At 43.4% G+C, this 72089-nt stretch overlaps 1 protein-coding gene across 1 annotated transcript; it reads right to left on the bottom strand.

Annotated features, from left to right (window-relative positions):
• Positions 1-25198: 25198 nt before the first annotated feature.
• On the bottom strand, positions 25199-44561 carry has2 (hyaluronan synthase 2). Its single transcript, XM_080005546.1, has 4 exons — positions 44065-44561; positions 32315-32941; positions 29065-29166; positions 25199-28660 (listed from the first exon to the last, which is right to left on the bottom strand). Exons 2-4 carry the CDS (start codon positions 32939-32941, stop codon positions 27731-27733), a joined length of 1659 nt encoding a protein of 552 aa, XP_079861672.1. The 5' UTR covers positions 44065-44561; the 3' UTR covers positions 25199-27730.
• Positions 44562-72089: the final 27528 nt, after the last annotated feature.

Raw genomic sequence — 72089 nt, 5'->3', positions numbered from 1 at the left:
TCAAGTGTCTTTCAACTCTCTTCCTACCTGGAGTTTAACAATTTAACAGCATTTATAGGAACTGTTGTCCTTGTCTGAGGAGGTAGCAACAAAGCAAAGTGATGTTCCTGTTCTCCAGGGTTTTTTGCACCTCTTTTGTTGTATCTTGGTATTTTGCCGTCAGGTAACAGAGACCAACTCCGGGTTTGTTCACTTTTTATTAACCGTCTTCAGCAACATGTGGCGCGGCCGTAACATGCCAGGCTGGCTAAAACACATGACAGAGAGGGCAAAGGAGCATCTACTTAAGATAGAGTCCCTCTACTGGCGAAGTCACATAACTGCACTCTATCACATCCCTCCCTTCTTAGCTCTTGCTTTTCTGTCCTTTAGTTAACCAACAAAAATAATAATACACCACAGCATTTTCTTTCCCGTCTAGCCAGTCACATAAAAACTTATATATATATATAGATATACTCTTTTAGCTTGCTGTACCCTGCTTCCTTTGTATAACTTTATGTAACCATTCCTCCTTGATCTGCGCAATCCGTCGGCTGATGTACCCCCTGGTGCAGTATCCTCCTGGGTCACCACCGGCATAGCACTGTCCTCTCTTTGGTGAGAACTTGCGCCCTCCAGTGCTCCAGCAGCTGGTGGGCTGTAGTACTGGACACTGGTGTAGGAAGCTCCCTTTCCTGCCTGCTGAACAGCTGATCGACATTTCGCCTGACCACTTTTCCATCCCCCAGCAACACAGTATAGAAAACTGGTCCTGTTTACTCCTGCACTCGTCCAGGTATCCATTTAGGTCCATATCCAAAGTTCTTAGTGTAGACAGTCACCTTCCTCAAAGTTGCGATGTTTGGCATGCCTGTCATGGTAGTTTTTCTGACTTGTTTCTTTTGACTTGACTTTTTGTTTTAAATCTGGGTGCATCGAGTCAAGTGTACACCTCAGCTTCCTTCCCATCATCATCTCAGCTGGTGACAATCCAGTAGTCGACTGTGGAGTGATGCGATAGCTAAACAAAGCCCTATCCACCATTGTCTCTATTGTCCCAGCTGTGCTCTTCTTCATCAGCTCCTTGAATGTTTGCACCGCCTTCTCTGGTAGACCATTAGATGAGGGGTGGTATGGTGCTGATGTGACATGTGTGATTCTGTTCCTGGACATAAACTCTTTCATGTGTTCACTGACAAAACACTGAGCATTGTCTGAGACGACCCTTTCTGGAATGCAATGTGTGCTGAAACTGTTCCTCAAACAATTTACAGTCACTGCAGAGGTGGATGAAGTCAATGGATAAACATCCAACCACTTGAAATGCGCATCCATAATTACTAAGAACATTCTACCCATGAAGGGACCTGCATAGTCTAAGTGGAGTCTTCTCCAGGGCTTTTCAGGCCACTCCCATGGATGTAGTGGTGCACTCAAAGGTGCTTTCCTATGTTCTTGACATGTAGCGCATGATTTTACTTTAGTCTCTATATCAGCATCCATGTGAGGCCACCACATGTAACTTCTTGCCAAACCCTTCATACGGCTCATTCCTGGGTGTGACTGGTGTAATTCTTTCAGCATATGAGCTCGTCCTCTTTCTGGTATGACTACCCGGGCTCCCCACAACACACAGCCATCTTGTACACTCAACTCACATTGTCTCTGCCGATAAGGATTAAAGTCAGTGTCATGGTTATCTGGCCAACCTCTCAGGATATACTCTCGTACCCTGGAGAGTATTGGATCTGTTGTTGTCCATTGTCATAGTTTGGTTGATGTCATCGGCGGACCATGGTCCTGATCCATCATCAGCACTTGCTCCTCGGGTACTAACACAGGACACTCGGGTAGTGGGAGGCGGCTAAGAGCATCTGCATTGCCATTGTCTTTACCTGCTCTGTAAACAATGCTGTACTCGTACGCTCTCAACAGCACAGCACATCTCACGAGTCTCTGTGACGCCATCTGTGGTACCGCTTTCATCTCGTGAAGTAGACTTATCAAAGGCTTGTGATCAGTGCAAATCACAAACTTTCTCCCATAAAGATACTTATGGAAGCGCGTTACACCGAAGACAATGGCTAGACCCTCTTTATCTAACTGGGAATACTTATTTTCTGCAGCGTTCTTGACATAAACCCGATGGGTTTCTCCTCTCCATCTGGCATGCGGTGTGCTAAGACAGCTCCAACTCCATACGGCGAAGCATCGCACGGCAGTATTAGTTCTTTGTTTTCATCATAGTGAACTAACACACTGCTTGACTGTAACAACTCCTTGGAATTAGCGAAAGCTTTCTCCTGCTCTGGCCCCCAAGTCCATGGTTCCTCTTTTCTCAAAAGCTTGTGTAGCGGTGCCAAGAAGGTCGATAGGTTTGAAAGGAACTTGTTTTAGAAGTTTAACAGTCCCAAGTAAGCTTTAAGCTCAGTCACTGACGTAGGTGCTGGCGCTTCCTGCACTGCTTTCACCTTTGCTGGCACTGTATGAAGTCCCTTGGTGTCCACTCGATGTCCTAGAAATGTCACTTCCTTCTCCATGAATTTGCATTTGCTTCAATTTAGGCTCAAGTTGTGGAATGTTGCCTCTGCCATTATGGGTCATAGGTTGCCTCATAGGTTGCTCTTGTGCCATGTACACTTAGTTCTATTTGATGGGCTCTTATTTGGGAATGACTATCTCTTCCTGCATGTTATACATAGTAATTTCTCTACTCTTTATGCTGTAGATAGTCAAAACCTCATCACCGCTACTGTCCCCTCCATCTTCTTGCATGAAATTTGCTCTCTTATCCTGCTTTTCACTCCCCCCTTCCAGCTTTTTATCGCCTTTCCTCTTCCCTCTATCAACAGGTTTTGACCTGCAGGCTCTCTTAATGTACCCCACCTTCCCACAGTTATGACACTTTTCATCCGCAACCCTGCATTCATTGGCCATGTGGCTTATTCCCCCACACCTGTAGCATTTTCCACGTCCAACCTGGTCTTTTGTGTACGTATCGGACACTTTGTATATGGTACCTGTCGCTCGGCTCCATTTAGCATTGTCTCTCGTACTGTTCAAATCTTTAATGTCCTTGTTCGCAGCCTCCATTGCCTGCGCGTGCCTCAGTGCAGTCTCAAACGATAAGCCGTCCTCCGACAGCAGCCGCCGCTATATGCGGTCATCGTTCATTCCACAGACTAATCTGTCCCGCAACATCACTGTCAGGGTGTCTCCAAGGTTGCAGTCCTGTGCGAGCCTCCTTAGCTCCGCCACGTACACTATTACACTCTCGCCGGAATTCCTGCTCCTGGTATTCAACTTCCACCACTGCACTATCTCACTAGGCTTCGGGTTGAAATGGTTCTTTAACAACCTCACCAGTTCCTCGAACGACTTGTCTCCCGGTCGCTGCGGACTCAGCAGATTCCTCATCAGCGTGTAGGTCTTCGCGCCCACACAGCTCAGCAGCACGGCTCTTCTCCTCTCTGCATCGCCGATTCCGTTCGCCACGAAGAAAAGATGCAGGATTTCGCAGTACTCTTCCCAGCTCTGCGACTCGTTGTCAAAGGGTGCCACCGACCCCACTGTAGCAGCCATGTCTTTGTCTTTGTCTTTACTCCGTGATAAAGGGAGCGCCCATCTTCTTCACGCTTGTAGCAGCACGCCAATATCCTGTTGCCGCGATAGCCTTAGCTTTAGCTTAGCTAGCTACACTTCACTCGGTAACAACTTTCTGCTCAAACTCCTCGTCGCCATATGTGGTATCTTGGTATTTTGCCGTCAGGTAACAGAGACCAACTCCTGGTTTGTTCACCTTTTATTAACCGTCTTCAGCAACATGTGGCGCGGCCGTAGCATGCCAGGCTGGCTATCAGTAAAACACATGACAGAGAGGGCAAAGATACTTAAGATAGAGTCCCTCTACTGGCAAAGTCATATAACTGCACTCTATCACATCTTTACTGTGAGTTTTTGTCATAGTTCTGAGGGGTGCGTACACACACGTGCGTAAAGCGGTAATTATGGATTACAACGTCAACGCGTGCCTTCAGTTCACGCCGACACACGCACACACAGACACACAGACACACAGACACAGACACACAGACACAGACACACACACACACACACACACACACACACACACACACACACACACACACACACACACACACACACACACACACACACACACACACACACACACACACACACACAGAAAACACACCCAATCACCATTTTGAGGCAGTAGCTTCCATAGTAAACTCACATTCACGTAAAGGGACTTACACATTAACAAGTCAAGTCAGACACACTTACACACCTGTGACTCCAACTCCAAAAGGTCCTCAGAGGGACAGACACACAGACTGTGTGTGTGTGTGTGTGTGTGTGTGTGTGTGTGTGTGTGTGTGTGTGTGTGTGTGTGTGTGTGTGTGTGTGTGTGTGTTTTAAGGCACTGCATTTTTTCAGCTTATATTTGGAAAGTTTGTGTCAGCAACAACTGAGAGACAGGTTCTGTTCCCGGACCCAACCTGCACTGACCTGTCTACCCCATGAACATCTCTTTCCCCTTTAATGCTTAACATACATTTATTACAATAAAAAACCACAACTCTATAACTCTATGAGTAGCGCCTGTTTCTAGTATAGTTTGATTCAATTATGTAATTAATCGAGGTAAAGACATGATTTGATGTTCAAGAAAATGAAATATATTGTAAATAATATCAACCTTATTATTGCTTTGACTACAGCAAGTGCAAAGTTCACAAAATGTGTGCAGCAGTGAAGTAACAGTGACACAGTGACTCTCTCTCTCTCTCCATCTTACTCTACCCCAATGCCAACACACGCACATGTGGTCACTCATCGTCTCAGCCCCCTCTCCCGCATTCTGACAAGAAGGGGCGGGGGGCTCTGTGTTGAACTCTGGTCACCTTTCTAAAGAATGATTATTTACTCAAGAGTGTTTAGTCTAGACGAACCCAGCGCAGAGCCGCCACAGTCAGACAGCGATCTGGAAGCCCCCTGAGCGTGAGAGTGCAGCCAGAACCTGGGCAGGTTATCTGTCTGTCTGTCTGTCTCTGTCTGTCTGTCTGTCTATCTGTCTGTCTGTCTGTCTGTCTATCTATCTATCTATCTATCTATCTATCTATCTATCTATCTATCTATCTATCTATCTGTCTACAATAAATAATAGTTCTACAGTAATTGATGCCACAAAAGCGATGTGTAATGGAATTGAATTCGCTTCTCAAAAAGGTCCTGAATTCCCCGGAGAATTGATAAGATAATTTTCAGGTGCGACTGACATTTTCTTTTTTTTTTTGTCCCCCCCCCCCCACGGGGGTGAGAGAGTGCATGGGTGAGTTTCCCAAACAGATTTGGTGCTCTGATCTGGTGCTCAGTGCTCTCCCACTGTCTATTGTTAGGCGGATGCAGGGCTTACAGGGTTACTGAGCTTTTTGGGAAAGGAACCTGCTGTGCTATTTCTTCACCTGGGAATCAAGAGAACTTTAGCTCGAAAAAAACAAACTGTTGTCATCCTGTGTTCACAATCCAGCCCGTGTTCACAGGATATATACAGTATATATATATAAGAGAGAGAGAGATAGAGAGAGCGAGAGAGTAAAAAAGGAATTTTCCCCAATAGTCGATTACATAAAACTAAAATCTATCTCTCTATCTATCTATCCGTCTATCCGTCTATCCGTCTATCCGTCTATCTGTCTATCTGTCTATCTGTCTATCTGTCTATCTATCTATCTATCTATTTATCTATCTATTTATCTATCTAGTGAGATTGTCCATGCATGTGTGTTGACTCCAGTGCTGCTTTGGCTCTAGTTTTGGGAGGCATCCGAAAACTCTTCCTAATTGCTCGGTACTTTGCCTGAAAGTTCTAGACACACACGCACGCACGCACGCACGCACGCACGCACACACACACACACACACACACACACACACACACACACACACACACACACAATCTCAGAACCAAGGCTGCACACACATTCATGAGCAACACAGACACACACATACAAACACAGAAAGTATTATGTGTGACGAATCCATAAAAGTATGCATCCAAACACATGCCGGACACAGCGTTGGCCGCCACCCACAGTTGTCCACTCTTTGTTTCCACTACACCTTTAACTTTTAGTCTGTCTCTGCTTCTTTTCCAGCAGCCACCCAGCCTCTCTCCTATCTCCTTGCTCTCAGTGTAAATGTCATTGCTTCCAGTTAACAGTGTTGAGTTTGAGGGATAGAGAGGGGGGTAAAAATGACTGAAAGAGGGCTTTGGGGACAGTAGGAAGAAGCATTGTCTTGTACAATTCAATCAAACATTAAAATTAAAATCAGAGAAACTGATAATATATTCAATCGTGACCACAAGAATCTTGAATTAAGGCAGAATCCCCGAATAGGAGCCTTTCTGTGTGGAGTTTGCATGTTCTCCCCGTGCTCACATGGGGTTTCCTCCACCTAACGTCCGTAAGGACCCCCACCAAAAACATGCAAACATCATCGTCTGCCCAGCGATGGACACTTGGTACCAGGTCCCCGGGCGCATCGACGAATGCTGCCCACTGCTCCTGGCTGTGCCCCAGGAGGAAGGACAAGCCAGGATGGGTCAAATGCAGAGACCACATTTCACTGGCCATCATCCAAAGCATGTGCATGTGTGTGTGTGTGCATGTGTTGTAGTGTGGTGTGTTGTGTGATATGTAAAGATTCTTCTTCTTCTTCTAGAAAACTTCACCCTGGTGGTCCACAAGGGTATTGCAAGTCAGCCAATAGAAGTGGTCTAATGCAAACAGATAAATACACAAGCTCCTGATCTATCTAGACACTTCCTTTCACCCTTACATTAAAATACTTCAACAGCCATTGAGGAAATAACAGCTGCACAGCAGTGTTTAGTTGTCCTCACTGAGGGTCAAAAAGAATATATAAACATTTTTCAACTTGGCCTGCAGTTTCCTGTCAGTGATGTTTGCAGGAGTGCACATTCACCTATAATTTTAGCTGCTTTTGTATTTGTTTTTCCTATTTCAAACATCTGAAAGTCACTTCGCTGTCGATGTTATGGGCTGTTTGGAGCTCAGGACAAAGCCGTCTCTTTAGACTGTAATTGTCGACACAATTATACAATTTTCTTGTTTGTTATACATTTTTGTGCGTTAATGTATGAGTAGGCCTGTTGTTGGAATTTGGCAGCTATATTAATAGACTTGAGGCACATGTAGACATGATGCCACAAATGTCTGACTTAGTAAATTATTTTAAGAAAATATGTTTTATAGTTAATTTCCTGTCCATTGTCCAAAAGAAAAACAAACTAAACACTTTTTGAGAGATGACCTACATTTCTCTCATATTGATATAAAAGCGTTATTTATAGCAAATATGATGTGTGTGAGCTTATTCTAGAGCAACCAGCAGATAGTCATTTTCAACAAGTCCTGTCAAATGACTTATTCATTATCTTGTGACAAGCACACATATATTTTTGAGGTGTAGTAAATACACCGGAAAAACAGATTCGGCAGATTTGGGTGTAACCCCGGTAACAACACTGTGGCACAGCAACGAAAATAGTGCCAGAAAAGCAGGCTATTGAGAAATAAAAACAAATGTAATAAAAAAAAAAACAAGTCTTTGAATTTGCTGACTGTCTGAAGTCATTCTGCTGTGGCATCATGTTACCTTTGCGTGAAATGTGGAGCGAGCTCCTGCACTGAGTGCGGATTCGTTCCCCATTACTTCCATTGAACTCCTGACGGCATTGGTCTCAAACTCGCGGCCCACGGGCCAATTGAGGGCCGCGGGACGATATTTTGTGGCCCCCTACTTGACATCAAAGTTTAGTGTTAGTGCGGCCCACGTGTTTTCCTCACACGCACATTTTTTTTTGCGAGTCGTTGCGCGAGTCGTTGCCCTGGGGGTTTTATATTTTTTAATCACTTATGGGCCACCATAGCTCAGGCTCGTGACAGCTTCCGGTGGTGTTTGTTGACAAGTTAGCCAACACGAATCAGCAACGTTAGTCACTTGGTTGAAACGTGATTCCGGAGTGACACCAAGTGGAAGGAAAATATATCCCGTCACCCAGTGCAAGGTACAGAGGACTCAACAAGAGTAATCAGTGACCTAATATAGACAGCAGAGTGTTGCAACAGGAAAGGGATAGCAAAGATAGCAAAAAGCATGAGATGGGCGGCAAGAACAAAAGCCAAATGGTGCTTAGAACCTGAATATTATAAAGAAGCAGTTATAGATTATTATTACAAGAGAAACAAAGAGAAGGAAAAAGGAAAGATATGTGCGATCGCAAAAGAAAACCAAGAACAATTTAATCAAAATGAGCAAGAAAGTTAAAGATATAAAACCTGAGACAATGCACTTGATGTTAAGAATCAAGACAGGTGGAGTAACATGGACATATCTGTCTTCTCCACCATGAACTCAGTCAAAGTACAGGTAAGAGGAAGCACTGCCAGGTCTCTGGCAGCAAGGAGTAGGTAAGAGAAGCCTGTGTTCTGAAGAACCCTTCATGTTCTGAACTGTTATTAATAAAGCTTGAGAAGATTGGATCAGTTGTACTTTTTTTTGGAATACTTGATGCGAATACTTGATGCAGCCTCACCCAGACTCTACCTCCAGCGGCCCCCAGGTAAGTTGAGTTTGACACCCTTGCCTGACGGTAAGAATGGAGCCGCGTGTCCCGTTTGGAGAAAAGGCTGAAACCTGCCTACAAGCCACGTTCATGAGGGGGGAGTATGAAACACGAAATCTGAAGAGCATCTGGTGTACCAGACAGTCGCTTGTTTGACGTCAGCTCACAGCTGTGGAGATCTGTACGAGCAACGCTCACAAAGCCAGAGCGCCATACAGAAGGTGTTTTAAAGGCCGGATGGAACAGCGCCGCACTTTGTGTTTGTTGCCCTGGAGGAGCGTCACCTGTCTTTATTTATTTAGTTTTTGTTCTTTGGGTTCCAGTTGGGCTTCCAATGGCCGATTTCTGTCCCTCACAGTGAAGTCTCTCTCCCTCTCCCTCTCTCTCTCTATCTCTCTCTATCTGTCTTGTCTTTGCTTTTTGTCCCTCAAATCTCCTCTCTCCTGCTATTTCACATCTCATTCACACATTGCATTATTCCTGCATCCATTGAAAATGTCTTCCCCAAGATCCCGTTAAAAGCACAAAATTACATGCAGATGTAACGATGAGTTCATGTCTGTCTGTGTGTGGGGCAGTGTGTGTGTGTGTATGTGTGTGTGTGTGTGTGGGTGTGTGTGTGTGTGTGTTATCTTCTACCACCTGTTTGAATAAAGAATAGCGAAGACAACATGAGCTATCAGACATGAAACGATACCATCCGTTTCCAATCGGAATCCTTAAGGGGAAACGCACACGCACACACACACACGCACACACACGCACACATAGTACAATGTCCTCCTCAGGACCCAGGAAGTCCCCTCATAGTTCATGTAACATCTGCAGGACAGAATTTCTGAATCCCCGTCTCCCCTGGCAACACTAAATCCACATCCAACCTACAGCCTTTTGGATGTGTGTGTGTGTGTGTGTGTGTGTGTGTGTGTGTGTGTGTGCGTGTCAAACCCAATCCCGACTGTCAGCGACGCAAGCGAGCGAGTGACAAAAAATGATTAAAAGAAATTTGTTTCAATGGGCCTGTCTTGACCTGGCGCGAGCAACAGAGAAATGTGTCGCGATGTGGCTGAGCCCTGGGAATTTGTTTCGCGGTGTCTCCATTTGAGGGCCAGCATCCCACCCCCAAACACGTTTTATGGGTCCGGCTGCACACTCCTTTTCCACTGTCTGCTCAAGGGACTGTTTACATTGTGCGTTCAATATATACAGTAGATGAAGGGTGAAAGATACACCTGGACTTCACTTCGGGCTTCAACTAGGGCTGAACAATTTGGGTCTGTAAAATCAAATTGCGATTTTTTTTTAGACCAATATTGCTATTGCGATTTAGAATGTGATTGTTTTTTAAGTTCCTTATCTTCTGTTTTATTCACTGTAACTTCTGTCACTTCTGTATTAACACAAGTAATAAATCATACTATAGTATGACCAACACAACACCGGATACAGTCATGAATACAGTATGAACTTCTCTTTCCTGTTGGCCTACGTGTTATGATGAAATGAGATGAATTGATGCAAAAATTGATATGAATAACATATCTTTATTTAACTAGCAAAGTAAAAAAAAAAACCTTCAATCACGGAGTGATGGAGAAAGTGTCCCCATTACGCACGGTTTCTTTCCATCAGGAGGCGTCAAATACAATAAAAACACAGTGTTCTGGCGCGGTTTTGCCCCGACTGCTCCCCCTCTGCGCCTCCTGCTCCACCCGGGATGGCACGCTAGGCGACCGCCTATTTTACCTATAGGAATAGCCGGCCCTGGACAGCCCTATTGGTTAGATGGTGTAACATTAAAAAAGTCGATATATATATTTTGTTTAATCGCAGGCTTTGCGATGTGAGAATTGCGTTCTGTTAAATTGCGATTTCGGTTTGAATTCGATTCATTGTTCAGCCCTAACCTCAACTGAGCTCTCATGTCACTATTCTTTCAACCCCTTCTTTGTTGTCCCTTGCCAACCCCCAGCTGTCATGATCTCCGCCTTCTTCTACTTTCCCCTCCCTCTCCTTACCTGTCCCATTAGTCCAACTCCATTCACCTGCGCACACAGCTGTTCCCGATCTGTAATCGAGCCCCTATATATGCCTCTCTCACCAGTCACCCATTGCCAGATTGTCGTTGATGCTTGCACCAGACTCGCCAGTGTTCTCCGGACTGACTCCCCGCTACCGACTCTGCCTCGCTCCGACCACGTATCCTGCCTGCCCCCCCTGCCTGTCTTCTGTCTGCACTCCTCGTTATCGAACCTGCCTGTCCCCGACGACGTATCCTGCCTGCTCCCTGCCTGTCTTCCGTCCGCTCTACAAATAAAAGACATTACCGAATATCCCTGCCTGTCTTTGTGCTGCAATTGGGTCCTAACCACACCCGTTACACCAGCTCCTTTTCTACGCCACCCTCCTTGACCGGGGGATTGTACCTTCAAAACAGATATTTTTCGAGTCTGTGACTGTTGAAGGTACTGGTGGTAAGTCAGAAGGATCGGTCGGCTCTGAGTTGTGAACGGCATTCTCACAAGAATCAATTGAATTATGTTAAAATGAAATATTTGGAAGGCAAAGTTCTCTGAGTCACATCCCAGTGAATGCTTGTGTCGAACAAATCGTTTGCGATTCTTGCATCACGTGACGCACTGCCGCTTCGACTCTGACTGCAAAATATAATTAGTATCTGTCACTTCGGATGAAAGGGTCCACCGGACGACTAAATGTAACGTAGTGTAAATATTATTCTTCGTTACTCGCAGGCAGGAAGCCTGGTGTTTCTTTTTGCGGCCGGTGTTGAGTTAAAAGGACACTCCAACAAGACCCAGGGTGAGTGATGGACACACATATGACTCATTTCCTCTCCTCCTCCTCCTCCAAATGAAAGACCAAAGGACCCAAACCGATGTCAGAGGAGGATATTTGAGACGTGGGAGCACGGTGACTCGCTGTGGTGAAGATCAAACTGCTTCCCACCAGAGTGCTTTTTAATCTCGTAGCCATTAAGATGCCACCTGAAGCCTCATTTCACGCAATGTTGTTTGGACGCCCTTTATTCTGTTTGAAATGAAAACCAACTATCTATTTACATAAAGGGAGGACAATGTCTATGAGTGTAAATGGAAGTGTGTGTGTGTGTGTGTGTGTGTGTGTGTGTGTGTGCAGGGTCTACACACACACACACACACACACACACACACACACACACACACACCTATATGAAATGTTGAATAATTTACATTAAAAAAATCAAAATAAATAATGTGTAGCTTGACGTGCTAGTTTTGTCAGACAGCTCAGCGGCACCATACACTTACCGCCTATTTAAGCAGCCAGTCCCTCCTGCCCTACCTGCTTTGCTCCCTCCACCTCCCCTGCATCCACCTGTTGGGCTCCACTCTTCTATCCAATGGGGGATTCCAGCTCGTCATTTAAACATTCCATTCCTATATGTCTACCTCACTGAGTATTCCTATGTTAGCTGTCAGGGATGGACTGGGACAAAAAAATGGCCCTGGACTTTTTTTTTACCCAGAACAGCCCACCACAACCAGCTTGCAGATTCTCCACCGCCCCCACCCCATCGACGCAAATACAAACACACTTGCCCTTGATACCACTTATAAGCATAATGGATGGATGCTCTCGGCAAGTTGTTCTCAAACCTCCCCCCATCACTGGCATTGAGAGAAAAAAAGAAAATTAACAAATGATGTACTGTAAAAATGTGGTATGTGTTTTTTTTGTTTTTTTTACACAATATATAACCAACACATTTTTTCCTTTATTTTCTGTGAACCCTCTGCAGTACCCTCTGAAGTACCAAAACTGCTCTAGGCTACTGTAACACTGAAAACAGGTATTTTAAGAGAAAATGAAACGTTTGATGCCAGCACTGTGAGAATACCATGACAGATTCATGCAGTCAGTGCTTCAGGAATGTTTGAACAGGTTGTACAATGTATTTCAACACAATAAATAAGTCAGATAATGCCATTACCAATTTGATCACTTGAATAATATATATATATATATATTTATATATATAAACCCTCTAAATAATATCTAAAATGGAACAAAAATTAAGTACTGTACATTTTTTAGACTGCTGCTAAGGTACAGACCATTACACCTGGCCTGGCCTGGCTGGAGTCAGGCGGTCCGCAGAGCGACCGGCCCACCACCAGTCCAGTCTGGCTATGTTTGCTGTACATCTCGCAGTAGAGGCCAGACAACAAACTCAAACCATGCATAATAAATAAAGATCATTTTTAAGTAAATCTCAGATTTGTCCATAGGAACCAACTTTTCAAGTCATTATATTTGATCCAGAACCAAAAAATTAGGAAATCATGGACACGCTTATTTGACTCACCGTTATTTCTGAGTAAACTCAACAAAAAGTCAAGGTATTTCTGCAAAGCTTGAAGCAAGTAGTGAACAGGCTCAATATTTACAATTCGAGGAAAGCCGAGGACGCGGGCTGTGGATTGTCACGTGAGAAAGGCCGATATAGCCAATTGGGTGGAATGGAAGAAGTCATAAACACAACAGTAGCCATGGTGGCAAATGGAAACACTCCAAATCTTCAAGTAAACTGGATCTCCGAAATGGAGGATAAACTAGTGGATTTGTGGCAACAACACAAGTGTTTATATAAGGTGCTCTCTAAAATATACAACAATCAAATTGGCCTCGTGCAAAACTAGGATAGCTAGTTCTTCCTGCCCGTCATCCGTGTGAATACATATTTCTAAGATGTTCTTGTGACTTTCATTAAACTGGCTATAAAAACCCACCGCCTAATTTGATTTGCGTGGGTGAAGGAGCAGTCTAGGACATTTATCACACAGGAGGGTTTCAGTGATCTTCCAGCTTTATAATGCAATGTAACCATGCCGATACAACTGTTCTGTCCCACAATAGACGTTGCAAATAACAAGACAATTTCATGCACAAGATTGACTATGGGACTTGATTCAACGAGACGGACAGGGAAATACACAGGGAAAATGTCTTCTTGGAATTGTACCCACTTATCGGGTTGGTGGAAAAAATGAAAAGACACAATCGTGAGACATCTTTGTGTTTTTCATACTCTATCGCCAAACTGGAGCCTGCAAATACTCTCAAAGCAATGATGCTATTTTTTTCCCTTTCCATGTTATGATTTTAAAGTAAGTATTTTATTTAACAAGATTTATACTTTGCTTAACATAGTTTGGGAGAATAAATATAAAAGACTACAACCTTTATACCAAACAATGCCAAACAAAACCCCACCAGGACTTTGAGAAACGTAAAACCTATTTCCATTTCATCTGAAATTTTGTTTATCATATTCCAGAAGCGCAGTTTTGTTTTGCCTCGATCCTTGATTACAGAATCTCAAGCTCCGACCCAGGCGGAAGGGATAACAAAAAAATTCCCCAGCTGAGCCAAAACTAAACAGCACCTGTGTGTGTGTGTGTGTGTGTGTGTGTGTGTGTGTGTGCGTGCGTGCGTGCGTGTGCGTGTGTGTGTGTAAAAAGCAGGACGAAAAGAATGCTGCAATGATTCGTCTGAAAGCCCTCGCAGCGGCCCGCACGTGTTGCTGTTTTCTACGACGATGATCGTTCTGTTGTTTGTTCTTTTGGGGATTTCCGCCGTTAAAGTCGAGACGCATTGGTCCTCCATTCAATTCATCCATTCAACCTTTATTTAGGTTTCCAAGAATCACTGAGCTTAGCCTCATTTGCAATGATGTCAGGATGTAGTTAAAAGGAAAAATTCAAATGATCAAAAATAAATAATGGGTATGATGAGCTCAAATCCCTCTATTTGATAGAAGGGTAGACCCCTGCAGGTGGAGGGGTGCAGCAACGCAGCAAAGCAGGTACAGCAGGAGAGATTGGCTACCTTAAAAAGGCCAGCCCATAAGAGCCTGGAAGCGTGTGGGGCTGTGAAGTTGTCAGACAGAACTAACTTATAACAATAATAATAATAATTTGAATCGTATTCATAATAATAATAATAATGACAAATATAGCTGCAGGCATGCTATGCATGGGGTCCAGGTTAGTCAGTGTATCGTGTGTGACGAAAAGATGTACAAGCCTGAAGAATTTATTATGGTTAATGTTATAGATCCACAATTCAAGATGACAGATAACCAAATGAATTGTCTGTAATGGAATACACCCTTACGTCATAATGGCAACAAATCTGGCTTTAACTATGAAATATAAGGTTTATAGTAGACTACCATTCATTTGGAATATGGCTTACAGTTTTTTCCAGTTTATCCAACACTGGTACCTGAGACGCAATGACCACACCCTGCAACTCATCTACTCTACCAATCCCCTGAACTAATTCTGCTAGAATGCAAGCATTTTTCCTGATTTACACTCAGATTGCAGTTCTAAACCACACTTTTTTCAAAATACTACACACAACTCTACATTGGTATTCATGAATAAAATCTCCTCCATTCAAAATGCTGAACTTAAATATCCTACTATCCACACTGTCTCTGCACATGGGCAAACACATGTTGCACAATTGTTCAATTATCAATCAGAGGTTTACTGTAACAAAACTGCCACAGGCGAGCTCTTCTGTTTTGCAACAATGGATGCCAACATAGGAGAGACAGGCATAGCAGGAGGAGTAAGAGGAAGAGGAGGAGGATGGGGAGGAGGAGGACGAGGAAGAGGAAGAGCAACACCAAGGGGAGCCTTAATCTTTGAGGAAATCGAGGCCACTTTGGTGCTCAACCATGGTCTAGTAATGAGAGTACAACCAAACTAGGTTTGTTGCCAGCAGGCCACCACTGTGAGTATACCATGACAGAATCAGGCAGTCAGCGTTTCAGGAATATTTGAACCGGCTGTATAACCTATTTCAACACAAGAAATAAGTCAGATAATGCCATTTCCAATTGATCACTATGACCTTGAAACTGTACAAGTGCAAACTGTAAAAGCGCCCCCAAAAGTAATTAGGGGGGCGCTATAGAGCCGACCTGCCATGCCCAAGCCCAAGGTTCACAGTGGCATCTATTCATAGTTAAGAAATCTACTCTCATTACAGTTTTGTAGTACTGTATCAACGGTTACTGTATACAGTACATTTTTCTATTATTTGTTCTGTATGTAGAACACTTTAGACATCCAAATTTGTGTTTGTTGGGATGTGTACAGTATTTTGGGAAAAAACAAAACACATTTTGTTTATATTACAGTATCTTTGTGTGTTTTACAAAACACACAAAGTGAGTATTAAAACATTATACAAATATATTTTACAACATGCTACTGTATGTACATACGGAGTAAGTATAACACTGAACATGCAATTAGTCTCCTGATAAGGCATTGGTACTAGTGTTTTCCATTCATAGAAGTGTTTAACATTGAGCACATCACAAATCCCGCCCCCCACACATTAAAACATACCATGAGAAGACATAACATTGTTTTCGAGTTCTTACTATGCCTTAGTATGCTCATGGTATTGCAAGTGGGCCGCCAAATCATGGGCAAAACACATCGATTTTATTGGAAAAAAAAAAAAATATATATATATATATAAATAACAAAAACTTTTTTAAATGTAAAAAAATATATAATTTCACGGTATTTTTTTCTTTAAAACCTTCAAATATGCATCATCACTGATAGATAGGAACTTATGTTAGGGCGTACTACGTCCAAGCAGGACCACAATCGACGTGCACCTGTAACATTTTTGAACTTGCAGTGACAAACAAAATGGATTGGACAGGCGTGACAGTCCAGTCTGTCAAACAAAAAGCAAAGGTTTGGAGAAAGTAAAGGGCTGAATATTTATCATTGGGATTTTTTTGGACAGGCACCGAAGACGAACCGTTACCGCTGTGTGTGGTGTGTTCCGAGATTTTATCAAACGAAGCTCTGAAGCCATGTCAACTGCGCTGTCACCTCCAGATAAAACCCCAACAGGACATGTCCAAGCCGCTTGAATTTTTCGATAATAAACTCAAGGAGAATCAGGGCAACCAGAAAGTTATCGAAACGTCATGTATAGGCGCCGAGAAAGCAAAGGCAGTGGAAGCGTCCTATCGGGTCACCCGACTCATAGCCAAGGCTGGTAAGCCGCATACCATTGGGGAGAATTTAATTCTTTCATCCACAAAAGAGATAGTGGGGTGATATTGGCAAGAAGGCGTACAAGCCAATCAACCTCATCTCATTGTCTGATAACTCAGTCAGACGCAGGAATAACGATATGCCACAGAATGTGTCAGAACAGCTGATGACGAGCGTACGAGAGACTCGTTTTTATGGAAAAAGGATATGTGGTCCGGACGAGTTGACCGGTCAAACTTTGACTCGTTTGAGAATCTATCGGATTTTTTGACAAAGGAAGAAATGCGGCTTTCCGTTCCAATGATCACTCATGTCAAAGAGCACCTGCATGGTTTGAGGACCAAGCTGTGCGAATACTTCCCCATCCCAGATGTGCAGTGCAGCTGGATTAAGACCCAGGCCTGAGCGCAAAAGAGAAGGACAGTCTTGTGGATGTCTCCTGCATCAGTGCTTTGAAACTGGCTTTCTCACAGATAAAAAGCTCCATAGATATAAGGTTATTTTCAACCCACCCCTTTTTGTTGTTTTTCCACTACTGCACTGTATGTGTGAGAATGCATATGATTGTTAAAATATACGTCCTCTGAGAACGCACTGTTTGGCTCCCATATTACTTCTGGTCAGATGGGGGCCGCGAACACTTTTGAGATTTTCAAGTGGGCCGCGAGTCCGAAAAGGTTGGGAAACACTGCCTTAAGCTGTCTCCAGACAGCTCCACTGAATAAAGCTGGAAGCCCATTTAAACCAACCAAGTCTTTATTTGGCCCTGACAGGGTGTGATTGGGACACTCGGGCACCCATCTTAAGGCCGGGTGGATCAGCAGCAGTTGGATGTGCACCAGGAGTTGCGGGACTTCTACGCAGACAGCCGAGGAGGAGGAGGAGGGGGAAGGAGAAGAGCCAGGTGAGGAGGCACATGGTGCTGCTCACAAACCCTCCCAGGGGCCTTTTCCCGAGGAGCTGCTGTGCCTCCTGGAGAAAGCTGTGGCGAAGCTGGGGATCAATTGGGCAGACCCAGAATCCACGGCTCCCTCCATGCGGTCCGGGTCGTATTTTATGGAGGCTGGAGATTGGCCTCCCTGCCCGTGTCCCCTCCCAGTGTTGGAGGATTTCACCAAAGAGGAAAGGTCGCCTTTGGGGACTACACAGAAGACGCACTCCCATATCCAAGCGTTCAGCCAGTGGTCGACCCTGGACACCGAGCCAGAGTTGGGATACCTGGCGATGGCCCCCCTGGAGGAATCGGTAGCTGCCCACCTGTGCCCCTCCATCACCGCGAAAAAGCTTCAATTGCCATTCAAGGCGTGCAGGCTGACAAGTCATACAAGGCCATGGCAGGGCCTTGGGACCTGGGGGGAAGGCCACCCCCGAGACCTATGTGAAACTACTCAAAGCCACCAACTTCTGCCTCACAATGGCCAAGGGTGCAGCACAGGACACAAGGCGTGTGATGGGGTTTTGGGTGGTGACTCAAATTGCTAACACTTTTTTATTTTTTTATTTTTGTGCATTTTTCATGCTTTATTTGATAGTAATAATGTGGGGACAGAGAGAGAGGATGACATGCAGCAAAGGGCCACGTGCCGCTGTGGTCAGGACTGAGCCTTGTATATGGTGCGCTCAACTCGGTGAGCCACCGCGGCGCGTCTGTCCCAAATTTCTGAGAAGAAGACCTGTTTGGGCCCATTGTGTACTCCATGACTCACAAGTTTGAGCGGCAACAGAAGGAGTCGCTGGCATTGAGGATCTTCGTGCCCCAACGGACCCAGTCCCTGTGCCGTGAACCTCTGCAGAACCCCGGCTCATCATAGGAGCAGTCAGGATCAAGACGGCCCCCAAGATCGTCGCGGGCCCAGAGCGGAGGCCCAGGAGACGTCCCAGCCTCCCCCCACTGATGGGATAAGGGGCTGGGACATGAATCCTCTCCACTGTCCCCAGCAGCCGCAAGCGGTAGGGGGCAGGAAGAGCTGGGGGCAGGAACCTGAGCTGCTATTGAGAGGGGATTCGTGCTGCTGGACTGTCGGCTCGACCTCTAGTTTTAGCATGAAAAAGACATTTCGCTGTACCAATGCCAGCGAAAGCCGTACAGTAATGTTCACAAAATTCACACACAGTCTTTATTTCCCCTCCCTCCCTCCAGTATGTTTTCCCAGTGTGTTTATCTAGGCCCCCTGTCCACTCAGAAACATGAGCGTCATGGCCGAAACAAAAATATGAGCCCCAAAGCCTCACGTGAGGCCGGGACATGTCACCAAACACGTGAACACATGTGTGAGCCTTCCTGCCCAGATAATGTGTCCGGAGGCTCTATTTGTGGCCAAATCCGCTCTGGTGCCATCGCTACCAGTAACCACTGCACATGGGAATGTGCATCCGCAGTTTGTACCTGGCTAGAGAGCCGGACGATTTTTAAGGGCTATGCACTGCAGTTTGCCCTTCGTCCACTAGCGTTCACTGGAGTCACACAGACGGAAGTCTTGGAGTCAACGTCCTCCATCCTGGAAGGGTAGATTCAGTCTAAGTTAGAGAAGGGTGTCATTTGCCCACTAGTGGACAGACAGAGTAACTGTGGCTTCTACAGTAGATGGCTCTTCTCTGAGACCAATTCTGGATCTGAGAATTTTAAGCAAAACATTGAGAAAGCTTGTTCCAATCGATCCGACGGAGAGACTGGTTCACGTCAGTGGGTTTGAAAGATGCTTACTTTCACATACAGGACAGTGTACAAGTATTGTTTTCTCCTATTCGTTCTCTCTCTGGCCTCCAAAAGGTTCTGTCATATCTGGATGATCTCCTAATAAAAGCAGGGTCCAAGGATGCACACTCCCAGGAGGTCGCTACTCAACTATCTCCGCAGCCTGGGTTTAATGGTGAATTGGAAAAAGAGCGCTCTGGTTTCAGCCCAGCACACTGTGAATTTGGGTCTCGATTTGGACTCACGGTCGATGCATGTATGGCTGACTTCGACAAAAATGTTGGCTGTTGCCACTGTAGCTTTCACGCTGTCCGTGTGCAAGGTTACCAGGGTACATCCGGTTATGGCCCTGCTGGGCTTGATGGTGGCTGCCTCAGCCACAGTCCAACTTGGTCTGTTCAGGATGAGACCCCTGCAATGCTGGTTTGTAAAACAGCGGGTGTGTCTATCCAGGGACCTCTCCCAGGTACTGATCATTATGCAAGAGTGTCAAGACGGCCTGAAGTTTTGACAACACCGCGACGATTGCTGACACCAGTCCTCAAGGTGGTGTTCGATCCCTAGCCATGCATCAGGTCGCATCAAGGATTTTGCTGTGGGGACATTCCCACCTCTGTTCCCTGTCAGCATATTCATATATCATATCATATTCAGAGCAGTCAGAAGCAGGGCAACTTAGTCTGGCACTTGTCTAGGCAAAATGTGTGGTAAACCTGGCTGCACTGTCTGTCCACCAGTCCTGCTTGTTCTCCAAGGATAATCTAAGGGTTATGTTGAAACCCAATCCAGCTTTTAAGCCTAAGAACATAAAAGTGGGATTCAAATCAACCCTGATTGAGCTCTCTTCATTTTCTCCTCATCCCTTTGGGTCAGAGCAGGACGAGAGGCTGGATACTCTGGCCCTGTCCTGGTGCTATTGATCTTTGTGAAGCGCATGCTCGCCATGCACCAGTCCGACCAACTTTTTGTCTGTCATGGATCTCAGACAATTATGAAACCCCTATCAAAAGATCACATCTCTCACTGGATAGTGGAAGCAATTTCATTAGCCTCCTCCTCTGTGGGGCAGGAATCTCCAGAGGGTCTTAAAGCTCATTCGACTAGGGGTGTGGCTACCTCATAGGCATTGTTATGAGGGGTTTTGGTCGAGGAGGTGTGAGGTGCTGCTTATTGGTCTACCCCACACACGTTCACCAGATTCTACAATCTCGACATGATGGCATCAGGACTGGCACAGGCTGTTTTGTCAGCGCCAGGTGTTGTGTGTGCCTGTGCGCCAAGTGCTTGAACTAGTAAACTTTATAACAAAAACGCTGCTGTTTAGTTGAGCACTGAGCTGCAGCGTCTTTGCATGCTGCCATCTGGGATGTCCCGTGTCGTGCAGTGATGACTCAGTGACGCAATGATGCAGTGATGATTCTTTGTGACCAATCAACAGTCTGCAGTCTTTTCACGTTACATTTTGGTATTACCGACAGGGGTGACAAGAACACAGTTTTTTGCTAACTTCTCCTTCAAATATTATGCAATGTGGATCAAACTTGGACCACAGTGTCTGTGGACTGCCCGAAATACAACTATCATTCGTTTGTGTCCGTTGGTCCGATGGTTTCTGTGTGCCAGACATTTTGACATGGGATAATGACTCGGAAGATTAACAAAAACAATAGGGTTCCCGCCCTTTGGGCTGGCTCACAGCTCCCGACTGTGAGCTCCCTGTGAGGCAGAAGGGAGTTAGTCCTCTCTGGAGGATGATATGTACTCCATAGAGCCACAGCTGGGTCTCTCTCTCTCTCTCTCTCTCACTTTCTCGCACACACACACACAGACACACACACACACACACACACACACACACACAGACACACACACACACACACACACACACACACACACACACAGACACACACACACACACACACACACACACACACACACACACTGGGGAACAAGGAGACACACACACTGGGAGAGAAAGCCAGCGCTGGGCTGAATGACGCCCATTCTCCCGTTGACGTCAGCTGGGAAATTTCTGGAGTCGTGACCACTACGATTCCCAGCTGTTCCGAATCTGTAGAGAGGACAGGCGTGCAGGGTGGAGGATGGGTGTAGGGTTCTCAGCAAGATAAGAGTTTTTTAGACAGATAGATAGATAGATAGATAGATAGATAGAGCACACACACATTTATGCCATTCCCACCATATTTCCACTAACACTCCCTGGCTGGGAAATAACATTCAAATTAATTCCAAATGCAATTGTGCCAACTTTCCACCTTATGTGATGTAAAAATAAATACAATACAATAAAATAAGGGGCCAAAAAAAAATAAATAATAAAATATATATATATATATATATATATATATATATAAACAATTATATACATAAAAAAACTATGAACAAACTAAGACGTGACCATGTTTGAAATGTGGTAGAGTAAAAAGTACAGATACTTGCTGTGAAATGTAGTGAAATAAAAGGCTGAAACTGAATATACTTAAGTACTGTATGTGTAGATACTTGAAAAATGCTCTTAAGCACAGTAAGGAAATACTTTCGGAATTACTTAGTTACTTTCCACCACTGATGTAGGATCAGGTCCTGGAGACACAGGATGTGACTCAGGGAGGGATGGAGCGGGTGTTCCGGTTTAAACAGGAGAGCAGGAGAGAGAGGGAGACAGAGAGAGAGAGAGAGAGAGAGAGAGAGAGAGAGAGAGAGAGAGAGAGAGAGAGAGAGAGAGAGAGAGAGAGAGAGAGAGAGAGAGAGAGAGAGTCTGCTCTTGCTGTGGGTGGGTGGCCTCCTCCATGGGCACACTCAGCGTCTCGAAAAGTGAAAAAACGGAATTCCCTCCCTCCAAAGCGCGCAGGAAAAACACATGGGAGTTTTTAAAAACAATTAGCCCAATGTGAATAAGAGCCATTACATGGTTAGAGAGATCTGAAGGGCAGAAAAATAGATGGACAGAGGAGTCATTCCATGAAAGGAGTGGCATTTGGGCACGCCACAACATACATTTAATCAAGTCTACAGTATAAAACACAAAGCTAAAAAAGCTAAAAACTCTTCATTTAAAGTTCATTATTGACATACTATATGAACATTTTTTCACAATATACATAGGAATTTGAACCACAAAAGATACAGAATAAAAGATGTATTACATCACAATTTCATTATTTTCAGCAGTAAAACTGTTTCCCCACCCACATTGCACAGGTCAATAAAATATTAAAACATTCTTTATAATTAAAAAATTAAAAAGAAGGTTTTGCTTTCCCACCGTCACACCAACTTGTTTTCTCTCCAAAACAAATAAACTGTCGTTTTAAGTGACATCATAAAGAGGGAGTGTTGTCATTCAAGCCTTCAGAGGAGCTCAATTCATAAGCTGGTAAATTATGATAATATTTATTACTGATAAATTGAAATCCAGAGAAAACAGTAACATTTTTGTGATCTTTATTGGGAAAAAAAACATGATATATTAGAGTATAAAAAAAACAACTATATTGGAGTATATATTTTTGTGTGGCAGTCATTTTAGGCTGAAACGTTCAACCCCATCACATTATACACTGTAATGTAAAAAATATATATATATTCTTTGTTATTAATAATTCTGAAAATAGAAAGGCCAAATTGCACCCATCTAATGGAACAACTCAGAGACAAAATGTGGAGGAACAGGGAGGGGGTGATACAGGAAGAGCAGAGAAAAAAAACCTTGAGCGATATTAACAGCTCTAACCTCTGAAGACCCGCAGGCCGCCCCGCGCCCTGGAAGGCGTCAAGTCGGATCAAACTCTCAGCCGAGACACATCCAGATTGTGAAAAAAAAAGAAAAAGCAAAGGAAAGAAAATGGTTTAATGGCTTCCAGAAACGACACACACGATTGGATGTTGTGTTCAAGGGTTCAAAATCTGAGGGGGGGTTTGGGATTCAATATTTCTCTTATAAAGGACAGACTTTAATCTGTTAAGGAGGGAACTTACTTTAAACGCCGCCAATGTCCCAATGCAGAGTTTTTGGATCAATGAACTAGAGATTGTATTGTCTGAATATTATGAAGAAACTCTATACGCACACTCTTGATGTGGCTGTGGTGTTTGACATCAGGTTTTATGACATGTGATCGCCCCCATGAAGTCCCATCTGATTCCCGGTGAACCCATAGTGGACCGATATGAAAATGATCTTGATCAATCATTAACGGCATAACAGGCAAACCCACGCAACAAATCTGCAGCATCTTTAAACCCATGGCCTTAAAACTCAATTTTACAGGTTAGCCTTTTGACAAAGCCTCATCTTTGTTGTTTTGCCCTCTTTGTTTTAATTTGTCCTTTTGTTTTGTTCCCGACCAATAATCAATATAAAAAAGAAGAACGAAAGAACGACACTAATCAATACAATTTCTCAAATGAAGCATTGTGTAAAATTTGGATCCCAACCAATAGTAAAGAAGGATTAAAAGTGCATGTCATTCAAGAAGTATTTTTTTTCAAGTCCACGGTGTAGACTCAACAACATCCAGCAATCAAGACATCCATGTGATTACAATACTATGACAAAGTGAAAATCACAGTTTTTATAAATCTAAACATCCTGTCAAATGCTGTAGACAAATTAGAACTAACTTCCTTCCTTTTTGACCCGTTTCCATCTCAGAAGGATATTGGATGGCGTTCGACTCAGTGTCTTTTTTTTGCCATATGTTCGATGTCCGAGTGTCCATTTCGCCGCTATGAAAGGAGAGCTTGTTGGACACCTGCCAGCATGGCGTCCGGTATGTGCATGTGAACGGACACTCAGGGTTAAGGTTAAGCCCAGCGCTATGTCATGTATTTTTCTTTTTTGGCAAATTTAAAGCTGATGAATTGAATAATAAACAATAGACGCTGGTTTCCAATGACATGTGCAGACCGTGCCAAAAGGTGAAGGGTTAATTTTATTTCATTGCATTTGTAAACGCTACACAGAATATGTATAATGGTATGTCTTGTACATCAGACCCTTTTCACTTGGTTTTGTATAGATTGTGTGTGTGTGTGTGTGTGTATGTGTGTGCGTGCGTGTGTGCGTGGGTGCGTGTGTGTGTGCGTGGGTGTATGTGTGTGTGTGTGTGTGCGTGTGTGTGTGTGTGTGTGTGTGGGTGTATGTGTGTGTGTGTGTGTGTGTGTGTATGTCGGTGTGTGGGTGGGTGTGTGTGTATGGGTCTGGGTCTGACCAGACCAGTGAAGTTTTCTTTCACCATGACAACTTTTATACAGCAAAGCAAATCAAAGCAGTGTGTCTCTGTAATTCATCATTTTTTTCTGGCCCAAAAGGCAACAAAATCATCATCTGCAGTTATCGAAATGAAGCCACACAAATCATCGTGTGCGATAGTCACACAGAAGTCAAACTACAAGTTCTAGCACATGTGAATCACCCGGCGGCGGCGGGTTTGAGGTCAGTGAAGAAATGTAGGTGAAAGTAAATCAAATTCAGTTCATGGCAAATTAGAAACATCTTATTGTGCATTGGCTGGTTCAGGGGTTCTCAATGTGGGGACCGCAAACCCCCTGGGGGTCCTTCATGAGGCTTCAGCGGACCAAGGGGTTTCACTATACATGTCAGTATGGAGTACAGACATGCATTGAACGCTGCTAGTGAAACAGCTCAAGACAAATGTTGATTAAAAAAAAAGTATTACACACACACACAAATACAAACACATGTTCTTTTTATTTGGCACAACACAAAAGTGCTTTATAACACTGCCCATCTTTCTTTGGCATGAAAATAACCACAAGGTTTGACAACTGGTCTCATACAAGAAACCTCGCGGTTCATATACAATCCGTCCTTACAACTGAATAAATGTCACGCAAACAATTATTTGGGCTCTTTCATCAACAGCTCAGTAAGGCACAACTGTAGAGAGCTGCATGTAATAAAGGCAATTTCATTTCTGTGCAAATAACTCTGGATTGTGTTTCTCAGTCTGCTTTGGCTTTGATTACAACTACAACACTTTAGTTCAAAATAAAGAACTAGAATATTAAGAACCTTAAAACAAGACGCGTGTCCCGAGATAGAATTAACCACTGCAACACATGTTATAAACTTATAACAATTGTGGCTTGGACCTAATGACATATTAAGCCAACGGGTTGATGTTTGTTCTTTTGCAGTGTCGTCAAATGGGACCGCACATAGGAAGAATGAAGACCAAAGTAACACAGGAACCTATAAACCACATAATATTCATACATAAATATGTTGGCTACCTACCAAAATACAAAAAAAAAAGAGAAGAAAAACACAGGTTCATCGTCCTTCTTGAAATCAATAACTTATTCCTAGAAATTGCATTTTTTATTGTTATTATTGCAGACAAACCCCCAGCTCATAATTTCACATTGTTTGGTCAGATACAAGTCATTGTCAGAACACTTGAAAGCACAACACACTTCCAATATTCATATAAAAATGAGAGAAAATAGAGAATCTTTGGCGGCTAAGTAAAAATAGAATAATCATATATAAAATGCATTGAAATAGAATAAGTAACGTACAACAAATACAGGTCAACGGCTACAGCAAACGGCCGACGAGGCGAAGAAATCCAGCTTTGACTTAAGAAGTAAAGATGTGTATTAAAAAAAAGTGACATTTAGAAATCTGTGTCACATAAAAAAACAAAACAAAAAAAAAAAAAACAATCATAAATTACATGAGACCTTCAGAATGTGCCTGTCTTCGGACAGCATCCCGGCACCTTGATGCAATGCAAAGAGAACCGCTGAGGTATTTCATCTCAAATATCATGTGTCGAGCCCTGCGCCAGACGACGGGAGAAACATAAAAGTGCATAGGAGTTCATCTCGCGTCCACTCCTGCGCGATGCGGAATGCAGGACTTGTGTTTTTGTTCCAAAGCGGTGCCTCCAAAACAATGAAGTGCCCTTGTTGAGTCCCTGCTTTGAGATAGCTTTGGTTGTTGATCTTTTATTGAATTTTCTTTGTCTCAAGTCATATTTTCCCCACGCTAATGGGCTGCCGCTGCTTGCTCGCGCCCTCACGTTGGCCCATCTTAAAAAGGTACATGCGCAAAAATAATGGAACGGGAAAACAAAGAACTGGAGAGCAAACGCTTCACCTCCGTGCTTTCATCAACGGATGACGCAGGTCACTCTCTAGTTCTTTCTTTTTATACAAATTTTCTTTTGCGCCTGCACCTTTACATTCTTGTTTGGGGGAGGGGGGTTTCTATTCACTCGTTACCAGGAGGCTCAATTAGTTCTTTAATTGAATGAGTTGCATAATCCAGCGCCCTTGCCATTGTTCTGTAAAGAAGGGAGTCTAGGAAGGAAGGAAACGAGGGAGGGAGAATGAGAGAAACTCTTTGGATTTGAAGTCATACGTCTTGCAAAAAAAACCAAACAAACCAAAAAAAACAAACATCAAAAACCGTTGAAATGCACTTGCCATTCATATCACATAGAAATGGTTGTTTCTGTAGAAACAAAACAGTCACAGCAGCAATGATACACCGGCTCCCTTCTGGTCACATGACTTTACTTTGTCACCTTTTTTCCAAGTGTTATTTTATAGTTTCTTTTTTTTCTTCCTTCCAACCAATCAGTGACCGGTTGAGATTCTTCACTTTGTAAACGTTTAAAGACAATGAGCAGCGTGCCATTTTCGGACCCTCTCCACACCGCCAAGTCTAAATAGACTCTAATTAGACACTGTAGCTCTCCCTTATGCATATTCAGAAACACTAGATAGGTGTACAGTAAACCTTTGTCCAGGAAGTGTGTGTGAAATGGGTGGCAGTTTCTCAAGTTAGTTCGGCCCACACGAATCAGTCCACGTACAAAGGCCATTTGAGTGCATTCTGGGAACAACCGACCAGGGAGCGATCCCACCACTCTTTAAAAAAATGATACTCAGCATTACAAAGTTAATACTTACAGTAATCATTTATACATTATTTGACAGAGAGAGAGAGACATGCAAGTGTCTAATGGATTGACATCATCTAACACCACAAAAATGACCAAATTCAATCTAAAATACGGTTCGGGTTTTTTGTTGCTGCCTTCTTTTGTGTACCCATAAGACATACTTTCACAGAATGCCATGGCTTCCATTTTGTTCCACTTCAACCTAGTCAGCATTGGTTCAGCTTGTTCGGGAAGCCCAATGAATGTAAGCTTACTAGCTTAGCCACACACGCTAACTACTGAAGAAAGTTCAGAAGTTCTGACGACTGTCTGTGTGTCATACGTCCAGCACCATGTCGTAGTGTGTCTCTTTCTTCCTCTTCCCGCACTTATTTATCAGAACTGTGTACAACGTGAGAAGCATGACCCAGTAACTTGCATAGACGATGGCCCCGATAATCAGAACAATTTTCTCTGACTCGGGGAAAGGTTTTCTGGTCTCCTGTATAACCGTGTAGATGATCCCAACGAAGAGGATGGTGAACCACACGGATATGGGAACGAGGCCGATGAAGTTCACGACAATGGTTTTCCTTCCCGACGTCCCCCATCCGGCTTTGTTAATCGTCGCTATCGCAAACATTTTGGCCGGCAACAGACTCGACATGTACAATACGGAGTAGAAGGACATAAACACCATGACAATGTTGCCGCGGAGGCAGCTGGCGAACGACGACTTGATCAGTGCCACGGCCTGGACAATGAGGAGGAACAGCAGGATATTCCAGAGTCTTCCCTGGTAGAACAGCTGTATCGCAGTGGCAATGAGGAAAAAAGGGAAGAATCCTGTGATTACCGCCTCGTAGGTCATCCACAGGTGGTGCTTATGGAACCACATGGAGTTGTAGAGCCACTCCCTGAAGTACGACTTACTCCAGCGAGTTTGCTGGTTGAGCCAGCGCAGGTACGTGATCGGTGTCTCGGTGAGGCACTTAGACCGTGCCGTGTATTTGGTTGAGTAGCCCAGACTCAGAACCCTGTTCGTGAGGTGTCGGTCGTCCCCGAAACTACAGTGGGACCCCATGAAGGTCTGGTTGTACCAGTCCTCCATGAACTCGTGCAGCAGTGAGTTGCGGTACATCCCCAACGGGCCACTGATACACTGGACACAGCCGAAGTAGGACTGGCACGCCCGCTCAATGTTGAAGGCCATCCAGTACCGCACGCTACTGAGGAAGGAGATCCAGGACTCATACTTGTTGAGGATCTGGAGATAAAGGGACAGTGAAGGAAGATGAATAACAGGCTGTAAGACATTTGTATTTGTATACAAATGACGAAGAAGAATCACTTTACTGATCCCAGAAATTTGGGGAAATGTGTTCTATTCAATGAACCCATGCTATGTATTTGGGCCGCCATAGCACGGCACCCAGGAACAAACTCCAGTTTTACAGCATATGTCTTGTTCAGGGGCATCGGCATGAGTGTCGAGCCCTGACATGCATTTATTCAGGGTGGGGGGAAGCCCATGTGAACATTCGAAAAACATTCAAGCTCCACACAGAAACATCCCAGTCAGGTTCGAACCCAGAACCTTCTTGCTCATTACAGCATACAGTATATAGAGAATATATTGAAAAGTTTATAGAGAGAAGTTAACGGCTATACCTGCACATCCCCTCCTACACCTCCCACCATGGGGTCCTCTTCGAGAACTTTCACCATCTCCACCGACGACGCCGGATCCAGCATTGTGTCGGAGTCACACACCTATTTGTGAAACACATCAAACGCATGTTTTACACTTGGCTTATTTTTAGAAATAAATACATTAATTTTATCTTTTACATCTTCTCGATCATGAGTTTGTCCTGGTGTGTATTTTGTGTTGAAGATGACTGAATACACTGAACACATTTAGCTGAGAATTGTCTGTCTGCGGGTCTTGAAAGGGGCCTTTCATGCTCAATTTGAGAGTGATGCTGTGATGTGGGTGAAGTCATTGAGGCCTAAGTGAGGACAGATGAGTCATGAGATTCCACCTCTCACTCACGCTCCCTCGCTCATGTTCAGGTTCTTTGAGGTCATCCAGTAACTTTTATCATTATTAGTGTATCTGGGTCCCTTTGTTGCTCGGGCTCTTTCGCTCTCGGTCTCACTCTTACTCTCTCTCTCTCTCTAACACTCCATAAATGGAATAATTTCTGCCTCTTGAGAATCTTTGAGCTCATTCATTCTTTATCTGGCAGTGAAACAGCAGATACACACATCTGTAACAAGATGCAACATACAGGACAGAAGACTCAAAGCCCATGGTTTTTTATTGGGTTCAAGTTGCTTTTTTTTATTATCGTCAAAATTTGGAGTAAAGGTTTTCATAATCTCTGTCAGTCTTTAGTGTTCAGGCGTAAAATAAAACAAAATAAATACTATTTTCCTATACCTCCTTACTGTTTAGAAGTTTTCAGAATGCTTGTGCTATCTCCACTGGACTGATGCTTATGATGGTTATTTTTGTTGGATGGAATGCGTAACATTTTAGGACAGCTTTTCAGAGTCAATTCAGAGTTATTTAAGATTTGGGTTATTAGGCTGCAAATTGTTTTGGTTCTACTGAATACTAATGCACCAATTTAAGAGGATCTACGGATCTATTTTTTATCAAAGCACTTAAAAACTTCCAGGTTTCGCCTTTCAATGAGATAAGAGTAGAGCATTGGTGAGCTAAATCTGCAATGTTTGGGAAGTATTGTTCACTTTTGTAGAGCTTTATTTTAACTGCTGTGTGGCCTCTTTGGTCTTCGTCCCATAGCAATGATGGTACGGTAAACTAACATGAGCTTCCACACCAACAAAGATCATGACCAGTGACCAGACCATGAGTAATGTAACACTGATGCACTATTTGGCTTAAGTTTCAAAACCCATTTGGCACTTAAGACGCTCTCGTAAAAAGTCTTCATAAATAGAATGAAGTTGGGTACGCCGGTGTAAAATTGTAATGGGCATACAAAGCTGTCCAACAGTCTATTTCCAACGCTGTGTCTTAGTGAGTAGGCGTGCCAGCGGAATCCGGGGCAAATAACAGTCATGAAACCTCCTAGGTGGGTGAAACAGTCTCCAGGAGAACGACTGTCAGCGAACAAATCTTTAGCAATGACTTGACCTGGATCTGAAATAATTAGGTTTGCGGAGACACCATAGGGAGTATGACAGTCTCTTGTTTTTGTTTTTTCTATCCTTAAATAATCTCTTGGCCAAAGTTGCTCTGAGAGCAAAAAAAAAAAAAGATCAAAGGAGTGACCAAAAGGTAGCTGTTATGAATTAGACATGATGGGAAAAATTGGGCTAGCATTGTGACTTCTCCAATCCCCTTGTGCAAAGCACTGTGTCTGGTGCCCTTGTGCAAAGCACTTAACCCCCGAACTTCACCGGGGAGCGGCTCAGTGGCTAAAAGTTGAAGGCTGTTTATGTTCCCAGGTGTAAGAATGTGTAAGGCAGAATGTTGAGCAGAATTAGACTAAAATGACATCTCATACTATTTCCATCAACTGTCCCAGAGCTGCAGTTGGTGAATATGCCTTTTATTATTCTAAAACTGTGAGGCTGTGGCCCGTGAAGGTCTTCGTCCATGCTTTTAAGGTAACACCTCGACCTTGGCCATTCGAGAACAATTTTACTCACCTTTGTTAGTACATGATAGCAATATTTGTTGTGAGATATGTTACATGGATGATGCCCAGATTTAGTCGCCTGTTTTGTTATTTAACTTTACTAAGTGATGTACTTACCGTAAACTTACCCGATATTGAATTAACGCAATGACCTCCACTAACATAACAATGGCTCGTTCTATAAGTCTTGTGCAATATAAGCTCCCTTTCTGACCACTTATTCGAATTTATCTTGGCCTATAAGGTCACAAAAGTCATAAGAGTTTATCACTGAACAAACTTTTTTTTTTTACTTTTGGTAATCAATTTGGTAATTTGATAGCATAGCCAGAAGATCCATTTAATCTAGTTTCTATCGAAATTTTCATCCTGATTTGCTTTTTGCACTTTTCTGACAACTTAACAGTTCATATTCTGTTGGACATGATATTTATGTGCAAAGTTCAGCTATAGCGCTGAACAGAGCCAATTTGATTGTCATCTCCCTGTGGAGTTGGATGTTGTTACAGCGGGAGATCTGCTCTCACACTTCATTCTACACGATACGCCACAACATGATGCCCACAGCTACCACAGGGACAAAAGACTCTTTGTGGACCCCTTGTATTTGTCTTGGCAAACCCCCCTTCCCACTCCTTCTCTCTTCCAGCCATGCCTTCTCCCTTTCCCTTTTACCTCCTTTTCTGTATACCACTCCTGAGAATTACAGTCACATAGCTGGCTTCTCTTCCTCTATCTAGCCACCATTCCTTCCCTTCTTTCGACCTCTATCGGACGGTCACTGTCTTAGGCTTTGAAAAGCTACACATGAACAGCAAGACTTTTGTAGTTGGTTATCTGCACATAATTACTTTCTCTCAAACTCTCGCTCTTTCCCAGACTTGCTCTTCCTTTGCCTCTGATACCGCATTTCTCTTTGTATAGTCAAACTCTTCTCACTCCAAAATATGAATGAGGTGAGTTTCCATGAGCTGGTTTGAGCCAAACTACAGTAAGTCTCTACCCAAACTTTTATGTTTCAATGTTCAATGTCAAAAATGTCTTCCTCATGAGATTGATATGTAATATAACACTTTTACTACACAATTTTTACACTACAGACTTAAACTATCATAGTTGCATGAAATGAACAAAAAAACAATTCCTCAATCGTATTTATTTGTATGGACAGTAATTGACTAAATTAAACTAAAATGTGTTGATCGAGACAGCCCTATCCCCCACTATCCCTGTTTGCTTCTTACCTGCACATAGTCCACGCTCCGCCCCAGCGCCTTGAAGGCCGTATACATGACCTCTCTCTTGCCCCCCCACTTCTGCATGATGCAGATGCACTTATTGTTCAGCACCAGCCGGGATACCTGCTGGAGGCCCTCGGCATAGCTCTCGTCTGTCTCCTCTGGCCCCCTGTGGTGGTAGTTGCTCCGCCACACATATGTGGCTGCCTTGTCCCACCCCATGACCTCTTTGAATATCTCCATCATGTACAAGTCGTCGTCGTTGTTGCCGTCGATCACCATGATCACCTTGATCCCCGGGTAGGTCAGCCTCTTCACTGACACCAGGCACTTCCTTAGGTAGTTGGGGTCCTCCTGGTACGCTGCGATGCACAGCGCCAGCGATTTGTTCAGCTTGATGGGCGTCTCCAGAGAGCGCCGCATGTTGCGGTGCTCCAGCAGCGCGAAGAGGGTCTGGATGATGAGGTGGACCACCAAGATAGCGCCGTACAGGCCAAAGGACAGATGGTTTCGAGCTGTGGTGAAGAACTGGTAGCCCATGATGTATGCTGTGGAGATGCCCACCAGCAACGACACGCCAAACATGGTGGTCCCAAAGATCCGCAGATAGGTGAGGACCCGGTGGCATCTCATCTAAGGACGTGTGCAGAAATAAATTAATGATTACTGCAAAGAAACAGATGCCTAATTTATAGGGATAGACCAAGCATTTTTTGTCATGGGACTCTCTGTTTAGGAGGAATTGCCCCTTACACCCAGATCTGTCATTCAACTCTCAATCCCCATAAACTATGGTGCTTACATTCTCAAACTGGTGTAATTTTAGTTTGTGCTAACCTGGACAAATATTTACCTTCCGAACGACTGGCGTTGCAAGACACCTCTGCTACGAAGGCTAAGAAGCCTTGTGGAGGAGCAGCATGATCTTCGGCAATATTTGTGTCGTTTCTCTGGCTTCCTTTAGCAGTGTTGCTAATTATCCAATGTACTTACAGTGCCTATAAATTCAAATCCTTTTGAACGGATCATAGACACTGACTATCATTGTCATTATCTTGTATTCTAAAATGCCAGATTGTTAAGGAGAAAACTACCATTGGGTTGTGGCAATTTTGCTTAGTTTAAAAGCATTTTCTGCCATTTTATTTTTTTTGTAGTTTTCTAGAAAATTAGGGCAGAAAATGCATTCCTTACAGGGTTATATAGTAAATTACAAATAATAAAGACAATCGGTTTCATTTGCTATAAGGCATGTTTGTTAACTTATTAAGATGATAACGTAATACGGTAAGAAATGTATGCTGTGATGGGCTGTTAGGGACTGCACTCGATTACTGGTAAGTGATCTGCATAAATGCATCACTTCAAAACCACGCATACCACACACATAACACCTGGATAGTTTCATAAGCTCTGGCACATTTCATCACAACAACAAAAGTCATGTTGTGAAAGAAATATCCCCTCCCCTCCATCTTTATTAACTTCTTCCCTCTGTCTCTCCCTTCATCCCCCTCCCTTGTGGAACCGTCATATAGTTGTGAGGAGCAAATTGTTCCAACTCTCTTTAGCGCGGGTGAGCACACTTTGCAGGATTTTGTTGACCTAATTAAGTGGCGAATTGGCCACATCAGCCAAACGCTCTGAGCTTCAACTGCCCGGTAAAAGAAAAAAATGCTAAGAGAGTGGTGTTGGCAACATATTTTTAAAGCAAGTACCTAAAAAATGAAGAGAAAATAAAGAGAATCCTTCACTTCAAACTTCTTGTGTGGTAAACCAGGAGAAGTCTGTCCCTTGCAATCTGTCATCAACTAGCACAAGAACCCTGATCAATAAAAGAAAAACTTGTATTTGCATCCGTCTCGAAACTGCTACCACCATATGTTTGGCAGACCAGCAGAGACCCACTCAGCGTGGCTCGGCTCAACGCAGGATGGACCACCCTGTGATGTCATCTGTTTAGATCCGTGGGAAGAAGAAGAAGAAGAAGAAGAAGAAGAAGAAGAAGAAGAAGGAAAGAGCTTTTTAAGATACCTCTCCTGACAGCATGGCCAATAATGCGTTTTCGCAGTAACCCGTCTTTATGAGAAGAAAACAGAGAGCGCACAGAGAGAGAAACGGGATCACATGTCTCTATAAAGTAGATTCAGAAGTAGTCTCCCGAGAATGCACGAGAGGGCCACTTTTTTTTTAAACCGCCGGTTCTTTTTGTTTTAAGATAAAGTACACTAATACTTGAACTGTATATTACCCGCAAACTTTGCTGCATTTGGTGGTACGGAGGGGAAACTCTGACTATAACGGTGATAGTGGCCTGATGAGGTGTCATCCGTCACATGTGTCACATATGTGTATTTCTATTTTCACTCATCAAATCTGATCAGTATCAACCCGGTAGTACCAGTTCTCTTCACACTCATTCTGCATATGTATACTGTATGTATTTATGTACATGTATCACTTGATTATTTTCATACATTGCCCAACAGCAAACATATGCAGCACAAGCAGAAAGCATGAGCCCCGTGTCACAATCACGACGTACAAAACAGCCATCAAGCGAAAGCCAAACACTTTGCAACCGCTTTGGCAGCGCTACCCCGCACCACACCTAAATACAGCAGATAGAGAGAGGACTCTGAGCGAGAGAGAGAGAAAGAGAGAGAGAGAGGGAAAGAGAGAGAGAGAGAGAGAGAGCGAGAGAGAGAGAGAGACTTGACTTTTAAGAATCCTTTATTTGCAGTAAGTCGTGTCACAGCAGCAGCAACTTGATCACGAAGGAACCAAAAAAACGTCGCAAAAACCAGACAAATCAGTCAACCGGAAAATAGGTAGCAAGAGTACAGACATCCCTCTTCAGAGACAACTAGGTACGAAGGGATCTGTTGGCTTCTTCACCAGGTTTGAGACAGCTGTTCACTATAAGGACAGCTCCCTTTGTAGCCCAGACTTCCTCCTTTGTACAGTTTACTTTGAGAGAGAGAGAGAGACAGAGAGAGAGAGACTTTTTGACTTTTAAGGTTTCTTTATTTTCAGGAAGTCATGTCACAACAGCAGAAAAGAGAGAGAGAGAGAGAGAGAGAGAGAGAGCAGGACTCAGTAATGTCAAGGAGATAAAGAAACAAATGTAAAAGAGGTGGAAAGAACCATTTCCAGGGAATGGGGACTGAAAAAGTAAGGGATGGAAAAAAATGGGAACACAGGGAAAGGGTGAGAGAAATATTTTTGCTGAGTCGAGTGAATATACTATGGGACAGAAACAAGGCATTTACACAGAAAACACAGGAAGATAAAGGAGGAATGAATGTAGGGAAAGAAGCAAAAGAAAAGAATGAAACAGACAGAATGAGAGAGAGAGAGAGAGAGAGAGAGAGAGAGAGAGAGAGAGAGAGGGGACACAAGCCCTTTGGCTCAGACATAATGCCTTGTTCATTTGATCACAGGATGAGAAGGCCACAGCTAGAGTAGTTCCTCTGGCACGTGGCGAGCCTCTTAACGTCAACTTCTCTTTTACAAGCCCCCCGACACACATTCTGTATCCACACACACACACACACGCGCACACACACACACACACACACACACACACACACACACACACACACATACACACACACACACACACACAGACACACACACATGCACACACACACACACACACACACACGCACACAAACACACTTATTATATTCACTTAAGCACCGGTGTAGAGAAACAGGCAGTTTGGAGTGTGTACACATGTGCATAGGTGTGTGTGTGTGTTTCTAAGAAGCTGAGTATGCAGACTGCCTTAAAATACTTCAACCCTGTGTATACGTGGATGTCTGTGTGTGTGTGTGTGTGTGTGTGTGTGTGTGTGTGTGTCTGTGTGTGTGTGTGTGCGTGTGTGTGTGTGTGTCTGTGTGTGTGTGTGTGTGTGTGTGTGTGTGTGTGCGTGCGTGCGTCTGTGTGTGTGTGTATGTGTGTGTGTGTGTGTGTGTGTGTGTGTGTGTGTGTGTGTGTGTGTGTGTGTGTGTTTGTGTGTGATGTCTTAAAACCATAAATGGAAGGCAGTGCTGAATAAACTCCATCACCTCAGCCTTTCGCATCAACTCCCAACAAACCAGTCTCATTTAGGAAAACCTCTGAAGCAGCAAACTAGACTTTAATGTTCTAAGTAATTGGTAATTGTTGGTGCACAGTGAATATGTGTTTATGTGTGTGTGTGTGTGTGTGGGGGGGGGGGTGTTCTGTCCACGGAAGTAGATCCAACTGAGGATTTCCTCTGGACTAGCAGGGAGTTTATTAATCAAAGAGAGAAGAGAACAACAGATACATCCCAGACGCACATCAGGCGAAGAGCCACCGGGGTCGTCTGCTTGTGTGTGCTTGTGTGTGTGTGTGTGTGTGTATGTATGTGTGTGTGAGTGGGTAGACTCACACTGTTAGTTGTGTTTACATATGTGTTTCCATATTTTTAGCGGACGAATGACCCTACTCTTTTTTCACAATCAGTTCAAACGGTGCGAGAATTTGATGCGCAGAAAAATTCTGTGTGACTTTTTGTTTTTTGCTTGCAACGCGGGCCTTGGAGATCAAGCCTCTAATCAAGGAGCCATCTGTGATAGAGGTGTCATCAGCGTATCTGGATGATGTCACTTAGGCGGAGTGTGTGAATTGTGTCAGGATGTGTGTGTGTGTGTGTGTGTGTGTGTGTGTGTGCGGTTTCTCTAACTCCAAGATTTTCATCGACACATGTGCATAACATCAACATCATGTTTTTATGCGTTTTGTATTTTGAACTGAGCAAATGCGAGTGATATATTCCGAGCACTGTCATTGTTCACTAATTGTCTGCCTGCGCGTGTGTATTGTTCATAATCATATGGTAACCTTGGATTGGATGTGTTTTCGGTCCCTCTGACACTATCGAATATTCTCACGGGAAAACTAACTCCTGGCTCTGGCTTAGTGATACCATTACAGCGATGCGAGATGTTACAATGGATTTGTAGACAGATGAACAGACTTATCCGCTCTGAATAAGCACCAAATGATCAGGTGAATCAATTTAACTATCAAAGAGACAAGTGACAAAGTGATTGATATATGGATAAACAAATGCACAAATGAATATTTCCCAATGTCCGTCCAGCAGAGTTGAATCCTCTGGAGATAAACTCTGGTTCTGCTTAAGACTCATGTCAGTGTCAGCTTGAATCAGGTTCAAGAGATAAAATAATAAACAGATGGCTGGGTCACTGGGCAGGGCAATGCTTAGGTAGGTGGATGAATGGATGGATGGACAGATGGATGGGTGGATGGATGGATGGATGAATGGATGGATGGATGGATGAATGGATGGATGGATGGATGAATGGATGTATGGGTGGATGGATGTATGGATGGATTGATGGATGGATGAATGGATGTATGGGTGGATGGATGTATGGATGGATTGATGGATGGATGAATGGATGTATGGGTGGATGGATGTATGGGTGAATGGACAGATGAATGGATGGATGGATGGATGGGTGGATGGGTGGATGGATGGATGGATGGATGGATGGGTGGATGGGTGGATGGATGGATGGATGGATGGATGGATGGGTGGGTAGATGGATGGGTGGATGCATGTGATTGCACCAGCAAGAAGTTCGTAAGAGGAAATCATCCTGAATCCTTCTGAGAGATTGTAACAGCAAACACAAGAAGCTGGGTGAAGGGGTCGGGTGAATGAATGAATGAATGAATGAATGAATGAATGAATGAATGAATGAATGAATGAATGAATGAATGAATGTGGAATCAAAGGATTAATGAATGGATGAGGGATGGCTCGCCCCAGAGTTCCACTGTCATTCAAGATCGAAGAGATCATTCTCTTACTCATTGAAATCCTATTACAGCAAACGCCTTCGATCCATCCACTCATTCTAGTCTCCTACCTGGGCAATACTCACGGGGGCCCCCAGAAAACATCACCGAACCACAACAATCTTAAAATAATGTTTTTAAATGGAATTACAAAAAAGAAAAAGTTCAACTACAGCCCAAAGGATAACAAGCCATTAGTCTCCCCCTGGGACCCATCGACTCGCTCAGACACACAGCTCACTCTGGCTTCTAAGAAACCTGTACCTGTTAATCATATTTGGGCTGTCAAGGGCTCTTACAGTACCACGCTGTTCTGCGTCTGCAACATTGGGGAATCACCTTGGCGGCGTAGTGACCTAACACATGTTAAGTAACAGCAGAGAGCCGACTGATATTTATGTTGGCTGTCCAGATAAACGCCAGTGTCATGAAGGTCAACTGTTCGCTGTCACTGTTCAAGGCTTAACCCTGCATGAGTGTATGTGTGCGTATGTGTGTGTGTCTGTGTGTGTGTGTATGTGTGTGTGTGTGTGTGTGTGTGTGTGTGTGTGTGTGTGTGTGTGTGTGTGTGTGTGTGTGTGTGTGTGTGTGTGTGTGTGTGTGTGTGAGAACAGGAGCGTTATTTAACCTGGTCAGTGGGGAACAGGAAAGGGTCCCAGGTCCTGCGATGGAACTTATACTATATCAAGGCTCAGCACTCTTTGTACACATGCATAATTGTGTGTGTGTGTGTGTGTGTGTGTGTGAGTTTGTGTGTGTGTGTGTGTGTTTGTAGGTGTGTTTACTGCATGCCCATGTGTAAATCTGAAGTCCAGCCAAGGAGAACAGAGTTTTTCCCCCAAAACGTATATCTTTACACGTTTGGCGTTGCTTTGAAGTGACTCAGCAGTTGCTTACATGATTAACGTTGCCAAAAGCCAAACACTCAATCTGCTCCAAAACCCCCCAAAGAGGAGGTTCAACTCACACCTGTGGCTATTACAGTATCTCTGCAAAAAATTAAAATAGAGCTGAAGAAAAGATCAAAATAAAGGTATTAAACGTTCATTAACATGGGTTTTCTACACATATATATATAATTTGGATCTAATTAAGCCCATTAGAATTAATATATCGTCCAATGATTTGTCAGTTATTTTCTATCAATCCAGGACATATTTGCCAGAATAGAAGCACAAGGAAGAAATAGCGAAGGCCGCTGATCGGGATGGACACAACGATTTTGACGATCTTCACAAGTGAGAAAAAGACTGAAAGATGAACTGGAACTGAAAGACGGCCACCGCGAGACCACTGCAGCGCAGAAGCCGTGGAGAAGCTGCCCTTGCTCAGAAGACTGTTTAAGTCTGCCATCATGGACTTGGTGTCGAGTCGGCAGCTATCCATTCTACGTCCAACTACACCGCGTTTACCGACACAATTGTGTCGTTATCGTGTTATTGCAGGTGTATCATTAAAAGTTGGATCCGGGTCATTTTGGGTGAAAATAAATAAATGAGTAGCCCCAGTGACGTGGTCTCCAGGCTGTAAACAGAGTCTGTCCTAGATGCAATGAACTCAAATCATGTTATCGCAAAAGTGATTCCAATGGCTTTGTCTCGAGTAGCAGTCACAGTCTGAAGAATGTTGTCAGTGCTCCTCCGAACCTCTCGGAAGGAGCTTTCTCTCCTGCATGCTTCCCCCACCCCCACCCCAACCCCCTCCTCGTAATCCCCCCATGTGGTCAGAGCCCTCCGTTGTTGTGGTGTCGTCATTAACAGCAACAAGCCGCTACACCCACACACAACCCGGCTCCGTAGCTCCACTTCTTGTGATTGGAATCAGCTGCTCTGGCAAGAGGCTGGAACAGGCTACGAAGCAACGTACGAAAGAAGAAAAAAAAAACGATCGCAGGTTTTACCTTCTCTTTCTCCCACTGTGTGTTTCCTCCGCTTCATTCCTTGTCCATTCCCCGTGTGTGGACATGGTCTAATTGCCTCTAATGTGGGATGTGCTTTCCCGTGTAGTATGCAGCGCTTGCATACTACTGTATGAGTTTTCACGGGATATCGCACGTCATCCTGGAACTTCTACGGAACGAATCGTTGCATGACTATGGTTTCGGTCGTCCTGGAAACGCTCCTGTTCTAATGTGGCGTACTAAATATTAAGTGAGTGTGCCATTTTCGCAGCACAGCGGAAGTCTCTGAAGATCTTGTTCGAGCTCTCACTTTCTCGCCTCCTTTTCCGTCCTGGCTTTCATACGTCTCCTTGTTCTGCCGCTCTTTCCCAGTCCAAACACGGATAAAGTGGGTCCAAAATGACGTCAAGAAAAGAAAACATAAACCCATTGCTCTTTTTTTTTCTTAACCGTTTTCCCTGTCCTAATCTTTCTGGCATAATGAGATGCACGTGTCATGGCTGGCAGAGGTCATTTGGCCGAATCAAACTGCGATAGTGAAACCACTATTCATCAATAAATGATGAATAGAGCATTAATTTAGCTAAATCTGCTCACCTAATTGGTATAATTAAAAGCAAATTGAGCTCTACCCTGCAGCCACTGTGGTTGGACTTTGGCATTTCTCCTTCCGCCACCCCCCAAGCTCCCGTCTTTCTCTCTGTTTTGTCGAGATAGAACCATTTCTGCCAACCTTATTCAGCAGGAAGGTGGGGAGGGGAGCGAGAGAGAGAGAGAGAGAGAGAGAGAGAGAGAGAGAGAGAGAGAGGGAGAGGACACAAGCCCACTGGGGCGATCGAGGCAGACATGGCACTAAGTGAAACGATGGAACGACGCCAGTATGGCAGGCACAATGAATGTGGACTTGGTGGTGGTGACAAATGGTGGAATGGGCCTCTCTCTGGAGCCATAGGTCTTGTCTGTCACTCTAGCCATCTGTCTGTCATTCCATCTTTTCTCTCTCTGTCTTCCTCTGTCTTGTCTTGGCCACATGTATAACACAGTCAAACAGATGTTTACAACTTGGCATTTTTCCAGCTGTATTTAACTCCCTCTCTCTCTCTCTCTCTTTCTCCATCTGTCTCTCCATTTGTCATCCCTTCGTCCAACACTTCCCCTTGTAGTGCAGCCGGCTTCCTCGTCATGCCGGCACCTTTCTATTCTTGGCAGCGGCTTTTATCACAGCTGGTCGCGGTGAAGTGCGAGCCGATGACTGTGGGCCGTGCGGTTGCGGCAGCGACCTGCAACCACAGTGCAGACAGACAGATGGATGGATGGATGGATGAATGGATGGATGGATGGATGGATGGATGAATGGATGGATGAATGGATGGATGAATGGATGGATGGATGGACAGATGGACATCATTTTCCATACGAGACGTCATTTCAATGAGGTGCAATGGAAATAGCATGAGTTTGGCAGGTAAACGCTGCGCTGGTAACCCTGATAATTGTGTGGATTATTTGAAACTCTGCAGCATTAGTTCCTGCTTCTCGTGCAGTGCAGAGCCAGGACCCATGCAAAGCCCTTTTCTTGGGTTAACCATGAGACGGTTTAACTTCCTTCTTTTTTTCGTGGTTGCAAGACTATGCTATGCTACCGGTCTGGTGCTTCCGTGGGGGTACGAGTCCAGGTGCTGACCAAGGGAAGTAACTTACACTTAGTGTTAGGTTTGATGATGCTGTTTGAACTTTGTTAGGTTTGCACCCTTTTCACCATGGATGTACTGTGTCACGCCTTGAGGGGAGGGTTATGTCCCTTGGTTACTTTGAAGGCGACCATGGCGTGGGACGCTCGGAAGCCACACATGGGACACTCTTCCCCGCTGCCCTGGCTGCTTCAGTAGTTCCCACTTCCCAAGCTACAGCCCCCCGCCCCCCAGTCCTCTGCATTAGAGCTGGCAATGAGCACCCCCACCCCACCCCACTGAGAGCAGTAATGGCACGTGAGACTCACTAATAGGGACCAGTCATGGAATGTCTTCCTCTCTTAAGTAATAAACTGCTCTCTCTCCCTCTCCCTCTCTCTCTCTCACCCTCTCTCTCTCTCTCTCTCTCTCTCTTCCCAAGTCGATGACAAGAAGTAGTGAGTTGACAGGATTCTTATAATTTTTTTCTTCTACAGAAAGTCATATTGGCTGGTCTATATATACAAATCTCATATTGTAATTTTCTTTTTTTCCTATCCTTTGAATGCTTCTATTGTCTCCTACAGTATGTGTCGAAACATGTTTACGGCGATCGGACCAAGCCAAACCATTACCCCTTAATGCATTGCAGCACGCTATATAAACAGCAAGGTCTTGGAAGTCAGTGGGAAAAGTCCAGCACTTTTCTTCTGCTTTTTCTTCTCAAATTGAGAAAAGACTCTGACTCCGAGACTGCAACTTTGTAATCTCACATACGAGGACAGCGAGTTCCACAATTACAATTGTTGGAAACAGAGCGATAGAGAGAGAGAGAGAGATAAAGACAGAGAGAGAGAGAGCAACAGATGGTACTGTGTGTTTGGGTGGAGGTCTGCTGTGATGTCAGGACCCTCCAGAAGTAGGTCAGCATTCCTTTCTGGGACACAAATGCAAAATACTGAAAAAACGTTCAATTATGAGGTAAACGCTCCTGCTCCGAATTAGGTGTAAATAAGTCTAAATCATCGCTCTTGAAAATGTTTATTTACTGCAAGTCCCAAGAAGTGTTTAGTCACAAAGGTCTTATCTACAGTACTCAAAGTATGAATTGTGGCTAATTCTTTTTATTTTGAATTATACCCATAGGTCTACTTATAAGTCCACTGTAGATCTCCATTTCTCCTCATGTTGTATTTTGCAACTTTCTGCACATCAGATAAAAGTCCATCTAATCATTAAGGAGAAGTCAAGAAATCTGTACTTTAATTGACTTATAATTCACATATTAGATTTCATTGACACGCACCTCGCCAGCAACGTAAACTAAAGCACGTGTCCAAAATAAATGCAGCCTTCTGATTGGCTGAGAGGCACCTCCGCTGTTGACGTCAGGCCAGTGACGTAGTCGATGCGGTTTAAGATTATAAACAATAACTCAGGCCATACTCTCACAATGATTTGTATAATTTTTCCCAATAAAAAAAAAAAATCGTTAATTTATTAATATAGCAATTAAGAAATGCATTAATGAATGTATTAATTGATTACTCCAAGTACAACAACATTGTTTGTATAATCGTTCAATAAATAAATTAATAATTATATTGCTGAGATTCGATTTCTTACCTCACTTTTTTGTTCTATTTTATTATTATCTCCATTTTTTCAGACTGTTAAACTTTACATTTGTTAATGCTAGTGGTCTGGAGTGAAACATGACAAACCACACCAGAGAAATTCCTCGTATATGTACATGTACCCGGCGAATAAAACTGATTCTGATTCTGATGAGACTGGTCCATTATTATGCATAATTGGGCTTGTGGCCTTCACTGAAATAAAATAGCTTAACGACTTTTTGACAATGACACATGAGTTGCGGTGACCTTTAATAAACTTGACCACTTGTCTTCTGCAATTTGACGCACTTGTGTGATACATTCCAACACCTTCTGCTTTACGCACGACCTGCCGGAGCGCACGGAGACAAGCCAGACTCAATGAAGTGACATTTGGCTTTCCTCCCAAACTCCCAGCATCACTTCTCACTCTGCTGACCCCCGTTATAATACACTGGTCATTATAATTATATCATTTATTCACATTATTATTATTATTATTATTATTATTGTTATTATTATTAATATTGTTATTATTATTATTGTTGTTATTATTATTATTATTATTATTAATAATAATAATAATAATAATAATAATAATAATAACAATAATAATAATAATAATAATAATAATAATAATAATCTATAAGCACCTTTCAAGAAACCCAAGGACACTTGAATGAATGAATGACTGAGACCTCAGCTTACCTTAAATCAGATGTGGTCCAGTGGTCCGTCCTTAGAGGATGCAGTCTCTTAAACCCCTCAAAGGGAAGAAAAACTCTCAGCAAAGTTTCAGAGGAGAGCTCTGCTGCGGCGAGTCTCATGAAACCTCCAAAAATGGTCCTCATCAAGGATGAAAAGTTTGTGCACTTTAAGTGGCGTTTGCCTGTTTGGATGAATGAGAACATCCAAGGAGTGTCCTCTCTGGTCCTAACTGGTCCCACTGCATTTTACATGTATAAATACAAACATTCTGCCAGGCAACTTTGGCACAAATCCTATTTGAAGAACAAAAAATAGAAAAATACCCCTACAGTCAGTCAGTCAGTCAGTCAGTAAAATACTTTATAGGCAAGTTGATAAAGAGTCAATTCCCAAACTTCCCTAACACCTTGTCAGTCAACTTTGACGTGGTTGTTCATATTGAGGAAAAACAAAAAGAGGTTTCCAAAACAAATCAAAACTGTCAAAACTACAGAAAGAAGGTCTGGAGGGTATTGGAGGGTCTTGAGGGCCAAGAAGGTTTTCCAAGCATCCAGGTTACAGAGCGCAGGGAAGTGGCCCAAAGTCTCTCTGTTTCTACTGTCTAATTCCTTCCAGACCAGTGTGTGTGCAGCCTCCTTTATGGTTCCTGTGGCTCCCCAGCCCTTTTACCATGCAGGAACAGATTGGAGTCTTGTTTTAATAAGGGGGGAAGGTTTTTGGGTAAGGATAAGGAGGAGCAAAGGGAGAGGTGTGTGTGTGTGAGTGTGTGTGAGTGTGTGTGTGTGTGTGTGAGTGTGTGTGTGTGTGTGTGTGTGTGTGTGTGTGGGTGTGTGTGAGTGCGTGTGTGCGTGCGTGTGTCTGTGTGTGTGTGTGTGTGTGTGTGAGAGAGAGAGGGGGGGGGGGTGGAGGGGGGGGGGGGTAGACACTTGGATCCATGCTCCATCCGTTTATCCCAGACTGATGCCGTCACATTGTGAAGGCGTGCTCAGTCAAATCCTTTTTCTACTAAATAAATCCGAAATCTTCAAACCTTTCTTGCAAATGTACCAACTGTGAGTTTCAATGTTAGGGTGGGAGTTACATTGCTATGAAAAACACGCCATTGGTGTCTAAAACCAATTAATTAAATAAAAATATAAAAAAGGTTACAGATCAAAATAAGTAACTATGAAAAACACATTTCTATCAAGTTTATTACATTTAATGTTGTTTGACGTCTTAGAATCTCAGTCACTCCATTCATATATGCTGACACAGTTACGATGTTTGGCCAGCAGGGGGCGCCACATAATACAGAACCCACCAAGCACTGAAGGCCTTGCTGCTTCTGCAGGAGGTAAAACAGATATGCTGGGGTCACACCGCCGGCGTACATGCGTTGCAAAGCAGGAGGCTGCACTGCATTTCAAACAGAGCTCGGCTCCATCCAGCTGCAGGGGGCGGAGCGACGACCGGTGACCAGCTCATGGCTTTACGGCGACAAGGAAATTTGAGCAGGTTTCAAGTCTATGCAAATGAGCAGCGCTGGGCGACTGATCCTTGGAAAATCGACGCCCGGACCATTGCTTTTGTTCCTATTTTTTTAATGAAAAAATCCCTTATACGATTGATGAAATATGTTTCTCCAATAAGGATGATTCTTTATTTTATGGGACAAAGGCAAGATTATTTACATTATTTTTTCGAAAGGGTCAGTTCTTTTGCTAAGTAAACAGCTCCACCATTTTAATAATAAAGAAGTAGACATGAGGCCAGCTATCTATATAATGTAGATTAAATATGGAAAGGGAGAGAGCTTTGAAATTCACGTCGATTTTGAGCCGACACGCCCACGAACGCCAGGCCTACAGAAGCTTCGTCGCGGGCGGAGTGACCACACGGCGACGAGACAAGGGAGCCTACAATATTTCCCCGGAAACGGGGAAGGACATTCTCCACTCCTGAGGTCCTGTTTTATTTTTGTTACTCCTGAAATGTATACACATGCGCCCAAACATACACAAGCGCTTGTTTTTTGCAAAACATCACATTCAGAACCTGAAGCACATGCATGTTGGGCTGATGGATCGCAAACGCCGCAGCCGGGCTCATGTCGGCAAAACCCCCGGGGGGCTCGGGTTGCTTATGTGTAGTACTGTAAAAACACATGGCGTCCAAGCTCCAGAGGGCCCCGCCCCTCCTGCCAGGCAGCATGGGACCCTGTTGTCACGAGGGTCACATAGACGTTTGTACAAGCAAATTTTCTCAACTATTTATTTAAACAAGAGACTTGGACCCTATGCCTTGGAAGCCTATGGCTTGGACCCCATGCCTTGGACAAAGAGGTATTGCTGTTTGGATTGGGTATCAGAGAGATTGAGGGCAACCATCACAAATTAGCACAACATGGAACTAAAGTGACTGAGTAGAGCACCACGTCACCACACCTCCAGTATACTTTTGTATTGGTGTGTATTGAAGTGTAAAGACTCTTGATCTCCATCATAACCATTATAGTTGTACTATCGAGTCAGTCACACAACAGTTGGGTGTGCTGTGGTCTGTTCTGGTACCAACAAGTACTCCAGCTCTCCTGTCGATATGTTGCTGTACCTCTGTTTATTTATTACTTCTTTTTTTTTCAAGCTTCTGAGCAAAACCAAATTTAAGTAACAGACCTAGTCGCCACGCTTTCATTTCAATGAAACCATCTTGTCTGTTCTGACCCCGTCTGACATCTGTAGGCGGTTCGGCAAAACCCACTACATGGCCCAGTGGTGATTTCAAAACCGCTCTGCGTTCAGTCTATGAGTTCTACGGCTATAAATACAACCCTGCTTGTCCAGAAAACACATTGCTTCAACACGTGAAGCAATTATCCAGGGAGGTAGCTGGCTATCTAGCCCCCCAGACCCACATTAACCCAACATGTCACTCCATCAATCCAGGGATTTATTTTATGAGACCAGCATAGCTGCCTAAGTTTGAACACAAGTCACCCACGTACAAACATCTATTCTTCCCCCAAAGGGGTATAGCAGTAATATTGGACAAGCAAAGGTAGATACAAAAAGTCTGGTTCTGGCTGGGAAAGATCAAATTCATGGCAAGTAAACCAGGATCAGTGAATAAGTACACTCTTCCCTTTCTCAAAAACACGTGTCAAACTTTCTTTGAGCAGGTTACTCAACCCCCCTGTGGCTACAAGGCAGGGACTGGGATTTGAAGGGTGCGGATTTTAGGTACAGAATAATAAGTTATACTGCAACTGAATGTACTGAAGTATGACACAGCCACGTAGCAGAAAGTGCTGGTGTGCCTCAATAACCCGTCCATCTGGGCTCCTCTGGTACGACTACGACCTGTTTTGTGTTTTTCGCCAACACTGACATGACACTATCTGTGGACTTGTGATTGGTTCCTGTTTTTGGGGAAGGAATCAGCTACTTCTACTACCTTCTTGAGGCTTGCTGGGTTCATGTGCTTAATCTGAGTGCATAGTACTCATTGCCAGTCTGCCAACAGCCTTGGCGTTTTCTGTTTCGGTCACTCTGATAGCCTGCCTTGCCAGTATTTACTGTCCATACTTGTAGCATAGGGTTTTAGTTAGAGTTACACTCATCTTTTATCGTTCGGCAGCTCAACCTTACCTTCATTATTTCCCCTAGACTGCCTGTGGTCGTCTCGATCTGTGTCCATGTTGCAGCTGACAGTGCCTTCAATCTGGCTGTAATGCTTTGCCCACGCTTGCGTAGCCTGTCAATGGAAGAGCGGTGGCCAAAAATGTCACGTACTTTAAGAACAAATGCATCAATCAAGACCCACAGATCATGTTGATGATCATGTTGCACTGTAACACTGTGAAAAGCCATAGAATTGAATGGTGCTCCTCTTAAGGCTCATCTTTCCTCTCTAATCTAAGCTTAAGTCACTTATGGCTGTGTGATAACCAAGTTTACATGAACGTTTCAAGGCCTCAAGCGCAACCATGCAGAAATAGCACAATAGCTTTGCGATCTCAAACTCCCACTGATAGACTTTAGAGAACTAGCGCCATTAACAGTGTCTCAGTGTGTGGTGAGGTTGTATAAATCTCCACTCACTTATAGTGACATTTAACCACAACCACAAATCGGCAGCAGGCCTCGTCCGCCACAAGGTGTGGTTTCAGGGGAGCAGATTTCTCCTTTATTTCCTCTTGACAGCTCAATCAGAAATCCATCAAAGCCGGGCCCTCGGTTGGATGTCGACATCGGCTCTTGAGCCTGGTGGGGTTGTGTCACACATAGAGACAGAAAGACGATGGATTTGTGAGAGTGTGTCACCTTTCTGACCAACCGTACAACTCTGCCCATTAGGTCCACACCTCTACAACTCTCGCTCTGTTATATCCACAGACATCCTGTCTTCCCCTTTCCCAGGCCTGAGGAGCGCTGCTTTTGAGAGCGTGAAAGAGTATGTGTCTTTGACAAAATGGCGACCTCCACTCTGTGATTTCCTGTCGATTTTCTGAAAAATGGGAAAATTGTCTCTCCGCCCCCCACCCGCGAAAATGCAGTCAGTCATCAGGAAGTAATAACATTTGGGGGAGAAGTCAGGAGTCAGACAGCTTGTAAATCATACGTGATTCCATTTAGGTTTCGGTAACTCCCAAAAAACAGTAAATTCTCATGAGCGTACATCCAGTTTATTCTATGCAGGGAGGCTAAAGTTAAACAATTGCACTTTGTTCCTTTCATTAATCTCCTTTTCTCGGTGTGCTTACCATGAACGCTGGGAATAAAATGTGTCAGTGAGTAGGTAAGTAGGTGAGCTTTCGGATAGGGCCTCATGTTAACTTCCACATTCCGGGCAGCCTGCACCGGGCAGCGCTGAAGATGGCTGAAACCACTTAGTGGAGGTTCCTCCTCCTATAGAAGTAAGAGCCTTATTGCATGCAACGAACCTGTGGTTGAAGCTCCCAGGGTGGATGGGAGGCTGCAGATCCCATGGCTGAGAGGCGCTTTGAAGCCTTCAGCCATAAGTTGAGTTGATGAGTGCTGGTGGTGGCTGGAGCTGGCCTGGGCTCTGGGGTGTCCCCTTCCATGTTTGGACAGACATTCTTATGTGAATAACCAGTCAGACACACACCCTTTATAAATCTGCATTGCCCCCCCACCAGCATTTTAGAACAATTCCATTTTTATATAATAAAGAAATATATAAAAGTAAGGGTCAGTTCGCTTTCTGATCACTCTTATATGCTGGCCGCTGCAGCTGTATGCAGGCTGTGATTCAAGATTCAACATGTTTATTTATCACATACTTATACAGACAAGCATACATTTATGAAATGTCACATGTATAATGTCATATGACATATGTGTGTGTGTGTGTGTGTGTGTGTGTGTGTGTGCTCCATCGAACTTGGAACTCAGAAAAATCCATCCTCGTGCTTTGGAAAAGTGTAAAGGAACGACCATTTAAGTTGGAATTTCAGAGCTGATCGCCCCAGGTTTACCCGACCTGACGTCATACCAACACGGTGGCACACACCGTTAACGGTGAACAACGTTCCCTTTGTGTAGAAGTTTATTCAAATACCCGTCTACTGTCGTTTTGAACTACTGACATGGGGACTACCGAATTCCCATATTGTATATCGAGTTCCCATGGAATGCATCACTTGATGGATAAATAACGAGTTAAAGCAGCTGAAATAGAGCGCGCAGAAATCCCCCGTCCATTTCCTATATGGCCCAAGTCGCCATGGCAACCCCAAGCCAGAGCTTGCAACTTGTGCGTTCTAATAATCCAAAACAATTGCGTGCTCCGACGACATAAAATACGACATATTTCTTACAGTATGTCCACTTGATATGTCCACTTCAGAGGGCAGAACAGACACCAACATCTTGTGAGAAGTGCCGGTGCGAAAGAAAATGTCCAAGTACACCAAAGAGTAAAGTGTGTGTGTACTTCACACCAAAGAGTGAAGTATTGCATGCCGCTGATTACCAGCCTTTCTTCAACCTTCAATTTGCTGAAAGGAAGTGGAGCGGCTGTATGACGATGTAGTCCGTCCAAGAAGCCATCGCTCTTTTTACTCACGTACCAAAGTGGACTGGACAAAAACTATGCACATGTGGTGTGTAATACATAGTATGTCATTTTGGACGCAGGGACTGTCTCTCCATTTTTTGTCTTTGACCATCTATTAATTTATTTCATGTTTTTCAACACTTTCGAAGCAATAGTCCAGTGCACTAAAGCTCATTTTGGTCGGCCTATCTCTCCACATTTTATTCCTCTTTTTTCCAGTAATGTTTTTTGTTTATACATATTATAAAATAACAATATTCTTTTGGCAAACTGCAAAACTCTGGTCTGGTTTGTGTTATTGCCTTCCCGTTCTAGCGAGTCACATTGCAGGGCATAATAATCATATTCAGAGGAAATATCGACAGCAGAACACTGCGATTGCTGCCAACAATATTATTGTGTTTTCTCTTAAAGTTCTGCCGCTGAAGACAACAATGAGATAATAACAGGGAAAACGGCAATGATTAATTCATTATTTCCCCTTAGCGAGCACACACACTTCCATGTCTTTGTCTTTTTTTTGGCTTTCTTTCTTTGTCTGTATGTAATGTCTATGTACAGTACTCCACTTAAAGACAAACTGTTATTCTACCTCTTAAACAAGCAAGCTATCATCAAACTTCAAGCAAGCTATCGTCATCCTTTTGCAAACCCCAATACATCCTTACAGGTCTCAAACCAAAGCCACTCCAGCCATTGTAGTGCGCTCCACCTACACCTTGGCAGCTTGTCTCTTGCCCCTCGCTAAGCTAATGGCAGCTTCATGAGGTTACCATGACACCCTTGCAGGCTGCAATATCATAGCTGCTGAGCTTTGATTGCAATCAAATCAATGCACACACACACACACACACACACACACACACACACACACACACACACACACACACACACACACACACACACACACACACACACACACACACACACACACACACACACACACACACACTCTGGATAGGGCCGGTGGTGGCCTCACAATTTCCACTCCACCTCATCATGTTGTCTGAGTGGGTCCCCACTCCCCCCCCACGAACCTGCGGCATACAGAGAGTAACACCTTTCACACACACACACACACACACACACACACACACACACACACACACACACACACACACACACACACACACACACACACACACACACACACACACATACTGTGTAATCTACACGTACTGTGTGTATTTCTGTATGTCTACAGTTCTGTGCGTGTTAGCCTGCCGCACCCCTTCTTGTTGTGGTGTCGTTACCATGGCCACCTCCCGACCACACCACTGTACGCTGTGTAGAACCGAATAAGTAATTTGTACGCCTAAAAGGATAACTGTCTGCGTGCACGCCCCCCACCACCACCAACTCTGCCACTGTTCTCTCCCTCTCTCGCTGTCTCTCTCTCTCTCTCTCTCTCTCTCTCTCTCTCTCTCTCTCGCTGCCTCTCTCTCTGGCTCTCTCCGACTGCCTATCTTCTCTTCTCTCTCATTTTCCACACATTTTTTTCTTCTCTCCCTCCACCTCACCTCGGCCTGACATCATCGTCTCCACCGGGTGTTATTCTAGGTCATTCCAGCTCAGGGCCACAACCTGCAAAAGTGTTTCAGCGCCTTGTCAGCTCTTCCATCATCAGCATCTCGCAGGACAATCGGCCTCATTTGGCGCCGGCTCCATATGTTTGCAACATGGCGATAATAGGGACGCAAGATTAAAAGCTTGAGCGTCCTGAAGTATACGGATACTAAGTAGTTCTATAGCTGATACCGAAGCGGAATTGTTGTCCTACGATAGAGATTTATTGTCGTTCCCTTGGCTCCCAGTTTGTCTAGTTCCAAAAATGATGGCACCAACTTCCACAGTCACTTGAACGCATAACTCAACTTTTGAGACCAGGCACGGAGGGATTCTCGCTGAATTTGCTGCAATTTTAAGGCACATGGCCTATAAAATCACTCTTAAAGAATCATGATACATATCAAATCAGCAACTAGATTTCAAAGACACTACATATTTTGCCGATTCATATTCTAACCTTCATGTAGATTGAGAGAGAGTTGAGTTTTTGAGTAAAGAAAACCCCAAAAAACTTTTACTTAACTCATGCAGTATTTACAATGATTCCAACAGTACAAGCACAAAACAATAAATAAATAAACAAATAGATAAATAAATAGATAAATAAATAAATAAATAAATACAATTATATAAATAAATAAATAAATAAATAAATAAATAAATAGATAGATAGATAGATAGATAGATAAATAAATACATAAATAAATAAAAACAAGGATAAAAAACCCCACACAGAAATAAATAAATAAATACAGAAATGAAAACTAAGACAGATAAATAAAAAAATAAAAAATAAAAAATCATTAAAAAAAAATATGTATATATATATATATATATATATATATATATATATATATATTAATGAATACTGCAACACCAAAAGAATCAAGCAAACACACAGCAGAAGGTTAAGTTTCCATCTTAAACTGAGCAGATTATTTCCTTGTAGCACCACTGTTGTTTATAATCATGCATGTCACTCATATTCATACTTGTCACTCATAATCATGCAGGTCACTCGTTAGCTTGTAAAAAAGAGAGAGAGAGACGGTCAGAAAACATATATTGTAGCTATTCTTGGGGCGTAAAGCTATTTATACTTCACTTGTGTATCAATTTTCAAAACCTTGATTCAAGACATTTCTTCTTAATATCCCCTCTTTGAAAACGCACAATCTGTGTCGAACATGACGATTTCCATTCGCAGGGCTGCAACAACAGCAACCTATGGATTGACGCAATTAGGTTCCTCCTCAGTTGCGGGAGAGCCAGACATCAGTTGCAACGCAATGTTTCCAGCGCGGCGGGAGCTCTGAGGGATCAGGTTGATTGATGACTCCGCGTGGAGTTCCGGGTGTTGTGTGTCGTCAGAGCGATCCACACTCACAGGCCACGTTGGATCCTCTGAGAAACATCCATCATTTCCAGTACGGCCCTTAGCGGTGCAATGCCAAGACGCTGAGGCATAGTGTGTCATGCTTCCATGGAGCGAGTCACATCGTCTACGTACAATCATTTGGGGAGTTAATTTGTATTCTTTGTAAAAAAAAAAGTCTTCAGTGTCTCCAACAATGTGCGGCTGGTAGTCGTGGTAGCATTGAAATAGAAGTAAAGGTGCGACTTTGTACTGGCCTTTAATTAACGGCAGCAATGATTTTTCAGGCCCCAATTTCATGGGGGGATTCACAGAGAAATAATGGGCATTATTTTTGTGTAAAAAAACAAAACAATGAATAGATTAATAAATGAATGAATTAATGAATACACGCACTAAGTACCAAATAATTAAATAAAAACATAAATAAATGAATGTAAAATAATGTGTACATTTTCTAAGAAGTGAATATTCCTCACTTTCCCACTGAAAATTTAGAATAAAAGTTCTTAAAGCACCTTATGATGTTTTCCCTGCAATAAACCAGTTTCACAACCATTTTAAATATGATGGTTCAGCCATTAGATTTTATTTATTGTTATATAAATGCTTCAACCTCGATTGGTGACCTTTTCAGGAGGTCACCAAAGGAGACTTTACAGCCCGGGTCCTGGCAGTAATCGATGCTGTCGGTGCTGCAGGACGTCCCACAGTTGTTCTTTAGAGCTCACTTCCTCTCTCCGCTGTCCCTTTCCTCCGCTTCAAAGGGCCGTCATTATCAGGCCCCCGCTCCCTAATGGCTTTACTCTGGGGGCTAAACGACTGTAGCACGTATGTCCCTAATGGCTTTACTCTGACGCCGTTTCTGCCCCGTCTCAGAAAGTTAAGTGACTGCAGTTAGTCAACCCCAATGTGACAGCCTCAGTCCAGTTCCTGCTCAGGGATAAGATATATACAAAAAATGTAAAAAAAAAACAAAAAAAAAACGTTGATCTGCAACTCTCCTCCATAACGATTCACCAGTCTGCTGGCTGCACCTCCGATTATAAACATGTGACCTTTCCTTGAAGCTGGAGAAGAACAAAGAGTTCCAGATACATTAGTGCAAACACAGCCGTCGTCCGTTAAATGAGGACGATGACGTTTGTCACTGACGGCTGGGGCTCTCCTGAAGCGAACATTAAAGGGAACCAGACTCCGCCGTGTGCTCGTTCCAGTGACCAAACCGGGGCTTATGAGTGTTGGCCGACATTACGACCACGACGGCGTTCGTGTGTCAGCGTTGAAAAACTGTTTCATACTCACCCCTCATGCAGCTCGTAGGCAGGTTTCAGCCGTCCCTCCAAACGGGACACGCCGCTCCATTCTTACCGTCAGGAGTTCAGTGCAAGTAATGGGGGAGGAATCTGCATTCAGTGCATGATGCCATAGCGGTCTGACTTTTCAAATTCAAGGAGTTCTTTTTTAAGAAACATTTCTTTTTTATTGCCCTGTTTGCCGGCGCTATTCTCATTACTGTGCTGCAATTTTGCTACCGGTGCTCCACCCCAAATGTTCCTGTGTATTTACTACTCATCTGAAACATTCATGCACACAAAGGTGGGAAGACAGTAAGCCCAAAGAAAATCGATAAGTTAATGATGCACTTTACTGTATTGGAAAGGCCCCAAATATTATAGGACTTAGTAGAAAATGGTTACCAGTTAGTTTCTGTGATATATCCTCCCGCGTATCTCAACACAACGGTTTATACAAATGTGAGTGAGAGGTAGGTGATCCCTAAACAATATGTCGTTTTAATTTTTTTGTTGTTGTTGTTTTCTTCAGTGCAGCATGATTCAGCAGGTCACCCATTTAGGTGTAACACTGATGACACTGCAGCAAGGAAAATAGCGCCAGCCAACACGGCATTTAGCAAACCAAGCAAACTCTGTTTTTGTAAACTCCATTCAATTCACGAGGTCAGAATGCTGTGGCATCATGTTAACTGTGCCCGAAATGTAGAGTGAGTTTTAACACTGAGCACAGATTGTGGATTTGTCCCCCATTGCTCTCATTGATCTATCCATCTATCATTGCTCTCACTGTACAGAAAAGAAATCCGCCGACAAGACATCACCGCAGGCGTGAAATTCCCTGCTTTTCACACATGAATATCTGTATTATTATGTAGGGGAGGTTCAAAAGCGTTTGGAAATTATGTAAATTATCCTTTTTTTTTTTTTTGTCTGTGTGAATGTGGTTCTTAAGCCTTCACCATGACCATGGTCGACGCAGTTGGACAGGCAGAATATTTGAATAAGAGGGTGTGAAATCCGCCGCTTAAATTCTAGAGACCATAACGACATAGAGCGATAATGTTTGGAAAAGTTACTTTACCGCCGGTCAATGTCTTGGCATCGATACTGTTCATCGAGAGCTCGACAGGAGCTCTTTTTTGGGGTATTTGGATTTCCCGAGTTAAGCCTTACAACATGTTTAACAATACCGTGGCAGCCAATCGGCAGTCTGATATGAAGACACTAGTTAAAATCTAACATCACTTTTACAATGAGGCCACTGCCCTGTGTACTGCACTGTGTGTGTGTGTGTGTGTGTGTGTGTGTGTGTGTGTGTGTGTGTGTGTGTGTGTGTGTGTGTGTGTGTGTGTTGTGCATGCATGCGTGCGTGAGTGCGCGTGTGTGTGTTCGTCCACACTAATTACATAATTGTCACTCATCACAGGCATACGATCTGCCTCTTAAAGAAGAATATTTAAAAAAACAGAATGTTTTTAGGAGTCATTTTATGGCATTGTCAAAATCTATGAGCCAGTGAAATCCCATGTACTGTATGGGGTTGGAGTTAGGGTTAGGGTTGGGGTTTGCCATTGTTTCCTGTTGCCATTGGTCTACTCAAATCACAATCAGAGAGAGAGAGAGAGAGAGAGAGAGCATGGCACTCCATCAGAGGTGGCGATCTGCTTTCGAAGGCGTAACGCTGCAGATAACGTGGCATGCAGCTCTCTCTGGACGGCCCACTGCTTTGCTCCGACTAATCTCTGAGTTCCCTTCCCTCAGGTCCGTGGTGTTTGATCCAAGCGAGCAGGCAGACATGTGACAGAGCCGTTCTCCCGCTGCTCGAAAATCACAAATTGCCATGGGTCACATTCTTCACACACACACACACACACACATGCACACAGGCACGCACGCACACACACACACACACACACACACATTTAGTGTGCAAGGTAAAGGCTCCAACACTCATTCCAAGACACAAGGGCTTAAAGGTTATACACCAAAACACTTATTCATGACTTATTACACACACACACACACACACACACACACACACACACACACACACACACACACACACACACACACACACACACACAGGCATACACATATTTAGAAATGCTTACTCATTCAGGCACACTTACAGACAAACACATACAGAAACACACACACAAAGAAACATACATAGAAATACACAAACACACATCTATACTGTCAAAACACACACAAGCAGAAAGACACACACACACACATACATACATACTGAAACAAACACACAAACACAAAAAAACACACCCACACACACTGAAACTACAAAACACACACACACACACACACATACACACACACACAACCATGTACTACTCATAGGCATACACACATTAACACATAACATACAGACACAAACAAAGCGTTGTGTGTTTTGTTGTGAACCGTTTCAGACCGTCCTCCCCGTGTATAAAAGACATCCGCGCGTCTCTTTTGATTCTAACTTGTTTAGTGGCCAGACATAATCGCTTGCGTGACCTCCAGCCTTTAGGGGTCAGAGGTCAGGAGGAAACGTCTAGGATCGTCATAGTTTAAGGATCACTTTTGGACCTGGGGGGCTTAAATCACAAAACCAGCTGGAGAATGTTATTTATACGAAAAAGTTGCAATGATACGGGGTGTGGAGCTTTATCGACAAAAAAAATGTGAGAAAATAAATGTGGCTACATTGTGAGATTGGATTTTATAGGTCTTCTGATCTGGATAATTTATGTAATTATTTCGACAAAATATGCAGAGCAGAGAGATTGGATTCTCTTTATTTTGGTATCGTGGCTTCAGTTTACGATGGACATATCACTTTATGTTAAGGATGTTAAAATCCCATGGAAAAACTCCAGTGGTTATAAAATCACTATGCATATCCCGTTTCTTTCAATGATTAACGCTATTTTCAACAGGACACAAATTGGAGGGCGAAAGAGTTTACGCAAACATATTTTCTGTTCAATATTATATGAACATACAGTAGTATGAGAATATTTGTTGGCACTTCGTAAGAAAAATCTGAACAAAAGCTGAGAAAGCTGAGCAACTATTTGGCTGGATCTGTTTCAAACCGACATATTAGTAGCCACAGGCATCCGGCCTTGCCAGCACGTACCGAAATGGGGATTTTCAGTTGCATCATTCTTTTAGAGCGCAGAGAACCTCAGAGAAATATTTTCACCCCTTGAGTGACATATCAGCTCTGTATCTGCTGCGTGCATCACTGACTGTGAATGGAAAACCCTATTCCCTACCTTTTACACTACAAAGGGAATCCCCACGTGTTCGACTGTCACCGTTCCAATCAGTCTCCCTGCTCGCAGGCCTGCTCAATTAGTGATAAGATATCACTACAGCATCTGATGTCATAAAGCAAATGCCCTACAAAGGGGATCGCATACCTCCGAAACGGGGCGGAGGTCATTTCCATCATTCTTCTCCCAGCCCTCGAGCCGAAGACATTCTAGCTCCTGCCTTTTTCACAGCCTTGAAACGCGGGGTGTTGTCTGTCCCCCTATCCTGCTCTGCTCTCAGCGGGTCTGGTTGAGATAAAGCAGGGAGAATGTAGGCCACGGCTCTGAGGTCCAGGTATATTTCATCCCGGGGTCACGCTGGTGCAAGACACAGCTGTCCGGTCTAAAGTGGGACTGGTGCCAGAGGTGATCAATAGTCTGGCATTTTTAGCCACAGTAACTCAACCCCTCTCCCGACACACCAACCAGCATTTTTTCACCCTCGCTCGGTATCGCTTTCACTCTTACGGATGGGGAGTCTAGAAAGGGTCCCAATTCTTCTCAATTACCAATTAATTCAAATAATTAATTATTAAATTAATATTGGTGAGTGTTTTATAATCAAAATCATGAGGCACTTAATGCAATAGAAATAAACAGTTTTGGCCATCTGTAATCACAGAAATGTTATTTTGCAAGTCAGATGATTATGTGGAGGAGGATGAATGGCCATCAAGAAGGTTTCAGAGTCACTTCAGAGATTACGCTGAAAGATCTTTCTCCATCTTCATGCAGCCTGCGTTAATACATCTTTTATCAAATTGTCACACACATGCATCCAATTCGAGAGTGACCACGGATGTAACGTAATCTAGAAATGAAAGAAAAAGTAGTCTATGAAGTGTGTGTGTTCAAAGAACTATTCATTGCTAACTGTGGACCATAAATGTAAAAATAATTCATCACATGTCTGGTTCTCTCTTTGAAAAAACACATGTGACCAGACTTGGCTTGGGTCATGTCTATTTTTATTCAATCAATCCAGAGATCTAATGCAATTTCCTAATTCTGTAAAGCAAGTCTTGTTTCTCGAATCAAATGCTACTTTGGTTTCACAAAGCACCGTTGACTCCCACATTTAGGAAAGTATTGGTGTTTCGGGGGTGGGTAGGAGGGTGCTTCACACTCGCAGCAGGTGGAAAGTAGAAAGGTCTGGCCCTTAGCCCTTAGCCCACTCTGTTTTAGTTTTGACTGCTTAGAGGGGAAAGTGAAACCTCCAGGTTCGCAGTAGGTTTAGACACTGGGTTTAAAAGACGTAAACCAGTCAAATAAACGTGGGCCTCTGGTATAAATGCCTGAAAGGAAAACTCTGCTATCTTTTTTTTTACCTATGCTTTATTTTCTGATCATTGGGAGTTCTTCTCTCTCTCTATAAAACTTCTACAAAGCCTCGGGTTGGTTCCCGATGAGCTAAAAATACGGCTTCCTTTAAATGCAAAGTTAGAATACAGGGATTTAGACGATTACGTTTTAGTGAGACGTCCATTTTTGCCATGTTATTGTTCCCTATACCCCTATATCAATATGTTGTATGTATGTACTGTATGTTAGTGTACTTGTTGTTTTTTTTGCCCCAATTCTTTTGTCGATTTATGGCAGAGCTACACCTGGATTACCCTTAGCTATTGTCATTGTATTTACTACATACATTGCACATAATGACATCATAGATGACATCATAGTCCTTATGCTGTGCTCAGATGGATTGCGCTGCTTTCGGTAAAGCCTTTTTGTAGAAGGGAAATGATGACTGTATTTGAGAGTAAGACGGTCAAATGGACCGATAACGGGAGCATGGAGAGAGAGAGGGCTGAAGAGAGAGAGGGAGGGAGGGAGAGAGAGAGAGACAGAGAGAGAGAGAGAGAGAGAGAGAGAGAGAGAGAGGGAGCTGGCTGTTGTACAGCGGTGTTACACTACGACTCCCTTGATTCAACCGGTGATTTCCCCTCGATAAGCGTGACCATATGAGAACCATGAAATTCTCTCTCCCACTATCGTTTCGGGTGGGTCCTGCCTTTGCTCTGTTTTCTCTTCCTGTCACCCTGTCCTCTGCTCTCACTCCCTCTCTTTCCTTCCTTCTCCCTCTGTCCCTCTATGATCCTCCACTCCCGCTCCACGCTAAGAGTTAACACAAACCCATTTGGCCGCAGTACAAATAAACTGCTTTCTCTACGACTTTACTCTTTCTCTCTCTCCCACTCTCTTTCTGGTTCTCTCTCCCTCCAACTCTCGTCTATTTAGCTACAGTGAAAATAAACCGTTTTCCTCTGTTTATTTTCTGTAGGAAGACCACGGCCACCATGAGGTTTCCTCTGGGCCCTCGGAGCTTTTACCTGCTCGGTTTCCCGTATTAGAGTAACTTAACGCTGGTAGTGCATAGCTGCTATTTTGTGGGGTGTGGATGAACGGGGCAACTTTTGACTCCTTGGGAATAAAAGGCAGCACAAGCACGCCAGTTTTAGAATGTGCTCTATTCACTGGTCATTGAAAAGGCTGCTTACCTCACTTGGCTGTTCAACAAATCAGTGCGTATCTCCATGCTTTATCCTAGTACCCTGCACACACCTATCAAGAGCTTACTGTTGCCATGTTTATACACAGCATTGTGCCTTTCGGGGTACAAACGTTTTTTTGCACAAACCCTGAACTGTGAAGGCCAAATTTGTACCAGTTTTGGATTTGTCTGAGGGAGACACAGTGTGTACAATGAGGTGCAAAATTACAAACTAAAATCTGTGTTAAAGGTATAATGAGCCTACCTTAAAGCAACGCTTCTCACACGTTACCATATCAAGGACCCTCAATTTGGTAAATCCTAGGCCATAGACCCCATTTAAGAAGAGTTTTATTGTGGGATATGATTTAGTCTAAACTTCCATACTGGTATATACTATATAGATGGGTTTAATTATGAGAAGTTTAACTATTCTTTATTCTGCTGGGGACCCTGTGGAGCCTCTTGATGGAACCCAGTGGGTCCCTGCTTCACTGCTGATGTGATAAGCCATTTTACAGGGTTGTACCACTTAGGGTGCCCTTAAGGGGTACATTTAAGGTCCCTCTCCCTCATTGTTTCTATTATTCGTTCAGTAAACGTGATCTCCAGTAAAGCACATACCAAAATGGATTTTGTCTCAATTACATTCCATTAGATTACATTATGTCATTTAACAGATGCTTTCGTCCAAAGCGACTTCCAATAAGTAAACTTGTCACAGTATCAAACCAACTATATGTCCCAGTCACAGCCAGTTGAACATGCTCTAGAAACAAGCAGTGCTAGTAGAGTTAGAGAGAGAATTCTTTTTTTCTATTGCAATTGGGGTACTAGCTATTGCCACAGAATCTTCTCACATTATCTATCATTTGTGGTGTATAATCCCTCTCTTTCACCATCCTGCCATCTCTCTCTCTCTCTCATTGGTTCTCTCAACCTCTTTCTCACACCTCTTCCAACTCCAGCGTTTGGCTTCCCATGGCTTCCTCTCCTACCATCAAAAGCCCTTCTGCTTTCCAGCTACACCATTATATCGTCATTATCATTGTCATCATCATCATCATCATGCATAAGTAGCGTGAAGCGTTCTCCACCAACAGTGATTGAACTGTAGAATGAACATACAGACCACCTTTTGTCTCGTAAATAATTACAACCAGGTTGTTTTCATTCCGTTGTATGATATAGCACCCCTCCTTGGCCCTTTTCTGACCAGAATCGTGATTGTTGGTTTCCATTCGTTGACTTAATTAAATTGTGTTTTTTTTTCTTTAATCTTTCTTTGAGGATTTCTCATTAGTGGACATGTTTTAACAATGTTTTAACAATCTTCCAGGATGTAAATGTTTCTTTGTTTCTGTACTTTTTCCAGAGCGACTCAATCTAATTGAATAATTGAGTGGTGCCTTTACCCACAGTGACTTTCCTACAAAATGAATGCAGTACAATCTAAAGGGAGGGACTAAAGGGACTGAAGATAATATTTAATAAACAATAATCCAAGTTCGATCCCCCTTATGGAGTCCTGATACTGGTGATGATGGGGAACTGGGGCTTCTAGATGAGAGACTGGGTGTCACTTAATACTGATGGAGATGGGACCTGATATTGGTGGCGATGGGACCTGGTACTAGTGGAGATCAGTGTTGGGTCATTCACAAACAATCCAATTCTCTTGAACTGCTCTGTTGTAAAAAAACGAAGGGAACGGAGTCTCGTTGGGTGATGAGCCATTCTTTTTTGCCAAGTTTTATAGACATATATCCTGCTATTTGCAAATGTTTCCTCCTCCATTTAAGAGACAGCCTTTGCTCCTCCCTCGCCGGGAAGTGCCCTGACTGAAAAGGAGCAGACCCAATGTCACGCCAGGTTCACAAAGCGAGGGCACACACACAAATTGGTCTTTAGTGCAAAGCTTCAGATGGTATTACTTTGATAAAACTTTTTTTATTTTTAAAGGTATTATTTCAATACTGTCAGTTATTTCACTATTTTTATTTATGTGTGAAAAATACTCTTAATTACCTGTACTGCACAAAATAACTAACTATAGTACTAATTTTTTATTATTTTTTAATTGCGAAATAAAACAAATATATATATATATAAAAATATATATATATATAAAATAACGAGGGGGCATACTTAGGCACAGTAATTTATTTTCATGTGCCCCCCACCACACACACACACACACACACACACACACACACACACACACACACACACACACACAACGAAGAGCCGAAGAAAAGGATAGAAGAGGTGGAACATTGTCATGAGAGGTCAGTGGAGGAAGAGGTGGGATCTTCAGTCTGGTATGGGAGATTGGTAACAATTCTGTCGTCCACCTTTTCACTATTTCTATGCCAGGAAAGAGAAGAATCGAAATTGTGATGAACGATCTCTGAGTCCTGGCTTTGATGCTACAGGCACTTGCTGACCTGGCCATTGAAATAATCGGTGAAAGTTAGTCATCCTCTTTGACGGCTCACATTGTCTCCCATGATGCAGGTGTGCTAAAGGGCTTCTATCAACCACTTATAATGTCCGTCACGTCAGTGATGATGATCTGTGCCATATGGATGGTGAAACAGATTCTGTTCTTTTCAGGATGCTCACCTCAGCTGAAATTGGAAAAAGATGGTTAGATTGTCAACTCCATGTGACATGGTGTACGTGTGTGTCTGCTGGGGGGGTGGCATACGTGTTCATGCGTGTATTTGTACACACTTCCGAGAAATGCAGACAGAGGGCTTATTCTTCCCTGTGTGTATTGTGTGAAGCTTTAAATGCAGATAGTGGGTCTGTGGTGTGTCACTTCCCAGAGCAAATGAGGAACACATTGGAAAACCATCCTGTATGCATGTGTGTGTGTGTGTGTGTGTGTGTGTGTGTACGTGTGTGCGTGTGTGCGTGTGTGCGTGTGTGTGTGTGTGTGTGTGTGTGTGTGTGTGTGTGTGTATGTGTGTTGTGTGTCTGTGTGTAAATGCAAGCCCGGTAGACGAGCGCTCTGGCAACATCTGGCTTGGCATCCTTCGCCGCAGAGAAAGACAGCATTGTCTTAAAAACAATTACAAACACATACAGAAACACATAACCGCATTTGCACCAACACATCCTGCAGAGAAGCAAGTGTTTGTACTTGTTTTCAAAACAAGAAAATCAATACACATACTTTCATGTATTTATGTATTTCATGTTTTTGCATGGATTTGTGTCATCATGCGTGTGCGTTTATGCATGTATTTTCACGTCTGGTTTCTCTTTGTAGATATTGCATCTTGTGGCGTGTCCATGATTTGGATGTCTTTGTCATTCTAGAGAAAGAATGTTTACTACATTTGCTCAGTGACACAAATGTGAAGCAGCAGTGACCTCAAACAATGCAACACAAATAAAATGCACTGAAATGCAATTTGAAAGTCACTCTGAGCCAAACTCTGTGTCTGTACGGCTCTGGGCTCCCCCCAGATGTCCGTACCTGTTGTCTTGACAACAGCAACCAGAGGTTGCATGACGACATCAACGCTGGGTGTAATTAGGTTGCTGGGAAAAATCCCCCTTTTCCAAACCCAAACAACAGGACCACCGTGTTTCAGCTGGCCTTCTAGGAAACCTTTAGTGTTTGGGTAGAAACACAGCAACACAGTCGAGGCTGCGAGCCCCGCTTACGTGTACGCCCACTAACGTCCACACGCACGTAGACATATACACGCAGATTTACACGCACGTGTTTGCATAGGAATATACACATATAAGTATAAGCTTGTGAATTCTCGCGGGATCGCACTAACTAACCCAAACAGACACACACGCACACACATATATAGTATACACACCCACAGCTGCTGTGAGCATGAAGAGCCAAAGTTGTAGTAAGAAATCATCCCACTTCTTAGAAAGACGACAACGGTTCCAAACTTATTCAGCTCACTAAGTGGCTTTACTGTTGGCTTTAAAGACAAGGAGCGATATATCAAATTTACTGTCACTTAAAGACAGGGGTTGGGGAACCTTTTCCCATGTTTGGAGCCAGAATAATAGTAAAATATACAATATAGGGCCTTATACTATGAACTATTAAAGAAAACTATTAAAGAAAAACAAATAGCTTTAGCTTTTTTAGGTTTTCTTATTTTCCAAGGCAAGGTTTCATCATTTTGTTTTGCGAATTGGTGTTAAATGAGGTACGACTGACTACTTATTGAAAATGGCCAAAAAAAAACAACAAACAAAAAAAACATATAGGCTCCAACAGCTCTAGGAAACACCCAGCAGGACCTCTGAAGTTGACTAGAGGCCTGTAATATGCCCGCAGGCCAAAGTTTTCACCACCCCTGCTTTAGGAGCATAACAGCCCATGACACACCTTTTGTAGATTTCATTTTCTTTATGTGAGGCGTGATGAGCTTGAAATGGTCGACTAGTTACATTGATTGTTGATTGTGATGCACACTCAGCGTTACTGAATTACAACCTAACTAATATGATCTTCACCTGAAGTGTTCATTCTCAAATATAGAAATTAAGAATTTCATTGTAAAGGGGAACAAGCGCTTTGGGAAAGCCTTGGCATATCAGAATTTGGGTTACAACTTTCAACGGCTTGCCACATTCAAGTGCATGGGTTCATACGTGTGAGTCTGTGTGTGTGTGTGTGTGTGTGTGTGTGTGTGTGTGTGTGTGTGTGTGTGTGTGTGTGTGTGTGTGTGTGTGTGTGTGTGTGTGTGTGTGTGTGTGTGTGTGTGTGTGTGTGTGTGTGTGTGGGCATGCATCCAGGCGAGTTGTTTATATTTGGGTGCTGCGCGTTACACGGAATCAACCGCTGCAATAGCATCCAATGGGAAAGTGGGCCCCTCTCCATTGTGTCCAATAGAGATGCGAGCCAGGACAAACAGGGTGTAACGAGGTTCAGCTAGGGTGTGGCGCCTTAATTGACGTGTGCATTTATCACAATTTATGTGTGATCCTGTGTCTGTATATGTGTGTGTGTGTGTGTGTGTGCACGTCAATCACTACAGTGCGGTAGGTTCAACCAAAAGGAAGGTGAAGGAGCAAAAGGAGGAGACATCGTAAAATAAAGTTGAAGGATCAGTGAACACGGACAGGGTAGCGAGGAAGGATGGGTGGGAAGTGAAAGCGAGTGGGTCTGGAGGAAGACTAAGGAGAGGAGGAAGGGGAGGATTGGGAGAGGAAAAAGAGGTGCGCATGGGGGAAAGGGGAAGCAAGTTAGAGAGGGGTGGGAGTGTGAGAAATATTCCTCCAGAAACATGGCTGCTTCAGGTGTGCTAGCTTCATGCCGGTTGGTTTTGATCTAAGTTCAAATATATTCTTAATTAAAGCATGAATGTAAGGCTAGTTCTAGTCTGGTTGTGTGTGGCGAGGGGCCTGATTTGTCTTAATTATGTAATATTTCATCAGGAAAAATAATGTAAAAATTGACTAATAAATAACCGATAAATCATTCTATGATTGGTTATTATTGCCGTTTTCAATCAAATACCCCATATCGAAACCGCCGACAACAGCCTCAAGGCGATGAGGAAATATTTTTTGATGTTCAGCTTGACGACAATTGCCACATAGGCTGGCGTTAAAAAGAAAGAACTATACAACGGAACAAAGTGCAATACCAAAAATAGAGAGTTTGAACAAATTTATATTGAAATCATTTTTTCAAAATGAATGAAAACGGCCCCGTGGCAATGTTCAACAAAGGCAAGGTCCCAGAGCTTAAGTGCATTTTTAACTGTGTTTCCCCTCATCCAGAAACGTGCCTGCTGGATGGTGTCACCCCCCCTCCACGTTCCATGATGGCATTGCGCTCCTTGCGGTGCTGCTGGCTCGCTTAATGACTCCCATGAGGTCAGTTCAAAGCCCCGCTGAAGCACGAGCTTAAACTGTCCGCTGTCGTACATGTTGGTCAAAATGACATCCAAGCTCCCCCAGAACACCTACCCCACCCCTATACACACACACACACACACACACACACACACACACACACTAAATGACATGTGCACACACAATAGAGCCCTGTCTGTCTGCGTAGCTGGCTGACGTCACCATTTTTATGAAGTGCACCCTGTTTTACACTGGGTAGGGCCTTGTTTAGCTTGTTGGGGTAAGAACTGGGCAGGGTTAAGATGCTGAGACTGTTGGAGAATGAACTTGGCAACGGGAATATGGGGCTGGATTTGACATAGTGAGAACGTGAGCAGAAGGACAGCTCTAGTATTAAATATTGAAGGGGGACGGGGGTGACTGATACTGGATCAAGTGGCAACAAGGCTGGATGAGGTGAGACTGTGTTGGCAGTGGGGGAAAGGCTCGTGCTTAAACTACAGTACGAGCAGTGGAGAAAATGGTAGTTGTTGTGCTCAAAAGGGGGTTCCACACGGAAACATACTTACTTCTACTTCAATTTTTGGACTGTCCTTTGCATTCCTCACGTTGGTTCTTTAAAGAACATTGGTCTTTGGGAGAAAAAAAAAGTGTTCAACCTAAATTGGTTCTGAACCATTTTTAGTTTTTTGCATCTTTATTTTTCTGTGTGCAGGTATGGGCTGGGCCAGGGTTTTGTTGACTCTGGCACTGTTTAACCTAAGCCTTATTGAACATTCTTTTATCTATTGATCTAACCATTGAGAGTCCATCTGAGTGATCGACATCAGAATTGATCCAGCATTGGGAGAATACCTTCAACACACTGCCGAAGAACTCCGGACAAGAACTTTTCCCCCGGTGTTTTCCATGGCTTACTTTTGGCTCCGAATTCATTGTTGATATCATGGAAAACATTAATTAACTTCTCTATCAAATTGCTTCTCCTTGCTATCTCCCTGGTCCCATCAGCTACCACCATCAGTTAGACTCAAAACCTAACCCCTAACCCTGCAGTCTGCGGGCTCTGGGAAAGACCCAGTAGATCCAGAGTGACGCTGGAGCTAAAACTCATCATCGACTCACGCCATGAATCTCGCTCGCTTTACACCATTAATCGTGGGCCCTGTCTCAGGCACGGCGTTGGGGTTGGCAGGCTTTCATGTTGAGATAGACATTTTCCAGCACACTATGAACTGGCTGTTTCAGAGGATTAGAAGAGCCTTGCGGTATATATCTCATACCTCAGCTGGTCTGACGACAGTTGAAGGGGTTTTGTCTGTGTGTGTCTGAATGGGAAGGTGTGGGCCTTTTCCGTAGGAGAGTTTGAGTTAATGATTGAATGACACAAAAAAATGGCAAAAGGCAAAAGAACTGGTGTCGGCCTTTTGGTGGGACGACAGAAAAGCAAACCTAATGTTTCTTCATCGTCAATCTGGGTCTGAGTCATCGGCCATTTCCGGTCGAGAACATGTCACCTTTTCTCGTGTCGTCCCAATATTCATTGCAACTTCAACGTCTGCGCTAATGATCACAGAGGGAACTCCTTTTTAAATCCAATAACAATTTTCCTTCAGCAATCCAAAGTTACGAGCTGGCGACCATTGGGTCATTTTAAAGACACTCATTTTGATTTATTGTGTTGGAACAATCATTCCATTGACAAGAGTTTTTATTGCATTTTTTTTTCCTCCACTGGACAAACTCCCATAATAATCTTTATTCTGGTGGCCCATGAAAAGCCTGTCGACTGTAAGAATTTTACCAACAAACTTGACAAATCAGACAACTATCCCTTCTGGTGTTTTATTGTTCATGATTGTCAATCTGACATAGTGCCGCGCTAAAGGCTTTTCTTTTGGTGACATATTTTATTTTTCTCCAATTTGTTCGCACTCTTTCCTAATAGCTGTTTTACTCCAAAGGAAAACAAGTGCAATCTGTGCCAACGTTGTAGCGACAGCACTGTGGGATTCTATGCCTACCACAGGGCTTGTTCTGGCGATAACTTTTACCTTCTGCTGGCCATCTGTGCTCGGTGATTATTTATAAAGTAATGGAAATATCACTGCATTACTCAGAAGACTTTCTATTGGGCGCAAATGAACTGTGAGGCATTAGGATATTTATGGTAAAAGCCCATTGACCACATGAACACTCCGTACAGGTCGTGAAGCAGCATGGCTCTTTTGTATAGTGACGTCTGCTATGCCTGCAATACTGTATACATTTTAAATGACTGTGTATACTCATTTGCAGATTTACATATTCAGAGTTTCCACAATTTTTATCTGGCTAAGGTATTGAGCCTCTTAGTCCTTGCCTATGCACACAAATTATGTCATGTACATGGAGCATGTGAACCCAAATCCCTTTTATGCTCTGTGTATATTTGATGGTGTTCACCGTTAACCGTTAAGTCTTGATGCACAAATTCACTCGATTCAATTTTGACCGCGTGCGAATATTCAAATAGGTCGACTGCCAATTCAAAATGAAGACAGGCAGTTATGATGTTGATTAAATCCTCAGAAATAGCGTAACAGATCACAAAAATATCACTGAAACGTTGAGTGCAGTGGTTACCTGCCCTCAAATATTGGCTGATACAGCCATTTAATCACATATCTAATGTGTCCTCATCAGATGTTTTCTCTTTTTTTGCAAATCAGCATTCATGTTGACAGAGAATATTAAAACAATTGGATGGATGATAGTGTCTACAGTAGCAGATTGAGATTGAGATTGAGAGCAAATAAAGCAATCTCATGTATATTTGTATATTTGTGTGTTTCAGGGCACATTAGTTCAGTGAAATACCTGGTAGATAGTTCAGGGCCAAGCCTTTAAGATACCCAGCTGATGCTCGTGCTTCTTTGGGAGAGGTGACGAATAGAGTAATGACTAATAGAAAAACACAAATCAATGTTTATATCTCGCCCCGAGGGGCGTTTACATTGATTTGATTTGTGTTTTTCAATGAGTCCCGGCGAACCAGTGGCTCTTCATCTGAGGCCTCAGATGTTACAACTGGTGCACCAATTAATGAACCCAGTGAATAATGGATTCAGAAGCCCCTTTCGGACATGGTTCCTGGTAAATTACTGGGATAACATTTCCGGCACCGCGAGTGATTTTCACTATGACAATAGATGGGGCAAGGGACAGCCTGTTCCAGAGTAGATACGATCGTTTTCGAGAATCTATGTCATTAACAAACGTACAATCTTAATCGGTTTTGTTTTTTTCCTGGCTCTCAGAGACCAGCGCTTCGCTTCCCATCTCCCTGCCCCTCCCGGATGGAGTGTTCCCTGTGCTGACGGAGCCGAGATGGAGCCCCTGTCCCTCTACGCATTAACCCGAAGCCAATGTATTAAATCAGTGTGATCATTTTCAACCTGTCCTACACAACCTGCCAATGTTGCCAGTTCTGCGGTTTTCCTGCAGAATTGGGCTACTTTTGAAGTGTTGCTGCGGGTTGAATTTGTTCTCTGCGAGTTGGGTAGACCTATTTTGCATGCAAATAAGATTAATAATATGTACAAATAGAAATAAAAATAATAAAAATGGGGCTGGGGATGATGTATGGAACAGTATGGAAAGAAATCATGTGCAATGCCATGGCTGGCTTCCGCTGGTTTTCCGTTGAATTTGATTGGCCATTACGCTGGTTTTGTCACACAGCCCTGGCAACCTGGCTCTCTGTCTCCGAAGGAGGAACGTTCTCCTCGCCCTGTCGGCTTGCTCCCTCTCCGGCTCCACGCTCCGGTGCTGGTGCGGGTTCCTTGTTTGCCCATTTTTCACTCCGAAACCCATTGCACCCAGGAAGGTCTGATGACGTCATTCTGCATAATGATAAAATCGAAAAAATAAATAGCTATGTGCTTCTCTTTGTTTGACAAACAATGAAAGATTCAGTATGAACAACTGACACATGAAAAAGATGAATCTGTCTCAGAGTAGATTCATTTATTTATAATTATTATTTGAAATGTTTGTTTACATGAAAGTTAACCAAATTAGTTAACATGTTACAAATAATACAGAAGCACATAGCTTATAATTATGCAAAATGATGTCCTTCCCAGGTGCAGTGGGACATATTTCCGACTATTATGGTTATTATGGAACCACACCGCACCCCTAACTGTAAAAGACACGTCTAGTGTCTGAGTGGCATTTTTAAGAAGTAGAATAATACAATTTAATATATAAAAACCTGTCTCCGTAGGGACTGGACGTGTTTCAGTTTCAGCACCACGGTTCGGACTGGACTCAACATTTTTCCAAGTGTTTTCTTTTCATTGTTCATGTGCCAGAAAACTAATCATTTTTGAAAATATTTTTATGAAATAAATATGAATCAAACTTCACTCTTTGTGCTTCGCCGGTACTGTATTCAGATTTGGCTCGACAACAACCTTTACATGCTTGTTCCAGTAATGTTAATGCTTCCATTCACAACACAGCCGGAATTTTCCCAGAAATTATACTAGGTCAATTGCCGGAACACATTTCCCGGAATATCGATACCTGCTCCCATTCATGCATGACCCCATGGAGGAACGGTTGCAGAACATTGCTGGGAAGGACTGCATGTGTGAAAGGGGCTTAAGCTCTATTCTCCTCCTGGAAGTGGAAGTCCTCTAAGGCGTCGCAATCGTCATGCCGTTCATTTGCTCTGCCGTGGAATGTATTTGTACTGTATTGATACATTCTTCAAAACATATTCCTAGTCCTTTTTCCATCAAAGAAGCTGTCAGCTGGACCACTACACTGAATGATCTCTGGTCAAAACAAAAGTTCCAGAAAATATTCGTAGTCTGTACCCCCTGAGTAGAAAAATACAATCTCATGAGGGATAGTGGGGCAAAAGGGTCAGCCATTAAGCCTAGTCTGAGCCAGAATGGCCCCACAAGGACTTAGTACGTATCTTCTAGGTCTGTAGAAGAGCACAGCTCTGTTCACACGCTGGACCACAATGTCAAACCTTATACGCTGCAGAAAATATATAAGGTTGCTAAGCTCAAAATGTGCGTATAACACTGTTAAGCAAGCTGAGTGGAAGGACTGCCCTGGTTGCTAGTTTTTATCTAAGGCCACCTCCAGGCTCTTTCTGCAGTCCTGTTTCTTAAAGACCTCCTAATCTTCGCAATATGCTGGTGAGAGCAGACCTGTTCCTGCCCTCCCCCTCACGTCCCTGTTGAGATCCCACACTGATGATTACACATGTGGGAATTGTCAACAACGCCATTTTACACATCAAACACACACTTTCAATCATCCTCAAAAAAATATTATATACAAAAGTATTACATCCTTTAATACCATGAACTAAATGTATATGTTTGCAATAAGGGCACAGCGTGCGGACCTTCTCCTCTTCATTATTTTCTTTCTTTATTTTCTATTATCTTCTTGGAGGGCCCTTCTTAAACCCAGCCAAATAATGCTGCGAGCTCCATGGGCCTTCTTGAAGGACTTCCCCACAAAACCTTGTCTTCTAAGATTCAGATTAGACACCTGAACGTGACAAGCATCTGGGTGCAAGTGCAATCCAGAGTCCGACGTACGATAAAGTTTTATAGATATGTCAACACGAAAGCAGGATTTAGTATTCAGTTAGTAGAGAATGAACACAGTGCATTACTTTCTTTTTTTGTGTCATTTAGGTGTTGCATTGTAAGGTTTGTAAGTAAAACCATTGCTTGTGTTGTCAAAGGTCAGGGGCAAACTGGTCAAAGTTCCATTTGGTTCCACTTTGAGTGTAACGCTTCAACACCTGATTGGAGTTTAGTGATTGTGCAGCTTCACTCCACTTTTCAAAACACAGCTGATCCAGGTTAGCTGTTGGTACTTGGACGTTGTTTGGTCCTATGTGACATCTGGACAATGTGTTGTCCGTAGATGGCCTGCACGATGTGGGGTTTCTTCAGGTCAACAGAAGGGGGGTGAGGTCGGGCTGGTTAGAGAATATATTTGTTTGTTTCTCACAGCGCGACTTCCCAACAGCTTGTTTTTCCTCA

Source organism: Zeus faber (genome assembly GCF_960531495.2).
Source record: "Zeus faber genome assembly, chromosome: 8".
Lineage (NCBI taxonomy): Eukaryota > Metazoa > Chordata > Actinopteri > Zeiformes > Zeidae > Zeus > Zeus faber.
The sequence above is the reverse complement of the archived record's forward strand: the minus strand, read 5'-3'. Positions and strand labels throughout refer to the sequence as shown.

Bases quoted from the DNA above. Each gene is read 5' to 3' on its own strand.
- has2 (XM_080005546.1), bottom strand. From the start codon at position 32,941: ATGAGATGCCACCGGGTCCTCACCTATCTGCGGATCTTTGGGACCACC. The intron at 29,167-32,314 runs GTAAGAAGCAAA...TTTCACAAATAG, and splicing joins GGAGCGTGGACTATGTGCAG to GTGTGTGACTCCGACACAAT. The intron at 28,661-29,064 runs GTATAGCCGTTA...CTTTATCTCCAG, and splicing joins GTGTAGGAGGGGATGTGCAG to ATCCTCAACAAGTATGAGTC.